Here is a 56,466-nt window from a genome sequence, read left to right as displayed (position 1 = left end):
ATAAAATGAAAGTAGTTCATATTTATCTTTCCTATCTGAGTTCATGGCTAAAAGAGCATATATATATTTCTTAAATACTAAATTTGTTTTTTCCAATAAAAAATATATTTACGACTTAGCTTAATATTACAATTTCTATCTGTAAACATCAAACAGCTTATTATTCTTGCCCCCAGATCGAGAAATGTCATATGGCAGGAGAATAAGTAGAGAGTTATTTTATAAATTTTACCAAAAATGCCTTTTGAGAAAGATTTAATTGATTCCTAAATAAAATTCATAAAATTATTTAGTGAATATCTAAAAGATCTTGTTAATTAAAAAAATGAACATGATTTAAATAAATGAAAGCAATGAAGAGGAGTATTTTCCAGTAAGTATCTAAACATTTTAAAAAATTATTTTAAAATTTTCTTATAAAAGGAATTTTTTAAAAGCACATTTACACATACAAATTAAAATCTCCATAGAGACAATAAAGGACGTATAATATTTTGCCTATGAAAATTCCTCTGAACTATTCCTTATTTATTTTGAACTGATAAGTCTCTTGATTCACGAAATTGATTAATGTTCAAATAATTTTGAGAATTATTACATATGACATGAATTTATGTGAAAAAAAAGGAGATTTTAGCCTCTAGTTCGAAACTTTGTTGTTTATGCTTTAAACACGATTCGTGTCATATTTTTCAAAGTTTATTTTAATTTAATCTTATTATATACATAAAAATGTATTTAATATCGTTAGAATGTAGAAGAGTATAAGAACATTAACTAAAACAATAAAAAGAGTAGTCTTAAAATATACTTTAAATAACTTTAAAAAATTTATTAAAATTAAAGAAATAAAACGAGTATTATCTAAAAGCTATTTTTTTTCAATCTAAAAGTTAAATTAAAAAGTGGTTTTTGTACAATAGAAACTCCGAAATGATCGAGGAAAAACAAGAAATTTGGCTAATTTCATATACAGATCTTATAAAAAAATTTGAGAAACACTTTTTTTTTTTTTAATAAGCATCCACTATGTGCTTAGCAGTTAAAATTTGGTAACAATGGGTTCAACGGCCTTTCTGTTGAGTATTTAAAATTATTTTTACATCATGCATGCCTCAGTATGTAGAGATAGTATTCAGTAAATATAAACATTATAATGTTAAAAAAATTTCTTGAAAGAGAAACGGGTCCTCATATGCAACACATGAATGATAATTAAATATCTAATATTATGTAAAATTTATTTTTATATTCAGTTATGCAATCTTTTAAAAAATTAAAGTGTATTTTTATATGGATATCAATCGCTTTATTTCTCATGAGAGCTACTTACTTATATATTTGTAGCATTTGTTGAAATTGAAAGAAAAGGAAGAAGAAAAAGAAAGAAATGCTTATTTGCATCAACTGCAAAAATTCAAAAAGCTGAACGAAGAATTTTCTAAGGTTGGTAATCAGTGCTTTTTGATTAAAAGCTATAGTTTTGCTGTAAGAAGTAACAGTACCACTTTTTTCTTATTTCCGTTTTGTATAATTAACCTTTTCCATACTGCTTTTTACAAAAGAGATACGCATTTTTTTTTTTTTTTTTTTTTCAATTTCGTAACAATAAACTTTCCCCAAAGTTAGAATTATATCTCTTTTATATTTTATCAGTTGGCACTTAATATAAAAAAAAATTGTTTTATTAAAAAAGAAAATCAATTGAAAATTCAAAATTGTTCCGACAAATTAGATGGATTTAAATATATTAAAAATAATAGCATTGTTTAACATTCTGTTTGTGTCAATTATGTCTGTATATATAAGACTATGTTTGTTTGTTTGTTTGTGTCCTTTATAGACTAAAAGCTATTCTAAATTTTGCTTACAGATGTATTGAGGCACAAGATCACTGGAAAATTCTGTAATAATTAACCGAACGGTTAATTATTTTATTAATTAAAAGCATGTTTCACCCCTCGAATCTTTATAAATTTTTTTTCTGATGCCGATGGGGAAAGATTGCTGATTCTTTTCTTATGCCAATGAGGCAAGGCTTCTGATGGCGTGGAAAATTATTCGAGCATGCGCATTGTGTAAAACTCTTTTCCCGCCTGTAGAATTTTAGACTCCTCAGGAGTGCGAATGTCCCTTTAGGCGAGTGCGGGTGACCCACTCCCAGGTACTCACAGAACTTCTTCTCATGGATGGTTTTTGGGCAGGAGCCATCCATCCGAAAGAATTTTAAAACCTCATATTGATGGGGATAGACAATTTGGAACTATGTATTATGTAAAATATTGTGGGTCCACGGAATGGAATAACAGCAGAAGTTGTGGAGGGGTGGTGTCTATCAGTGTGGAATTAAATTCTGCATAGGCAGAAAGAGATATTATTGGGGATAGTCCGTGGCATGAGATTCTAGATCAGCAGAACGCTTACCAGTTTAGTAAGTTAAAGAGAAATAGGTGGGCAAGTACTTTACCTGAAAAACACAAGTTTGTAAGTGCTGTGGTATTTGATATACAGATAATTTGAGAAGTTAGTTATTGATAAAGCAAAGAGTGAGATTTTAGACTGCAATTGCAGAGAAGGAATTTGGTTGAGGTGTGTTGCCTTGATCTTGATTGTCTGTTGCAGGAAGCTCCAAGGAGTACAAATAAGAGATAGAACGTTTTTTCTGAATGCACAGACAAGTAGGTGATCCGAACGACTATAAGTTAGTACAAAAAGATACTTGATGCACAGATAGAGGGAATAGATTGTATAAATGAATAGAATTGATAGAATTTGTTGGAATGATACTAGTGGCGAGGGTTTAATGGACAACGAATTGGAAAATTATTAATAAAGTGAAAATTACTTCTGAGAGGTTAAATTTAGAAAAAATGTGCCAAAAGCATCCAAATTTATTGTGCATACATTTTAATAATTTCCTTTTTAAAAATAAATTTGAAATTTGTTATGTATTCATTTATATTTCAAATTTAAATTAAAAGTAAATGATAAACTACTAATTGCTATAAAAACCGAAACTTTTGATTTGATAAGCATATATATATATATATATATATATATATTGTCTATATATATATATATATATTGTCTATATATCCCTCTTTTATTTATTTATTTATTATTATTATTATTATTTACTTTCTCGTACAGAATGTAGGTTTTCAAAAAAAAGTTTGAACTCGAAATGTTGACGAATTTCCTCTTTTCAGGCCTCCTTAAACTCGAAAAACACATTTTAGGCGTAGTATCTGTTTGTCTGGCTGCCATGATTTAGACTAATGAAATTTGGTATATGGACTTACTATCAAATTTTGTACGAAATCTATTTATAGGAAGTCGGTCTGTACAGTTGTTCGATTACAAGGGCACGCGATGACTTCAAAACGTAAAGAACTAGATAGATAAAATTTAGTACAGTAGTTTAACATTTAAAATGTAGATTTTTATTACATTATGAACAATATCTGTCAAAGTGTCGACTGTCTGTCCGTCTGTATTTTGACTAAATGACTAAAATTAATGAGATTCGTTATGCGATCTTGTGATTACAATTGTAGTTCCCTGGAAAATATTGATGTTAGTTGGTCCATACATACGCACTGACAGGAAAGATTTAGTAAAAATGTTAAAGATCAAATTCTGTAACTATTGTTTGCAAATGTCATACAAGACATTTGTGGCCTCACCGAAACTCCACAACTTTATGTGGAACTAGGAAGATAAACCTTTTATGGAAAAGTGTGTAAGAAAGTTCTAGGAAGACTACCCAGTTGGTTCTTTCTTTCTTTTTTCTTTCCTCGCTATTTATTTTCAACTGAATTGTTCCTCGGAACGTTGGCTTTTCTCGGTATCAGCCATTGATACGTGGTATTGATGACAACTATTTAAATTTTCGCTTTATTTCTTTTTTACACTAGTCGCCTTTGGCGCTTAACTGGTTCACCAGGAGTAATGCTCTTTAAAATTTTCGATTTAATATTTATGGACTTTGGTCTTTAATAGCTACTTCAGCAAAATATTTTTAAGCTTCATATTTCGATAGTTACGTAACTCATATTATAGAAACCTTATGGTATTTTGTTCATCGCACTATATATATATATATATATAATTTTTTTATCAGCTCCTTTAAGATTTAAATTTCAATTTGAAATAGAAAAGTAAAATTTCAATAAATGCAAAAACTTTTTTACTGAAACCAAACCTATTTTTTTAAAAGATATTACAACAAAAAATCGAATCCTTTAGCAATGTAATCTTATGCGGACCATAGAATACTTTTTTAAAGAATTTATGCAATATTTCCAAGAATAATTCACTAAAATATTTTCTAATTCCGCAGAAAATTCAGTTTTACATTTAAAATGACATAAATGAGGTAAATAATATTTTATTTTATTTCAATTAATAAATGTAGTTCTGAGAAAAATTATGAAATTATACATTGTATATAGATAGTCCTTTGATCTTATAAATTCTATTCAGCAAAAATTATATTGATGGTGTAATATTTCAGTCTTCTGAGATCAGGTTTGATCTAGTTATAAAGCTTTGACTATCATTATTTTAGGACAACCAGCAATTACATTATTTTAGACAATCAGTCTTGGGGAAAATACAAGTCCAGAATGGCATATTTTCTTCATGACAATCGATGGAGAGGTTTAAAATCGCGCGTTTTTATAGAATAGAGATATTCAAATTTTCATAACTCAATTAAGTTATAATTTCAAAAGGATGGATTTTTTTTCTTTAAAATATTAGTGTCTGAAGAATATTTTATTTAATATGATTCACAGAAGAAAGGATCTGAATAAATATTTAAAATTCTTAATTCATAAACACACTTATAGATTCAAACAGCGTAAAATATAATTATTTATTTCATTTAGACCATTTTTATTAGATATATATCCCAATTAATAAAATTTTAGAAATTATCTTTTGGGTCCTGGTGAGAATGGATATTCTGTATGTATTAGATTATGTGTGCTTTAAATAAAACTGAATTAATAATATAACTATTTAAAATTGTACCAAAAAAATATTCCTTGTATTCCTTTATGAAAAGAAAAATTTGCCATTAAAAAGCAAAATAAAAACCAAATACACAGAATAATACTATAAAAAAGTAGATTTAAAACTGATGCCGGAAAATATTTCATTATGCAAAATTTGTCCAATAAAATAAAAATCTTTTAAATGAATTTGAATAAATATATTTTCAAACATGTATAATATCCAGCTGCAGGTGAAGGGAAAATCTACCAATGCATACAAAATAACGAAGGAAAATGTTATTAGCAATAGCTTTAATATTGGAAAAAATAATATGTTAAAACAATTGGGTGTAACAATGAAGATGGTTAGAAATTCATTACGATGACATGCATTGTTACAAAACATATCAAAAATATTTTTTATAGTTAGATTAAAATTAAGAAATTAATTAATTGACTATGAATTCAATTTCACTGAAGATACATATTTTTTTAAAATTTTAATACAATGCAAAAATTATTTTTGTGTCCTAATACTGTCAGAAAATTTCTCAGAAAACTTTCAAAATGTCGATTATTTTTTTAATTAACCGAAATCCAGAGAAAATTTTTAAAAATTAGCCCGGAGCTGTAAATTTTCGTTCTCAAAAATATATTTGTACCAAATCAGATAAGTCTAGAAAACGGTTTGCATGGTAGAGCGACAACAAAAACACAAACATATAAACACACATTCGATTTTATTATTAGTATAGATAGAAATTTACTGAATTCAGCCTCTTAATTTGGTTTAATTTTGCTTAAATAATATTTTTTTAAAGGTCTTGAAAGCTCTTATGAAAGGACTATTTAATCCATACTGAACTTTGATGGAAGATCGTAATATTAAAATTCTGACCAATTTTAAATTACGCTTTTAATATCTGTAAAATTAACACTATGTAAATACTACTAGAACATATAATATTTTTGTAAGTTATTTTATATATTTTGGTATACATGTATATAAATTTCAACTTATAATGTTTCCCTTTTTGTAGGATATGCATAAAGTAGAACTCAACCATTCGAAGCAACGTTCTGAAGTCCTCGATCAATTGCAGAGAGACGTATCTCAGATACAAAAGAAGATACTTAAGGAAACCCAACAAAAAGAGATGGGGAACATTCGAAAACATCTCAAAAATACGCTATTTTAAAACTATTCATTGTTTAAACTCTAACCTTTGTTAATTATGATGTATTACAACATTATGAAAAGACTCTCTCGTTCTTATATAAATACACGTATGGGAAAAATAAAAGATTTTGAAAGATCTGAAGCAATGACCCGCTTGATGTCTATTTCAGCTTCATTTAATCAGACACTCTTCAAATGTCCTGCTCAAAGTTTTGTAATAAGTAATATGACTTTTGAGTAATTTTCTGTATGTTTAACACTAGGATTATCATGAGTTGGCACATATCTATTTCTACCAAAGGGGTCAAAATGATTCCTTTCGGTATTTAATTAGCAAGAATATAAATTGACCTATCTATTATGAAGTTAAAGTAGGAATTTTTTTTATATTTTCAATATATTTGTTGAGGTGGTGTGATGAAAAGGCAGTTCCATTGTGTTTATTTACTAAAAAAAAAGTGTTTATTTTCTAATCTAGGTCTTCAAGACCATCTATTCTTTTACCATCACCTTCTACCAAAACATTGATCCACACTTCTTCTTACTAACAACTTATAATGGCTTCTATTTGACTGACTGACTTCTTAGATATATACATTTTACTAACACATACTTATTTCTATATTTATACCTATATTTATGTGCGTCCCTATCAAACTGTTACATATTTGAATATAAATGTATGTATCCTCAACAAAATTTATTTGAATGGTCAAAATGAGCTCTTCGGGAAAAGTAGGTATATTATATATTTTCCTCCGAAATTAAAAAAAAAAAGATAATACTTGTGATTATATATCTTATAAATGTAAGTAAAAATTATTTAAAATATTATTATAAAATGCGGCAATAATTTTCTTGAAGAAAATTAACAAAATTTTTTCTCAGAGGTATCAAAATGACCCCTTTGTAAACCTAGTGTTAAAAACAAAACAAACCGTATTCAAAACGCCCTAAATTTTTATACATATGTATATGTAAAGTAAATGGAAATCCATCAAAAAGTATGGAAAGATATTTTAATCCAACTCATAATATAATGCTACATATTTATTGGCAAATATTACATTTTTTTTTATCAACAAATAATCTGTAAACAAATAACAACAATTATAAAAACAATATAATATTTGTAGTATGCTTACATATTTCATCGTTTTATCAATTCGAAATAACGCACAATAATTTATAACATTAAACGATTCTGGAGGCCATTCTTTATGGCTTTTATAAATATTTGCTTTTTGGAGTTTAAAGTTTCCTAGACTACGATAAACGTTCTTTCAAAATCTTTGCTAAGCAAAGATAAAGATTACTTAATCAATCTGATACTGAAACAGTCACATGCTTTGTTGATTATGAACCGGCAGTAATATACCCAGCAGTGTAAACAGCTGTAAAGAAGTGACATCAATCGCTCAGAATTGTAGTGAATTTTATAAAATGGCATTCCTGAAGACGTTAAAGGACGGTTTACCGATAGATCCTCTTCCGCCCAAGAAGCAGCGTGATAACAGCGTGCCACACGCGCCTGTCAGGAATACGCATTTGACACCAGAGGAAGAGCAGGTAGGAATTATAAAATTCAAAATATTTTGTGATAATTGAATAAGTTCAAAAAAAAAGAAAGAAAGAAAAAGAACATTTTTGTGATTTATTTTTCTTATGACGGATTTATATTAACATCTATTTTAAAGGAAATATAGAAAATTAGCTAAAATGAAAGTAAGTTATGAATACATTTTAACAAAAATGTTTCCTTAACGTTTTCATTTTAAAATAAATATTTAGATATTAGTACACAGTCGCAATTAGCAAAGTTTTCCAATTAAATTCAATATGTTTAAATGCAAACGTCCCTTTCACTCCTATAATGATTTAAATATCAAAAAAGTTTTCTTTCCTTCGTAAATTAATATTTACTATAAACTATTGAATATTCCGTATAATAATATAATAGAATTAATTCCCTTGACATCATACATAGCAAAAGTAAATGGATATATTATCCCACATCTAAAGTATTATCCTTTTGTAACAGCCAGATAAACAGTGGATTCGAAAATGAAATCAGCGGGCTCGTTTAAATTACATCACAGGGACATGAAGTGACTTTGGAGGAATCTTAATAATATACAAAATGGAAATAGAACAAAACAGAACTTTAAATATATTTAGAAATGAATTCTTTTATAACTTTTTGTCTTACCTTTCTCTTAATATGTAGATATTTAACTTTATATATCAAATGTTTATTAAGTTAAAGAATGGTTTTCATCTGAGGCTGGTTGGCAGGGCGTTGGATTCGCGTCCCTTGGAACCCCGAAGTTCGAACCCCGCCGGTCGAAGACTCTCCTTGTGTGTGGTGGCTGGTGCACGCATAAATCTGTCGTGGTCACAAAGTGCTCCATGTCGAGAGTAATACCACTGGGGGTACTGGGTCAGGGGTGATCGTTCTCTGATTCAGGTCTAAATTGCGATCTGTGGAGGAGTGAATGAAATGCACGAATGAAGTCCGCACCGTAAAAAGAGTTGTGACGTGTGGGTAGCTAAGTCGTACTCTTGACCCTAGATGGCGCTATTGAAAAAACAAGAGATGAACCCTTAGTTTAAAATCACTGACTTCTAAAGTCAGCGGTCTTGTCTATAACAAGTGCCATTAGAAACAACACTATGGTTTTCATCTGATAGTTAATAATACTAAGAATATATTGTTAAAAATACTTTATTTTATTAGTCAAATGATTATTATATATTAGAGAAATATATCTTTTACATATATATCTTTTATGTCGATGAAGGCCAGTTTATATCTTTAAAACAATTTTTTTTTTTTTAAAAAAAAAACCTTTCTAATAGCTTAATTGGCTGAAAAAAATTTGACGTAGGAATGCAAATTTTTAAATATGCATGAAGTTCTTCATATAAATCTATATTTTAAGTATGAAATTTTTTAGTTGTTTGTAAATTTTCACAGTATACTTTTAAACACTTAATTAGAAGTAAACAATATGTTCCTTCTACATTAAAATTTTCATTCAATAATTTAATTTTCCCCATCTTTCTGAAAGTACATTTTTTTAGACATTTCTTAAGTAAAATCTTTATCCTTCCGTTCACTACCCTTTTTGCTGAAAGTGCTTATTTTTGAAAGCAATTGATTATCTTTTGGATTTTTGTAAATATTTCAGAAGAAACAAAAACTAATAGAATATCCCCGACAAAGAGTGCACATCGCTTTGTAATTAAATAATACTTTGAATGTTTATAAAACAGCGTAATTCCAATGCCAATTACTTTAAAAACAATTTCTGAAAACATTTTTTTTAACCCAATTTTTTTTTTTTTTTTTTTTTTTTTCCCTTTCTTTCTTTCTTTCTTTTTTTTTTTTTTTTTTTTTTTTTTTTTTGAAAACAGAGTTACTGAGCGTTTAAACTTTATGGGCACTAAAGAATATTTTTCTTAATTTATATAATATCTCAAGAAGTTTTCAACAAAATTTTCTCAGATTCATCATGAATAGATCGATTCATTAACAATGTTTAGTTTTAAATGCATCAAACACTAAAAAAAAAATACAAGAATTGTTTGAAATAATCTGTCGAAAACATATTAAGCCTTCAAAACCAAGTCCGTATTTGTTTTCAACAATCAGAACACAATGTGCATGCGTGAATTTTCAACGCCAATTATGGTAACGCAAATGTGTGAATTTTCTAAGCCAGTTGGGGTAACGCTATGCAGATTAGAAATTTTTAATTTCCTTTATTCTGTTTTATTTTAATTCAAAGGTACTTCAGAATGAATCTGAAAGATCGATTCATTAGCAATGTTTAACTTTAAATGCATCAAACCTTAAGAAAATAAACAGAATCCTTTAGATAATCTGCCGAAAATTTCTTAAGCCTATCCTTTTTAGCGCGGGAAAAAAAACTGAAGCCTTATTCATTTGGCGGTGGGGAAATGAAAATATTTTTTTGGCGGGAAAGTTAGTTTTTAATTAATAATTAAAATTCTAATTAAAAATTCAAAAAAAGGGACCCCAGGTGCACATTCCCGACCTCCAAATATGCATGTGCCAAATTTGGTAGCTGTAGGTCGAACGGTCTAGCCTGTAGAGCACCAACACACGCACACACACACACACACACACATTGAGTTTTATATAAATATAGATTTAAGTACTTACTCTAAGCAAACTAGCTTATCTATTGTTACTTGGACAGATATATTTTTTTTATCTATATCAATAATTAACTTATATTTATTTATCTAACACGGAAGATCAAGATTTTTTTTTCAATATTTGGAACGATCTTTAGCATACTTTGTTACACTTTTTAAATTAATTGTCCATGCAGTTCTTTAGCACATCTTGTGATTTCTGTTGATGGCTTCGAAAATATATTCATACACACAAAAAAACCCTATCTCATCGTATTCCGCTAATAGTTGATTTTATACTGAATCAATATTCTCAAAGCCAGAAGCACATAAACTCACTGCAATCGAAAACTCTCATCAAGCTTTCTTGCGGATGGAGTGTTTTTCTACAGGACAAAAATAATCTACGATCGTCTTCGAGTTTACTGGTTTTTTTTAATTTTGTTTTAGTAAACAGCTTGAAGTTTGATATTTTATTATGTTTCGTCGGTAATTCATTATTTCCTTGTGTACAAAGTAATGTGGATCGCCCTGAGATTAAATTTTCACAGCTTGATTATCTATCATCTTTAGATCTCTCTACGTGTTAGACAACACGGAAACGGAGTAAACCAAATAAATGAAATTTGATATGCATTTTATTGTTTGAAAACTTGCCTACAACGGACATCATTTTATTTTGGCGAGCATTTATTGACCTAAAATGATGAAATTTAAAACTTCATAGCCCGGTCAGTTTTGATTGCAGAAACATGGACTTTCCTTTGTTTAAAATATTATTACCTCAAAAGTATTTTATTAAATAACATTAACAACGTATAGCAATCGTGAAGAAAATTTGATCTTGAGATTTTTGACAAATCTTCAGGTTTCAGATCCACCTGATTTTAGAAAATACATTTTTGGAATTATGTTTGTCTGTGGCTCTGTTTGAGCATTAATATAATACCTCAAAAATGCTTTGAGCTCTATAGGTAAAATCTGGTATATGGATTTAAGATTAAATTTGTATATTTCTGTTAAATTTTGAATGAAATTCACTTAGAACGACTGTACTCATACAAGTGAAGTTGATAATTATAAAACGCTAAGAGCTAGATAGAGAAAATCTCATACATAGCATCAAAAATGCAGATTATTGTCGAATTTTACAACCAAATCTGTCAAGGGGTCAACTGTCTGTTGTTCTGTACCTTCTGCATGCATGTTAATAATAACTGCATATTGTGATCAAATAACGCGATAATTCAAGAACAACTTAGAAGATAGGAACTAACAATTTAGGTAAAATAAAATTTGATTCACAATTTTAGCAATTAAAATATAACTTCTTATTGAATTTTCAACCAAATCTGTCTGTCTTTCGGTCTGTGCTTCCACGTGCGTGTAAACGTAGTAATGCAAAAATTTGAAAAAATAAAACTAAATTCTCATTAAATACAATTGCAGTTCTATATCAAATTTTGGTTGCAGTCAGTCAGAGAAAAGGCGTCCAAAATAAATACATTTTCGGTTTTATGGTACTTGAGTATTTATCACATACAGAGAACCCCCCCGGGGGGCATCTCGAAATGGGGATGAGATGCTTCCGGTATGGTGGTTGGATCTCGCCACCCTGGATGATACACTAATAGGTGGGGGGATTTGACTCCTCCCATCGATGATGGGACGTACTTCCTTCGGGGAGGGTTGTACCGTGGCCGGTGACGGCTCTTAGGACTCAACCACAGTTCCCGCCAATGTTGCTGTTGCGACGGTCCGGTCATTCAATTTTTATGGTTTAAATCTGTGTGCCTTCTTGGCGGGTCGGAGAGTTACATGGCTGACTTATCACATTCAGAGATTAATTGCCGAAAAAAATCAGCAAAGATCGCATACTAGATTCACGCCAAAGATCAATATTTCCTGGTACCAATATAACCAAGGTCCACAATCTTATGTGGGAGAACAATACCTTTATTATAGAGTATGCAAAACAATTTTGAGGAAACTACTCATGCTAGTTTATTTTCATTCCTGTCTCATATATTAAAATAATAGTATGATCATTTCACAAAATATAAATACGAATCTTTTATTTTTTCTAGCTGGCCCTCAAGAACAGTCTTCGATATATACCTTCACATCTTCATGATGAATTGGCACCAGAATTTGCAGAAGAGCTGCGAAACTTTGGTCACATATACATGTATCGATTCCTACCCGAATTTGAAATGCGGTAAGTATTAAAAAAATAATTTTATTAATATTTCAAAAAAAAGGATAAAACATAAAAGTATTATTTTTTATAATGATTAAACTCAAGGTTCTCAGAGTTTTAAATAAATAATATTACATTTTTGTGGCATGAATTCTAAATTAACTGCTCGACACGATTAAATCGTTGGATCTTTCCTCTTGAATAATACCCTAGATCTTAAATTGTAATATGAAAGAAAAGTTGCGATAAAATTATAGTATCTCTTAATAATTTATTTTTTAAAATTATTTTAGAATACGAATAACAAACAGAAAAAATATTATAATAATCGATAAATTCGATCCCGAAATTTTGACAGTTTTCCACATTTCGAAGTCCCCTGATACCCTTAAAACATATTTCCAGAGTTATGTTTGTCTCTCTTTGAACGCAGTAATTCAAAAATACACTGAGCTAAATGAAAGAAATTCGGTACTCAGTTTTACTTTAAATTTGCAGAGTTTTATCAAAACTTGAACGAAATCCATACATAGTAATATCATTTGTCCAAGTACAAGTAAATACAATAGCTACAAAAAGTAAATTGATAAATAAAGTTTGATATACATCTTTAGTATCCAAAGAGTAGATACGTATCAAATTTTTAATTTATTCTATCAAGGGACGACTGCCTATATCCGTACATTCTGTAGATATATAGGTAATCTGACCGCTGTATAAATTCGCTTGCATGTAAACGTGATCACTCAAAAATTCAATCACTTGAATGGGATTGCTATGTGATTTTATTGCTAAAATTATGGTTGAATGTCAAATTTTGGTTTAATCTATCGAAAAAAGATGCATCTAAAATGCCTACACGGTTTTCTTTATAATAGTTTGAAGCACAAAACGCTCATATGCTGGACTGAGCGTTTTGCATAAACCATCCACGGCCTTCCCTAATGTCCGAAATTTTTGTTTAGAGAAAAAGAAGATCTTGTTACGGTGCATTCTAGAAAGTTCGGGAAGACAACTCCCGCTGGTTTATAAAATGATTATATCAAAGAAGTTCTTTGGAATTCTTTATAGCAAAAAAAAAAAAAAAAAAAAAAAAAAGTTTATCCAAGCCTTAACATTTTTAACAGTATATAATATGATACAATAAAAGAACTTCATAATGCCGAAGAAATTTATAGTACAATCTCTGAAATGAGATGCAAGAGGAATATCATTCTTTTTTGTATGTTAACGCAAAATAGGTTGGAGCATTTATCAGACTGAAGTACCCATTTGTTCATCCCGATTTCTTAGAAATAATGTCTCTGCTCATTTAGCCATTTCTTAGCAGTTGTCAATCTTATCATCTGATGGGTTCCGTGCCTTGAGAAGTGCTTTGTTAGAAGTAGAAATAATTAATAAGAGCCAAATCAGGGAAATATATGGTGAATCTTTATCTTTCGTCCTCCATTTGTTCATAAATGCTCCTTCATTTGTTGAAAGTAGAAATAGTTAATGAGAGTCAAAGATAATATATGGAAAGACATTATGTCTCCTCCTTCTTTTATTCGTAAGTTCTCCTTCATTTGTTGGAAGTAGAAATAATTAATGAGAACCATATCAGGAGAATATATGAAAAGACATTATATCTCCTTCGTCATTTTTTCGTAAATACTCCTCAATTTGTTGGAAGTATAAATAATTATTAAGAGTCAAATCATAACAATATATTGAATGACGTTATGTCCCCCCTTTCACTTGTTGGAAATAGAAATAATTATTAAGAGCAGAATCGGGACAATACATGCAAATTTTATTGGAAGCTTTGTGTTAATTCGTGTTTTTCGTGTTCTATGAACTTCGACTTTTATTTTGTGAACCTTATTGGTTTTCTACATTCTCGCTGCCCGATTCAACAGAACTACTTTATTTTAGGACATGTATCCGTATTACTCTTTCATCACAAATTTCATTGTGAATTTCCCTTGCATTCCCTAAATTAATCTATAATGCGTTACTTTTCGAAACGTGAGACCAATTTTCACCGATTCTCGACATTCCAATTGCTACAACTCGTCTGAAGTGCAATGAACTTTATCAATTACTTTATTGGAACAACAAGCGCCATCTATTATTCTTTGTAGGGGGAAATTCTTTCCAGAAGTATTTGTTTTGGGATTAATGCTTTTTTTTTTTTCTTCAGTTGAGAGACATTCGAATATTTTTTTTCTGATGAAGAATTTAGCCTTATACATATAGGTATAAGAAGAATTATCGCGACTTCGACAGTTTTTGGCAGTTGTATCACTTTTTAGAGTATCGAAAAATATAATTTAGATAAAGAAAGGCCAATAAACAAACACTTCCAGTTGAATTACAATCAATCTATTGAGTCTCATACAACATTACGGAATGGTATTTCTCTTTTTATTTCCAGTATATTTTATCTGAGACTAAGAGATAGTTTTATATTAAACGTTATGTTCCTTAATCAATGGAATTAAGTCATGCTTTCTTTTCTTTTTCAGTTCCATGTGTTTTTCTATCATTTTAAGTCTAAAATTTCATATTGATATACAGCATTTGGAGTCGATCACATATTAAATTACGTTTGTTTTGTTTGTTGAATGTTTGAATTATCTTATAACATCAGGAATGAATGAATTATCCATGTTATGAATTTGAATTATCCATGACATCCGAAGCTTTCTGGGACTTTGTTCTTACTATCGCCGATTTATAAAGGACTTTTGCCATAAAGCTGAACCTCTACAGTTGTTACTGAAGGGGGGGGGGCACAAAATTCTGTTGGGGACCTGAACAAATGGAAGCTTTTAATAACTTAAAGAAAGATCTTACCTCCGATCCTGTCTTAAGCCTTTATGACGAAAGTCAAAAAATAGATAATTTAAAAATCTCATTCAACATTAGTTATAATTTTCAGTTTTTATATAAATATTTGAATGGACTTTTCTTGTTTGTTACGCTTTTAAGTTATTGTATTCATATATGCACTCATGGAAAGAGAGACAGAGAGTCTACTTAGTAAAGAATTTTCTCTAAAATATTTTTTTTTATAATTTTAATAAGAAAATCATATGCTAAATTTCGTCTTTGTAGCTGCACTTTTGAGTTATGTTATGTTTACAAACTTCTTAAGGGAGGAGTTTGTCGAAAATTTGGCGGAAATATGCAATTTTAGTATCAATGCTTCTGATTCAATTTCCTCTAGATTGTTATATTTTTTATTTATACATTCATAGTCCCACAGACATTCTTCAAAAATATTTTTTAATACTCTGGAACGACTCATTAAACTATCGAGATTAATTTTTTGATAATAAAAATACTTGTTCCATATATATTTAATACATGAGATAAGATTTCCTTCCATAAGATACCCAAATCCGCTTCTGTTTATAATTAAGCTTTAAATCTTTATTTACTGTTATAACCACTGAAATATAAGTGTTTCTCATAATTTTTTTTCTTTGAAAGAAATTTGAGAAAGCGAAATTCCTCGTGAATAATAAGTTGAGTATCTTTCAAAGTGATCCATCCACATGCTGATGTCTTACATCATTTGATGAAGGTTGTGATAATAATTTATTTATCACGCATTTTGCTGATAAAGCATTTGGTGTTGATATATTAAACTTGACTCTTTCTTTCTAGAAATTTCGATTCAATTATGTTACTGGTGCGCATTAGTCATTCAGTAACTTGTTTAAAGGTTAACTAATTTAGCAACAGGGAAAAGCAGACGAAACGTGTTTTAGATGAAGAGCATGATTAATTGATAAACGAAACTGCTCATCCTCCTTGATACGAAAGTGTCAAAAGCATTTTTCATATCGTAAATAGATAAAAGTGTCGATTGTTTATATCTCTCAAGCAATTTTCTGTGAGGACTTACGAACTTTCTTTCAATTATTTCCCTTCTTTTAAAAGTAGACTAGCTGGTACCCGGCCCGTTACTGCCGCAGAAGAAATAATTTTAGAAGCATCGTTTGAAATTGGAAATAGCCTTTCTCGTTTAATTAAGAATGCTAGAAAGAATTATATTTATTTTCTTGTTAACAATGAATACATTCAAGGAAATTGAATGATATATAACGGAGAAGTATAAATAATATTTATTCTGTTTTTTTTACTTTATTAGTGAAGTATACTTTAGGGTAGACAATATATATTTTTTGTTTTTCCATCTTCATCAAAAACAAATTTCGTGGCTGTCCGACTCGTGAGCATCCAACATGCAACTGGCCCTGTGAAAAACATGCATTTTCTAGGTTCAAAGCAATAAGGTGGCAACATTTTATCGCCACCGGATGAACAGTACGGCAGCGCATAAAATACTACACTCATGTCCAAAATTAAGGTCACAAATATAAAATCTGCGAAAAATGAAAATCTATTTACTGTGTTGCCACGAAATTTGGCACAGAGGTACACTACAATGGAAGAAAGAACATAGACACATAACAACATGGAAAAGATTTTAATTGGGAATTAAGAAACAGGATATATCAAAAAGTGTTATATTATGAATCAGAGATAAAGCATTTATCTCGGGAAAATTCCTGTCTAATATGGAATGTGACCACCGTGCACTGCTATACTGGCTTCACAACGAGCTTTCATACTGTTTATGAGGGTGTCAATAAATGCTTGGAGCAACAAAGCCCGTTCTTCCAAAAGCACGGCTTTTAACTCTTGGAGGGTATTAGGAGGGGGGTTACGCTGTGCAATGACTCTTCTGAGACCATCCCAAACATGTTCAATAGGATTGTGATCCGGAGTCCTCTAGGGCCAGTCCATACGTTGAATATCCTCTTCCTCAAGAAAATCATCAACGATCTAGGCTCTGTGTGGAAGCGCGCTTTCATCCATAAACAAAAACACTCCGGAACAACCTCACATAGGCTTCAAGGATCTCATCCCTATAGCGATGTGCATTGACAGTACCCGCATCGAAGACGTGCAGTAGTGTACGACTGCCCAACATTATGCCACCCCAGTTAAGGATTCCTCTGCCACCAAATCTGTCGATTTATTTTACGTAGGAGAGATGATAATGAACTCCTCGCTCTCTCCAGATGAAGTTTCGACGAGTGTCACTCTATGTGGTAAATCTCGGCTCATCATTGAAAAGAACACGCCCCCATTCTTGCTATGCCCAAGACTGATATGTTAGGCACCACAACAGCCGGGCTTTTCTGTTGGATACAGTCAAAGGAATGCACTCAACTGGTAAAGAGCCCTCTCTGCTAGACGCCTGTATACTTTTTGTCTGGAAATTCTTATTCCAGACGCAGCAGCAAGGTCACGAGCAAGATGAGGAGCCGTTGTCAGCCTATACCGTCGTGCGCTTAGTGCCAAATAGCGATCCTGTGCAGGCGTCGTTGCTTTGTGACGGCCTTGGCCTACCTTCCTGGTTACAGTACCACTTGTTTGGGATTGATTACACAACCTGGATACCACTTTCAGTGCCACTTGTAACCATCGAGCCACCTTCGCTTGAGACTGCCCAGCTTCAAGCCTACCAATGGTTCTCCATCTCAAGGCATCGTCTAAACGATTATGAGAACTCATTCTCACTGGAAACAACTTACATTTTTTGTTTTAATACAATATTCACAAAATTGCAAGCAAAAATCCCAGATGCCTAAACGGTCTAATTTCAATAGTTCCCCAAAACACTAATGCCAAAACAACATTTTTCCCACAACAAAGGTTAATATCGTGTTAGCGGTCCTTCACAATATATAAAATATAATTTTTTTTAAAATTTTACTGGTAACCATTTAGAATTACTTTGAAAAACAATTTTGTGACCTTAATTTTGGACATGAGTGTATATCTAATATATAAAAATCTGTTTTTATATATTAGATATAATAATTCTATTATGCCTATAACCTTTGCGCAAGTGCCAGCAATAAGTTGGCAAAGTTTTATCGCAATCGGATGAACGGTACGGCAGCGTATAAAATACGAACAAACAAAAATTATTTTTTATATATCAGATATAATGCATAAAATATAAAATACAATACAGGAAGGTTTCTTGTACAAGATATATATTAAATTATAAGTATTTAAAGCAAAATTACAAAGAGAGTATTGGGCCAAGTCGGCGATTGGCCTAATACCCTCGTATTCTGTATTTAGACCATGAGAATTTATTTTTCAAATTGAGGAGGGAGTTTAAATTCTCTCATCAAAAGGCAAAACGGTCGTGCGGGATGAATTTGAGCAGTAAAACAAGTATCAAGACTCAAAGAATAGTGATGTTTATTGGACATTACAACACATACGCGCACGCGCGCACAATTGTAACAATTGCATTTGTTTCTTCTTGAAATTTGGTAAATGTGAGATACGTAAATTTTTATTCGTTTGATTTTAATCGCTATGCATTTTGGTTGCGTGATTGTTTAAATTGTCTTGTAAATGTGGATAACTTAGACTAGCGAGAAGATATCAGGGTGATTTTAGTACCATTTTCAAAATAACAACTTTTTAAACATGTTTAAAAGAAACATATTTAACAAAATTTTTAGACTATGAAATATGATTAAAATATTAAATATTTATTATTTTGAAATAAGAAGTGTAAAATGTGAAAAGTAATTTCTGAATTATTATGTCAACAATTAAACTGAAAATATGTAAAAATTCCGTAAAAAAAAAAAAAAAAAAAAAAAAGGAATGTAATTGCTCAAAATTTATTTTTGTTTTAAAATTTTAAAAATTAAGTAAATTACTTTTAAAACATTCTTTAATGTAGTTTTTATATCGCTATTTTACTGTTCAAATTAAACCTACAGGACCACTTTTGCGCCGGCTAGCTTAAGAGAAATGTCCATTTGGTACAACAGAGTGTGTACCCACAGGATAATCAATTTAATCACGAGTGAAGTTTTTCCACCTCTATCTTATTTTCTCGTATATGAAGAACAAAAAGAAAAAAAATATAAAAATCGCGAAAAAAATTAGGATTTTTTTTATTCCAATTTTTTTTTTATTCCGAAAGACTAATTTTGGATTTATGTCTGTCTGTTTATAAACACACTCAAAAACGAAACGATTTAGACAAATGAAATTTGATTATGTGGTCTATCCGCAAATATTTTAGATTTTCATGAAATTTTAAGCGTAATGTTTTAATGGATGACTGTTTCGTCCCGTATGCTTGGGAAAAAATAACTGAAAAGACTATGAGATAATTCTGTATTCCTGTTATTTTTACTATTAAATGCACTAATAAAATAAAATTTTAATTTTGGAAATTTTTTTAAAAGGACTATATTATCTATAAAGTGTAAAAAAGATGCTTAGAATTTTTATATGAAATTCATCAACTTTCAAAACGTCGGTAGTATGATAAACAATAAATTTATCTTTATTATCAAAGAGCGTACATTTTTCTGCAAGTATAAGAGATTTTATTCAAACATTTTAATAGTATAGGGAACTAAGCAGAAAAAAATATACTTAAAAAATCTATTTTGCATTTGTATGATTTTTCGATTAATCAAAGAAAGCCTTTTATATAGTTTTAGTATTTTTTTTTTGTTATATTTCCTAAAATAATTTTACAAATTAAAATATTTGAAGTTCAAAGAAATTTCTCCGGCTAATTTCTTTAAAAATTTTTATCCCATGAAAAGCGCAAATAAACAGAATATCTTAACTCTAAATTATAAATTTAATTAGGTAATGAAAATATTATAGTTAAAGGGGAAAAAACAGAAGGTATAGTATAAAACAGGTAACTTCAAGTACTGTAATTCTTGCTAAATTTGTCTGTAACTCATTTTAGAAGACAAAAATTTCCGATGAAGTTGAACACTCTTTTTCTTTATATCTCTTTTTTAAAATAGGATTGCGTGATTTTTACAGACTTCAAAAAACAAAGCATTATTTTCATTTTGTAGGGCCTATCCAATCACGGAATATCCTGCGCAATGCCAGGAGGCAGCCGCCATTATGCTGATGATAATGAACAACCTGGATCCAAAAGTTGCGCAGTTTCCTCATGAGTTAGTTACTTACGGCGGAAATGGACAAGTCTTTTCCAATTGGGCTCAGGTTTGATTTAATCTATAAAAATAATAATTACTTTTAACGATACTAAAGAAACTTGTAGTATTGGAGTAGAACATTTTCAAATGATACTCAATTCGAGCAATATTTATTTGAGAATAGTAATATTATATATGAAAAATCAATTTTTCTTATCAAAATCATACACTCTTTGTACATTCGCCGCCAATGCAACCAGTTTTGTGATATATAGACAGAAATCTTGAATTCTGTTGAGCTATGAGTTTTTTTATTATAACATACAGGGTGATCAAGAGGTGTTTGAAGCCCTGTAGCGTGTTATGTACTGGACGAAATATAACAAAATTTGGCCACCATACACATTAAAGTATACGGTTTCGATTTATCAAAAAAAAAAAAAAATTAGTAGCAAAAAACGCCGATAGGGGAAATTTTGGCGCTGCGATGGAAAACTTTATTATATAATTTGCTTATACGGGTACTTAGTGACATGACATAGAATATAAAAAGAAGGGTTGCGGGATTTAAGTCATTCTGCGTTGTCACTATGTGGACGTGCCTTATTAGTCAAGCTGTTTTATCAGCGGGATGAAAATGCCAGTGCTGCTCTTCGTGAATACCGGCAGTTAAAACAGTTACGTAGAGGACTTATGACCATAACTAACTTACGAAGAATAGTTGAAAGATTTGAAACAACAGGAATTCTTGGTGTGCGAGAATTCAAGGCCGAGGACGTAAAGGTATCAAGCAGGAGCAAGTTGAAGAAGTTGCAACCGCAGTTATGGATCAGGCAATAAGCAGGGCACGTTCAATATCACTACAAACATATATCCCGTTCTCGATGTGCAGAAGATATTGCGTAAGATCCTGAAATTTTATCCATGTAAGACAACACCCATTAACTGATCTGAATCTTGGCAGTTTCTGGTTGTGGGGCGTTTTTGTTCACTTGAAAGGCGATGTGCATCAAGGACCTGTTCCAGACATTCCTACTTTAAAAGATCAAATAACGTTATATGCCAGACGAATAAATGCCGGTATGATGCGGGCCACCGTCGAAAACCTCGTGTACAGCATACATTATTGGAACATCAAATTGGTGGTCACCTTGAATGAAATTTGTAAATTGCTATAATAAACGTTTTTCCTTGGTATTTGGTATTTTGCTATTTACTGTTTCCATAAGTATTTATGTATTCTTTTCCACACATTATGCACTTGCAGCGCCAGGATTTCCCCTATCAATGCTTTTTGCTACTAATTATTTTTTCTTGATAAATCGAAACCGCATATTTTAATGAGTATGGTGGCAAGATTTTGTTATATTTCGTCTGGTACATAACACACTACAAGTTTCCGAACACCTCCTGTTATTTTTTGATCACCCTGTATATAAAAAAAGAATTTCTTATTTTGTATTCAAGAATAGGGGAAGACAGATATTGTCTCCCCTAACAGTCAATTAATATGTATATACAATGGAACCAATTCACTATTATTTGAAACATGTCTAATGAGCTATATAAGTGTTCATTAGGCATCTTACTAGATTAAAAAGATCTTAATATCACAATGTAGCTAATTATGTCATGTTTCATTTATCATGTGAAACAGTGGAGTAACTAGACAGCATAGGGTAATCAAAAAATGTTTAGACCCCTTTTTTTCGATAATGTGTGGTAGGGAAAAAAAAGTGTCGACGGATAAATGTAATAGGGTCGAAGATCCTCAATACCGATATATCCTCTAGGACATTTTACAATCCTGCCACCCTATACTTACAACAGTGACACCACTATAAGACATGGCCTGCTGTTTGCAAGAAATATGTAATAGAAATACACATTTTTGATTTAAAATATAGGGTGAGACTGATAATTTTTACTTCAGATAAATTTTTTCAATGCTTTATTTATGTTAAGGTAATTAACCGTCAAAATTCTAAGTGCCAACAAAATCACAAAATACAAGGAGCTACATGTGTTCAAGAACATTTTGATACACTTGTAGTTATTGCAGTGCTTTTTCTTTTTTTTTAGAAATAAAATGCTATTTTTGTATTTATTTATTTTTAGTTGTTAAAACATTTCCAATATGCTTTTTTTATTTTTTAAAAAATTAAAGTATTTCGTTCCATTGATAAATTTACATATGTGTCTAAAATGTGATACTCATCCGTATTTTCCTTTAATGGCAAAACTTTCTTTTTTATTACTTTCAGTTCTGGCTTGCGATGAAGTACCTTAGTAAGATGACAAGATCACAAACACTTGTGATGATGTCCGGCCATCCCCTGGGGTTATTCCCTTCGAATTCATCAGGTCCACGTATGGTCATCACAAACGGTATGATGGTGCCCAATTATTCCACTAGAATCAATTACGATCGTTTATTTGCTCTAGGAGTAACCATGTAAGTACTCGATTTATAAAGATATAATTTCGGTTAAACTTCAGTTAAAATGTTCCCGAAAGAAAAGAATATATATATTACATCGAAAATTCGATATCGAGAATAACCACGTCATCTGATAAGAAAGCTGTTTCTTTACATTATATATTTCTTTGCATAAACGAAAGATTTCGTCAATGAAATATAAATGTACAAAATAGAAAAATATATAAGTTATTGTGAAAACCTTATTATTATTATGCAAAGGGTATAGAGAAATAGATAAGTAGCAGGATTTTAAAAATATCTGAATACTTTTTTTTCTTCGTTTTAAAATGTATTTAAATCTTTTTTGGTTAATCTCTACATTTTAGACTTCATCGAATCCTGAAGAACAATTTTTTTATCCTGTCTCTCACGATAGCTGTCTTAGCTATAAAAAATGAAACGAATTAAATGGATGATATTTAATACGTAACCTTAACACTGTCATTATAGATATGTACCTTATTTTCGAGAATATCTGTTCAACGGAAATAAGTCTATTTGTCTTTTATTATGCGAGCTTAACAATACAGAGGGGTGAAATTTGGAATAACGTGTTATCGCTAAGATTGAAAATATGTATGAAATTTTGTAAAAAACTGATTTTTTTTAGTCAGTCGGCTTATTCTTGCATATGTAAATGCAATAAGTCAAGAACACAAAAATTTAGGTAGATAAAAATTGGCAGGCTGCTTAAACTTTCAAGCTATAAATTGTATTAAATTTGTAAACTAATGTCTTAATGAGTACGTTGAAAATAAATATTCGATTTTATTTTTCATATTGATGAAAAATAAACAAGAAAAGGTCCAGGGATGAATTTTCCAATCTGTTAATTCAAGTATAGCCTTAAAAGTATATTCAATAAGCTTTCTGTATCATGAGTTATTTCATATTATGAAATGTTACTGACTCGCACATGTATGTAAAACTAATTCGTTACTGATTCGTACATATTCGAGATTATGCAATATAGCTTTTATGGATAACTTTTTTATAGATTCTAAATATTTTTATTGAAATTAGAATTTATAATTTTTTTTCTCTGATTTCTGACTAAAATGAAGTAAGAAAATTCAAATGCTAAAAATGGCTCTTCGTACTTTAGTGCTTTTCTAAAATAATTAAATTTCCAATATTTCATATTCATTAATTAGATTCCCAATATTTCATAAAGGGTATATTACTGAAAATCACAAATGCTGTAAATCATGTCAAATGTTCGTAAGTCTAATGATAGAGCATTATGATATTATGATAATATTAAAATATTATGATGATAGTGATGATTGCTCTCAAAATATTCACATAAAACGTTTATATTAAGACATTATTGATCGCAGACGTCCATTATATGAACATCATTTAATGGCTTTCATTATATGACTTTGAACGTCATTTAATTTTACTTGATAATCTAATGCAACTGAAATCACAAATTAGGTATTAGAATTTTTTTATTCACTGCAGTTAACAATACGTTTAAATAGAGGAAAAGAAGTGTGTTTTCGCCCACCTCCCGAAAAAAAATTTCAGAAAATAATAATAGTAAAATTTAAAAAAATTATATAAAAAAAGGAAATCTACGATCGTAAATTTCAAGTTATCATGAGAGAACATCATTATTTTTAAGTCATTATTTGTTTTAATTGATTTAAGTCATTAACCAGAAGCGGATATATTTTTTTAAACTTTCATTTTCATTTTTTCTAGCTGGCAAACAAAGTTTGGAGCTCCACCGATTTTGAGAGGAAAAAAAACCCGTCGTTTTTCTAAATATCGACGCATGCGTAATCTGATAGTCTCATGATTGTTTCAAACCGGTTTAAACTGGTTAATGACTTAAATTAATTAAGACAATTCGTAAGAATTCAGAAAATGGATAATTTGGAATCAAGTTTTACCTTTAGTTGGCGATAAATCGCCAAATGTGACAACCTTCTGCATTATTTCCTAGTTGTGTTCTGGAAACAATATTTTTAAATTATCTTTTAAATTATAGAATGATTTATTTTTAAATATCTGTTTAAGGTATGGACAAATGACAGCTGGCAGTTACTGTTACATTGGTCCTCAAGGAATAGTGCATGGGACGACAGTAGGTTGCAGCTTCTTTAATTCTTTTCAAATATTAAATTGAATTGCACTGATTGCATCTGAGCAAAGAACTACTATAACGTTAAAATTTTTTTCTTATAGTTGACTCTTATGAATGCCGGAAGGAAATATCTGAATGTCAATGACATGTCAGGAAAAGTAAATAAATTTATCATTTTTTTTTTCTCTTAAATAACTGTAACTGAAAATTTGAAACGTTTTTAACTTAAAATTTTCTTGAGCACTTATATACTCTTTGTGCTCCGAAGTACTCAAATAATTCAGTTAAACTATTTAAAATTGATTGTTTAATGCAGAAGTTACCAAGCGTTTAAACATTCAATTCACCTTTTAGAAACCGAATTTCTTGGAGGCGAAACAAAATTCGTTCTCAAAAAAAAAAAAATTGTTTTAAAAACATTTATTATTAAATATAATAAATATTAATACAAATGGTAATTGATTGTCTCGAAATTAATGCATAAACATACTGAATTGAATGTTCATAGCTAAAAGAAAATTTCTGAAAAAGATGAAGTTTAGTTTTAGTTTAGTTACATTAACGTCCCATTTTAAAGCAACACTAGGGCTATTTTGGGACGGACCTCGTAATTTCGAACCGCGGTCAGATGAAGAGGACGACACCTGAGCTGGCACCCCCTTCTCCACACCACACTACAACAGAGGGAGGACGTTTGACCTGGACGGATTTAACATGCACCAGACCCTCTTAGACGACTGTTCTTCGGTTTAATCGGGTCTCGAACCTGAAATCCTTCGGTTCCAAAGCCGAGACTTTCCCACAAGGGCTACGCGGCCCCTACTGAAAAAGGTGAAAGAAGTCTGCGCTGACACAAGTTTCTTATTTGCTTCTTGTGCTTTTTCTCTTTGTCGTGTTCTTTCCATGTGGCTTGTTGGAGACTTTAAATGCACAGCACATTTCTGCTAATTGTCAAAAGATGCATTTACATTCATGATCGTGTCGTGACCCACCAAAAATTAATTCGCGATTCCCAAGCGGTCGCAATCTATAGTTTTAAAAACTTTTGATTTAAAGCGTGCCCAAATGAAAGTGTTCTGTGTTGCTTGCGACATTATTCCAAGTGATAGAATTTTCAGTTTCTCTCTTCAGTGGCTGAATAAACTAAAAAGAATGTGATATAAAAACAATTAGTGGGTGTGTTTTATTAAGTGAAAAAGTAGAGACAAACAAATAAGTTCGAGCCGTAAATTTCTCGAAGCAGACTCAGGACACAGTAAACCAGATCAATCTTTTTTTTTTCCAAGATTTGATATAAAACGTTAACTTAAAAGTGAAGAAAAGTAAAAAAAATCAGTATATTTTATTCAAAATCTTGAAAAATCCGGACATTTTTTAAAACCTAAGATAAAATTAGGATATACCCTGCCCAGGTGACAGGTGACTTCAATTTAATCTTTGCCAACTTCATCTACTTGAAAGCACTATGTAAAGCGAATATCGTGTAACATTTACAATAACATTAACAGCACATGACACATTTTAAAATAACATTAATAAAGTTTAAAATATAGCATGAATAGTATTCATTCAGAACTAATTAATATTAATTATGAAATTAATATTTACTGATATGCTAATTAGATAAGAGCAGAAATATTACGATTCATTATTTGTCTCAATAGCCGAAAAATTTCATTATGGTTCATTAATGCTTGGCAAAGACTTTATCTGATATCTTTCTAGTAAACTTTTACATAACATGATATGTTTCATGTTTCTAATAACGCAAATTTTGTATCCGATTTTTCTCTCCTTATCTGAAGCTTTGAGTTTCCAAATCTTGTATATGTGTGTTTTTTATGTATTATTTTAATATTTTAGCTAATTATTTATTTATTAAAATTTTATTTACATTCGTGGCAATCATCGATTTTGGATTCCAAAAGAAACTGATAACAAGATTCCATGATACTTATAATAATAAATTATGAAAAATACTATATTAAAGACAAAACAGCAGAAAATAATCAAAATAAAAAAAAATTACTTCTTAATACACTAATAAAAAAATGCTTGTTTTTATTTTTAATAAATTAATTTTAATTACAGGTTTATATTAGTTCAGGTCTTGGAGGAATGAGTGGCGCTCAGGCAAAAGCAGCTGTTATTTGCGGTTGCATCGGAGTTATTTCTGAAGTGAGATTTTTAACGAACAACAAATTTACAATAAATTTTTTACTAATTTTTCATTAATTTTTCTCTTTATGTATCATTTCAGGTGGATCCATGTGTTTTGCAAAAGCGTTATGATCAAGGCTGGGTACAAGAAATAACTGCGGATCTGGATGCCTTAATTGCTCGTATCAGGTAATTTAAAAAAGTATTTTTCTTCCACAAAGTGGATGAGAGTGAATTCTAATGACGTAATCATAGTTGCACAACAAACCTTTCTCTGTGTGTCATTGACACATTTAATCTTCTCGTTTGTCTTCTTCAAGAAGAACGGTGGATTCCAAAATTAAATTAGCGAGTCGCGTTTGAAGATTACAGTTCGAACATGAATTTTTATGTTCTACATAACATTCTTTTTTTTTTTTGTATTTTTGGTATTTTGTAATACTACAAACAAATTGTAAAATAAATTAAAGAAACAATGCTCTGAGAAATGAATTTGTATTCAGAATTTTCTAATATCAGATCAAATATTGATATCATTATATTCAGTGTTTGTAATATCAACAAATATTTTTTGAAATCTTGATTGAATAATCCAAAGTATTTATAAAAATTTTAATCTAAATTATCTCAAGAGACAACTGATTCTACTTATCAAGTGTCATCATTTAATTGGATCAACCTAGATATCAGTTTTAATTCTTAGAGCGATTTCTGGAAATGAAAACCAGACTGATATACTAATGAATGATTTAAATGTTTAATGGGTGTGAAATTCTGCTAAAACTGGATAATACAGATGCATTTTCAAATCTTCCTGATTCTGAAGTCGTTTAAATTGATGCTCGATTTATGGATAGAGTGTTTGTTTTTGGAAGTTCAAATCTAACATTGGATGTCGCTAATTTGTCATTTGTTTTTTTTTCTACAGAAGAGACAACAGTAAATTTGAACTATAATTACCACTACAAACTATCCCGTATAAAAACGTATACATGAACTTTTTTTGTTATTGTTGGATTAGGGTTTCTTGCTAAGATGGCGAGGATGAATTTAATTTTTTCAAATATTACTTTGTCGAATAATATTAAACGCCAGCTATTTAATATGAACCATTGCTGGTTCGCTGAAATAATTGATATCCCAAAATCTACTATATCAACTGTAGAAAGGATGGCCATTGCAGAAAAGATGAAAAGGTACAATGAAGGATAACGTGTTGAAAAGGATCAAAGAAGCAAAAAAAAAAAAAAAAAAAAGGAGACAAATTAAAATGAAATCTACAATCGGAAATTTCAAATTAATTTGTCATTAACCAGTTTAAACCGGTTTGAAAAAATCACGAGACTTCTCTGTCGGTCTCTATCTCCCTCTCTCTGTATATATATATATAATGGTAATTTTTTTAAACTTTTATTTTCAATTTTCCTAGCTGTCAAACAAAGTTTTGGAACTCGACCGATTTTGAGACGAAATAACAGCTATGATGTCATAGTTCTATATCAACCTTTTAACGCATCTGCTGTCAAACAAGCATACGTAATAATAAAGCAATACTGGTAAAAGCAGGTCAATCTTTTAAAAATGCATTTGCTTTCAAAGAAGCAAATAATAATGCAATACTGGTAAAAGCAGGTAAAAAAAATATATGCGATTGAAAGACGATGATGAAAATTGCCATTTATGCTTTATTCCTACGTGATTTTGAGCTCCAATATTCATTGCCTACGAAATTTCGAGCTTCAAAACCCCCTAACTGAAAAAACATCATGTTCTCACACGATAAAAAAAAATCAGTGATTTTTGAAGTCGGTAAATAAAACTTGAATACCAACATGATTTTCCTATAATTTATATTTATATGCAATAATTAATTAAAATTTTTCAAAGAAATTTGTTTAATTTTGTATGTAATTTCCTTAGTTGGGTAGCAATTTAATTCGGTTCATATATTCTAACTCATTTGGTTCTAGCTAAGTGGAATTGGCTGAATTCGTTTTATTGTCATATTAGTAAATACAGCTTAAGAACAAAAAAAAATTAGGTTATTTATAAAAGCTTAGATCTGGAGAGTATAATAGTAAGTTTAAAAGCAATTTGTCTAATCATGTTTTTCCCATATTTTTCTTTTCAGAGAGTGCAGAAAGAAAAGAATTACCACCAGCATTGGCTTTAAAGGAAACATAGTGGATATTTGGTATGTTAAAATTCAAATGTAGTGCAGTTTTATGTCTGGAATAAACGTTTTAACTTAAATCTTTTTGTATAGTTGATAAAATTTATGAACTTAGATAATTAGAAAAAAAGTTCTATACATTTGCATTTCAGATTCATCAGATACAGAACACTGCTTCTACAAGATTTAATTGTTATACTTTGGTAAAATAAATCAATTAAACATGATAGTTAATATGTAAAACAGATGAATGAAATGAAGTTAAATGTGATAGTTAATGCGAAAGTTGAGTGAAGTTAACTCTCGCTGTTTATCTCAAATAATTTATTTTTTAATACAAGGGAAGTAATATCAGATTAGTAATACATTAGCACAGGGTTTAAAAAAATTAAAAATGCTGAAATGTGATTGGTGGTGGCTGCATTTTGATGAAATTCAGTATAAGATATTAAGTAATAAAAATCGCTCAGTTGTGAAAGTGTTGGATTTTACAGATGAAATTTTTTTTCTGAAATTAACTTTCTGTCATCTATATTATGTAATGATGCGTTTGCTTGCAATAGAAGTCATGGATTTTATAACCCAGCTATAAGTTAGTTACAGCATATTGTAATTAAATGTTTGTTAAAGTCAAAATAAAATAATCTAGAGTATTTACTAATTTTCAGTGATTTAATGAGTGCAATGAAATTACAAAATTATTTTTTTTAGATCAGTAAGTTGGTGTTTCGAGAAAAGACTATTTAACTGCAATTTCATTTTCTTTTCTATAATCATGAAGTCATAAATTTTTGATGGGTTTTCTAGGGAAAGAATAAAAAACGAGCATGAAAAGACTGGAGAATTACTGGCTGATTTAGGATCTGATCAAACATCCTGCCACAATCCTTTTGATGGAGGCTATTATCCTGTTCAGGTAAGTACAATAATAATGTAAAAAAAGCAAACGTCTTTTTTTCTATTTGCTATCACAATTATTTTTAAGAAGATATTGTAAATAACTTAACTGACATTGCTCATAATTGTATGTTCGCAGCTTGTACAAATACGTTTTTGGGCAATAACAAAATGGTGTAAGGAATAATATCTTTGCTACCTGTCACTGGAGTTATTGTTTTTATATTTATCCAAGACTGTCCTAAAAAACACTTGCGTATGATTTCTGAATTCTTGAATGGAGTGTCCGAAAAATTGAGATAAATAAATATATATCAAATTACAAAGTTTCTATGAAACAAATGAAGAATTTTATAAAATTCTTTAAAAAGGGCGAAGATTTTGTTTAAAAAAATACTAAAATGATTTTTAAGCATGATTTCCGGACCAGAAAATATCTAAATGGTAATTTGGTCTATATGCATTACGTGCCTGATGAGCAAAATATTAGTTTTGTATAAAAAAAATCTTAACTAAGTTGAAGCAAAGATATTAAAAACTTCAGATATATTTTGAAATTATAAATACAATCAAATTTCAGTTTTCAGTGTCATTATATTTTGAGGACATGGATAAAAGTAATAGAAACCAAAAGAAGAAAAAATACAGCAATTAGTATTAAAAAATTAGTAAATTTTTAAATTTTGCAAAGTGTTTTATTTCAATTAAAGAAGAAATAGCAGAAGAAAAACACTAATATTTTCAATTAGAAAAGTTTTATATTTTTCTATAAAAGGTATTGTATCTGTAACAAATGCTTATTCCTCACATTAAAAAAAACATTTTTAAATTATTTTTTTTTTAATTTTTTTAGTTGACATTTGAAGAAGCAAAATCTCTTATTGCAACAGACCCAGAAAAATTCAGAGAACTTGTTAAAGAAAGGTAAGATCTAAAATCGGTTTATAAATTATTTAAGAGGACTGACTCTATTCAATACAATATAATATCTTTGGTGCGTGGTTTAACACGCATTGCCAAATTTACTTTAAATTAAAGTATTAAAACATTTCTAATTAATGAAAACTGCCAGCCATGTAAATAAAAAAATAAATTTTAATTACAAATTAAATTAACAAATATATATAGATCATGATACATTGGCCGTAATTCCATCGACCAGCACGAGGCAGAAGTTCTAAGCCAGCTGGCGAAGACAGGAAGTGAGTCACTCGTGATAGTAGGAGAGCAAAGTTCATCTCCATAGGTATGATTGATGCTTATCACCAGTTGGCGAAACAAACAGTCATTTATCGCCTGTTTGGCCGCTGCATATCTAAAATGTAGAACGGGGAAGTCCATCACAGTACATTTTTTAAAAATTTTCTACATTCCGGTGCTTAAATACAAATTTCATAAATGCATATTTTAATTAATTTTAATTATTTGGATTCATGTTGATATGTTGTAGCACCAAATATTATTAGACGGAAGAGAAACTTCCAATCCAATATCCAAAATGTTTTCAAATTTAAAACTCAAATTATAAGATTTTTTATGCAAATTGCAAAAGGTAGGAGGTCAGGTAATAAATAAGACTACGGTTGAATCAAACATGATGATATCGAGGAAGATGTTATCGTAAGAGGCTTACTCTTAAACAGAAGATATAGGATGTAAAGGAAGCTGAGCTAAATTGAAAATTAATCAATAAAAACGAAGCAGAATTTTTTATTTTTATTTAAGGATTTTTTTATACTTATAAATGGTATCTCAACATTTCTTTTATAAACTTTATGTGATAGTCTGGAAAACCACAATGAGAAAATTTTACGCGAGTATTTTCGTCCAGAAAAGCGAAGATCAAGTCATCACAGACAGTGGCAGATTTCAGACTAAACATCTGCCTACGCCGCTGGTTAAGCAGTTACCGCAGATGTAAATTTAAAAGATGTTATTAGCTTAGATATCATATGAATTTGCAAAAAATACAAATTTCTGAATCGTAAAAATTTTACCAAAAGAAGTAACACTAACGTTTATACTAAAATTTATTCTATATCATAAAAAAATACAGATTATTACGATATAATTATCAAACTTCTTTATCTTTTAGATAAAGTTTACACTAAATGAAATTTTTCCTGTTCCTATCTATTCTGTTACGTTTATTTAATTAGTACCGTATTTATAAATATCAATACTTTTTTAAATATAATTTTATACAAATGCTAATTTTTCTCTGCCATAAGTCATCGTAAATGAATAAATAAAAACACATGATTTTTGCAAAAATATTAAAATAAAAAATAACCTAGGATAAAATAATCTAGAATATAAGCTAGAATGATTATTGTTTCAGTTAAAATGTGTTGAAATGTGAAACTAAATTAACTAATTTATTAAAAGAAGGACCTCATATTATGCACAGTTAAGATCGCAAAATGTCGAAGTCCGCCTGAGATCAGAAGGCGATGATCTCTAACAAATTAGAGAGCAGAAAAAGAAATCGTTTCTGAAAAGGCTGAGTTGAAAAAGGCAAGAATTGGGTCAGTAATTTTGAATCGACGGAAATATATCTAATCTCAGATATGAAGATTGTGCATGCGCCAGGATGCACTGATTTTGTCAAAATAAGAGTGAGTTGCAAGATGGTAGATATGTTAAAATTTCATTTAGCAATGCAGTGAACTCCTATTAGCAACGGAATAAAGTAGAACTACTTAAGATATAAATACTTTTATAGCCGAATTGTCTGAAGCGGACCAGTTGTAAAGCCATTTTGATTCCCCGACTAAATATCATGGATTTCTTCATAAGTGTACACATGAAGTTCAGCATATATGATATTCTCGGGACATTTGACCTTGATCTCATCGCCAGTATCATAGAGCAGTGGCACGTGTTCGTAATCCACCTGCTCAATTAGAAAGAGTTGCGAAATTCACGCATCTACAGTGCAAAATTTTTATTGCAGCGGACGAAAAGAATTTTAGACTTCCATGAAGTATGTATGAATATATCCTTCATATGCATACATGAGTTTTTTTTTTAATAAACTCATGTTAACATTGCTATCTATCTTTTGCTTGTTGTTGTGATATTACGCTATTTTAGTTTTGTATATAACACTTGTTTGCCATATTCTAGTAGACTAGTATGTAAAGTTTGTAAACAGATGATAAGCATTTTTAGTGCTAAATACAATTAATTGGCATTTTTGAAAACATGTCTAATCTATGCAGAATTTGAAAAAAAAAAAAAAAAAGGGTTTTAGTTTTAAGTTTTGGAATAAAATTTAATAAATAATTATTCGTCCATTCATTCGGTCTTTTGTATTATTGTTCGGGTTTTTACATCAAAAGACGAATAAACCAATTTTACTTATTTTTAATTTATTTGCTTTCAGTCTGAGGAGACAAGTATCTGCCATTAACTACTTAGCTGACAAGGGGTTATTCTTTTGGGATTACGGCAATGCTTTTCTTCTGGAAGCACACAGAGCAGGTATAAAGTTTCATAAAAAAAATTATCTGCTAAGTTTTTTTTATCTTTATTTTTCTACCTTTTTTTGCATTCGAAAGAAGATATGAAACTTATAATGTCCTGTTGTTGTCCTTAAAACTATATTTTTTGGACTTATGGAAGTCCAAACAATATAGTGTAAAATATAACGAAAATAATTGATACCAGTATTTTCTAAAAAGAATGACTCAAATTCAGAGAATCAAATTTTTTATATAGCATTCGGTTATCGAATAACATATTTTAAAGGTCAGAATGAATGCTTTAAATGCCGTAGTAATGTTAAACAATGTGTAATTTGTTGGTACCTGCACAGATTACAGGTAATAAATCTAAGAATACAAGTATGATACAGCAAATGAAATAATAATCATAAAAGAACTCATTATGTAGAGAAAGAAAAAGGGCTTCAAACCCACGAGAATCATAACAAGAAAATAAAGGCTTAAAATTCTCTCTCTCTAATGAGTGATTTTGTTTCTATTATTGCCTCAAAAACAGGAGTCAAAAATCCAGCCATTCATTTCTAGGAAGTATGCAATATTTTGGCACGCTTTTTATAATTCTGTGATCTGTATCACAGCAGTACCATATGTACGCAATTAGAAATTACTGAACTATAATGTTTTAATCTTTAAGGTAAAATAACTGATTAACTACTCAATCTAACATCCATTTTAAAAGTTATGTTAAAGTTACTTAGGCGTGGAATTCATAATTTTAAAACATAACTTTCTGGCTATGTATTAAAATTCTACATATATTGCAAACGAAACGTATATTGTATACGAAATCTACATATATTGCAAACTTCTAAACTTCAACAAAGGCAAGCATTTATATCCTCCTTTAAAGAACACCAGTTCTAACTAATGGCCTATTTTTGGTGCTATAATAAGGTCTTAAACAAATAATCTTTCTGTGTTGAATCCAGAGCTTTGCTATTATGCCACCATCAATTCGTTTCAAGATGAAAACTCGGAGTCAGTCGCTGTGCGATTTAAAATGATATACAGAATAATGTTCTAGTATGACCTTGAAGTCATCTTTCTGTCGAGATGGCTAAAGGAAGAACTATTTAGCTGCATTGTACTTCCTCATTGTTTAAAATGAGCATCGCATCGCTCTTTCATTTATATTATTAATGAGTCTCGGGAGAATACGAAAATATGAAACCAAAAGTAATTTAAAACTTGAAAGAGGCCAAGATATTAGATCTTGAATTTTTCAAAAAATTGTATAAAATGTTTCATTTAAATTTGCTGATATTTTTAATTTTTCCTTATGTACTTTCATTTATATTTTTACAAATACAATTGAACCTTATTTTGGTTTTCTAATGATTGAAATAACTGTGGAATTTAAAGAAATGTAGCATCTCAATTTTATTTATCGTTATTCTTGAAAATCGTCTTCAGGTGCTGATGTTGGGGCCAGGCAGGAAGGTGGCAGAGTGGTATTTCGTTATCCGTCCTATGTTCAGCACATTATGGGGTAAGAAAGTTCAGATATTGTATCGCTGTAAATATTAGAAATTAAATAAACTATGAGAAACTGTATTGAAATTCTGTTGAAAAAATACATATTCAAAATTTTATTTTGATACCAAAGTTTTTGAATTTTAAGTACAACATGCAGAGCAGATTTATGCATCAATTGAATAATTCTTTACAAACTCTTTTACTCTTTTTCTTATAGTAAACGAGAGAAAATATATTGAATTTTTTTCAGTACAATTTTATATCTTGAATATTCTTAAATTTTATTGTAGAATCCAAATAAGATTCAAGTTTCATTGTTTCCGACTGATATATACGAACAAAGGCCTAACCGTTTAAATTTGCATCCTTATTTATGGGCAGGAGAATTCTAAAGGAATATGACAAAATTATAAGCTGAGAAATTTTTAGTATTATCTATATCTTATACATACCCATTTTCAAATTAAAGCTTTTGCATCGTAGAAAGTAATTACCAAGCTGCTTAAGTACTCTTAATCAAACCTCGAGAATTTTTAAATGTCAGTAAATTTTGTCAGTATCCTACAGATGCCTACAGTATCTGTCGCTATAATCGCAGTTTCATAATTCAGTCGACATCGCATCCTATGTAAACAGTCAATTCTTTAATCAGGAAGAAATATATTGCTGTGGAACAATATATTTCGATATATATCTACATCTGTAGAAATATATCGAATGCGAGTTAGCGTCGTCGATCCATATTTTACAGACTTGTACCAAATCAACAATGATGCTAAAAACAGGAGTAATATGACGCGGAAAGTGTAAATTTAACAATAGCTACTGTGTAACAATAAATATCAATTATTTTCAATGTCGATTTAAAAGTCTTTTTATATCAATAGTATTCTTAAGCAATTAAACGAAATCTATCCAACTGCCCAATGCCTATCTTGATTTAAAATAGTTCTAACCTATTTTTACCTTTATAACAGTAATTATTGTTTATACCCTCTTGTTACCCTGGAAATACAAAATAAACATTTTAATTTGTATTGTTGCACAAATACAAGTTTTTACTCATTCTAAAAATTGATATTTGGAGACAAATGTTATTTACATAGTGACTACTATTTTACAGCTTTCTTTTCTTTTAAGGTTATAATTTTTACATATTAATGATATTTTTTAAATTTGCATGTAATAATATTTTTTTGTATATTAATGTGTCATCCATTACGTACCAACAGGTGCGAGGCAGACTGCTAAGTTAACTTCTCTAAATAATTTTTACGACAAAACTTTACGCTTTAGTTTTAACAACCTATATGATAAAACATTTATTATTCATATCCTATAAACAGCAGAGTAACTCTAGGGAGTGAGAAGGGGTAGGGCTTGTAAAATGTCAATCATCTTAGGACTCTCTATCCACTAAATAAATGTATTTCATAAAATCAATGTTAAATATTGTTCCTGTGTAATTTTTAGCCATTCCTATTACCATAGTTGTGCCAGGAATTAATATCAAATCAAATATTATTTCTTAAACGTCATGGTTCTGCGTTATTATGGGCATCGAATTATCATTTCTCAAATTTATAAGCTGAAATTATATCCTCCAAAAGTACTATAATGCGGTACAAAAATGACATACAATCCGTAAAATCCTCAAGTGTTCTGTGAATTCTTAATTGAGTCAGTAAATTGACACATTCCAAAAAAGGGATGCATAATCTGTTTTGAAAATAAAAATAAAAAAGTAAAGCAGTTAAATGGTTGATAAAATCCCTCTTGAGAAATTTTGAAAAATGATAATTTCGTTAAAATGAAAATTAAAAAAGAAAACATATTTAAAATTAATAGAAAAATATCATTAATTTACAATAAAAAAATCAACTGGAAGTTGCGTCACATAAAAATCCAAATAAAAAATATATTATTATTTCTTTATTCTAAAATTATATTGATCTTTTTAAATCAATTCGCGATATTTTAAAGAGTGACATAATGACATAACATCTGAAGCAATGAAATACATTTACAATGAACGACAATTATGGGGTTAATTTTCTAAGGAACCTATCTAAATTTTTGTTAGAAAATCCGTTGCTTTCCTTTTTATTTTCTTCTAGTTATGCCTTTACATACAATGTTTAACTTCTATGTGAAATGATGCACCCCCGTGTCATGCTATTTTCAGTACAATGCATCTGTAATTTGCTTTATATTGTAACTGAATCATTAAACGAAAATTTGTTTCGGTACATATTATTTTTCTCATCTCATAATAAGGCATTCTTTGAGAAAATTGCAATAATCTGAAATAACTGGGATTTTAAAAAATTATTGTCATTTTTTTCTATCATTGCAATTTATTTTCAAGATCATGCAGTTGATGAGTTAAGCTTTATTTCTTCTTTTCTTTTCCAGTGATATATTTTCCTTGGGATTTGGACCTTTCAGGTAACTAAAAATATTTTTTTTTAACGATTCGTTCTTTCCTTCTTTCTTAAACTGCATATTCTCAGCATAATAAATTTAAGTTAGTTTAAGCTTATCTTAATATAAACTACGAAAGTCAGAAACCTTATTCATATGCTGATTCATTATGAACTGCATAAGAAATAAATGGTGTCCCAAAATTAGCATCAGATTTGAATTTTCTACCATTCGTGCAATTGTTGGAAACCCTATTAAAAAATCATTTGATAGCTGATAGTTTAGGGTTACTAAAAATGCAGCGTTACACGATACAGCAACGTGTTTTATTGTTGAAAAATATTTCAAAAATAATGAAAGTCTGGCGGTCACAGTTCGAAAATTTGATAATTGCCTCCCCCTTCCCAGATCATGTGATTTAACACCACTGGATTTCTTTTTTATGGGGCTATTTGAATTCAAAATTCTATGCAACAATCCCACAAGCACGCGGGCATTGAAGGAGGAAATTCAACGTTGCATCAATGAAATTCATCCACATTTATGCAAAATGGTCATGGAAAATTTCGACAAAAGAGTGCGTATGAGGCAGCAAAGCTGTGGAGGTCATCTTCCCTATGTGTTATTCCATAAATAATCCTATGAAGTGTACTTTACAATTCAATAAAAATATAACAATGCAAAGAAAAAAAAATGTGTGTGTGTGTGTGTTTTGTTTAATTCAAATCTTGTGTTAACACGTTGTTCTATAGTGTAACGCTCCCTTTTTACTAACACTAAACTATCAGCTGTCAAATGATGTTTTTAATAGGGTTGCCAACATTTTACTGCACGAATGGCGGCAAATTCAAATCTTGTGTTAATTTTGGGACACCCTTTTATAAGAGAAGGGATATCTTTCTCTGTCACTCATAAGATGTGCAACGCATCTCAAAATCCAATCAATGAGGAGCGTTTCATTTATGTCATGAAATAATGAATGGTAACATTCCAACTGCAAACTGATGACCGAATTTATGTGGAGCGATCACCTTAAGTTTGAAATAAATTCTCAGCAAATGAATCTCTCTGCAGAAGTGAAGCTCTAATTAAATTCTTCCACCACCGCTTTTTTTTTTTTTTTTTTTTTGCTTTCTTCTACAAAAATGAAAAAAATATCTTTTAATATAAAATTGTATCCTAATCATAAAAATATCTGTTTCAAGATCTTAGTCAATTACCACTTTCTAGATTAATTGAAGTTCTAAAAATTTATTTTGTCTATGCACTCATTACCTCAAAAATATATTAAGCTAAACAAAATAATAATTATTATTATGCGTTATTTGTATACTCAAATTATAGACTTAGCTGAAATTTAAAACGAAAGCCATCAAAAAATTCTTCTATCTCGCATCAGTGTGCATGTAAATACGATAGCTCAAAACTGCAGTGAGCTGGATGGGTGAAATTCAGCATAGTTTCATCCATTTATTAAATTTATTTGCTAATGCTTCATTTCTGTCTCTGCCAATTTTTAATAAATTTGTTAGATGCAAATCGGTACAATTGTTAGGTGCAATCATCAAATGTTGTATGTGATGCAATATTTGAAAAGACAGCAAAATGCTCCTTTAAATGAAAATATCTTGTAGTTTGGAGAGATATCAGAATTGTACATCCTTAAATTCTGGACCTAATCCTTTAACGAGAATAGGTTCGAAGTGCATACTTACTTGATTTTCACCACGTTATTATGAAACTTAACACAAAAGGCCGTATTAATAAATTTACAAAAAAAAAAAAAAAGAATATTCCGGCTAGTTTTTTTCATATTTATAAACATTAAATTGAAGAATATATAACTAGCTTATTCTGCATATAAATTCATACTTTGCCAGTGGTAAAGCATGCATCACTTACTTATAAGATAAAAAGAAGGAACAATAAATGGTAAGAATGTGATTTCTTAATGGATTATCTTTTCTGACCTTGTCTTCGATACGATTTTTTTTTGAAAAATATTTTATCATATACTGCATTATAGGAAGGAATAATATACTAATTTAGCTATAAGCCGAACTGATTTGTCTCTATGATGAAAAATAATTACTTTTCGTATTCATTTCTTGTTTCTTTACGATTCCGAGCTATTTTAAATTAACAAATATAGCAAAGAGAAGTAAACAAGCAAAGATTAAAGCCAAACGATTTTTTTTAATGCCACCGAACTGCAAAAATGAAAAAAGTGACAGATGATAATTATAGTGATAAATTTATCCAAAAATATTTCTAATACGAAAACTTTTATGACACTTTTTATTTCTGCATTCTTGTATTTTCATTTTTATTAAAAAAATAATATAGAACCAATTTTTTTTCCTAAGATATGAAAAATTCACCTGAAGATTATATGAAAAAATATTGTACTTCATATTCGAATTCGATTCCAGCTTCGGCGCTTTTCACATTTTAAAAGTATAGAACATTTTAGGAGCCCTTGTATATGCAATGTTCGGAAACAGCTGAAACTCTTTTCTAACATAGCGAATTATTATTTATGCGCTAATAATAATTCGCTATGTTGCACTCTATAATAATAATGTATAATAATCGTTTAATTCGCTCTCTATAATAATATAATATGACTAGCTTCAATTTATCTGTGATATAAAGCCAGCGAAATTCACCAACATGAATGAAATGCGATTTCTGAGATGTCCAATATAAAATGGTTATATGATAGAAAAATTTTAACAATTGATTCTTTTTCAATTCCTACTATTAGCTCACACACTCTCTCTATATATCTTGTTCAAATTTTAAATCGTTAATAAAATACTTTTTATTCATCCACTCAAGTTCAAAAACATTTTTTTAAACTTGTAGTGGAGGACACTTGATGTTAATACAGTTTTTTTTTCAAATATTAATTAATTGATTAAATTTGTCCAGTGATTTCTATTTGGTCGCCAAAGTCGCTAAATCCGTCTCCATGTCGCCAAATGGTCACCAAGTTTGTCGCAAAGCTCTATTTTGCCACTTAATATTGTAATTCTGTTCTATGTATATACATATTTGTATTAATTATAATTAATTAATAAAAAGTAACTAAAATAATAAAAAAACTGTTGACCTAAGTAGGAATAGACTTAATTTTTTTTATATATTACTTGTTTTATCTTATATTTATCATTCTTTTTTCGGTTAATTTATCTCTGTTGTACTATTATTAATCAATTGTATTTCATTTTATTTAGGTGGGTTTGCACTTCAAATTCGCCAGAAGACCTTCAAAGAACAGATCACATAGCGGCTTCCGTGCTCGAAGATATTCTTGAAGAAGGAGGTGAGTTAAAAAGATTTAAGAAGAACCCAATAAAATGATTAAATACATAATCAAGCATTAGATTCCCGTTTTTAGTTCAAATTCCACACATATTTTATGATGATTATCTTTCAGTTATTGTTCTAGAAGATCAAGCCGTCTAAATTTCTCATTTATGGAGCTTTAAAAATATTTTGATACTCACTAATAAAAACGAGGAAAAACTATTTTGAAAATATTAGATCGTTTAATTTTATGATCTGATTTTTTTTTCTGTTTATATACTAAATATTTCCTATTTTTTTTATTAAGAAATGCTATCTTCTATAAGCTTCTAAAGAATGGATGAAGTCACATGACAAACGTGACTACGCATATAATCTAACTTTAAATATTAAGTCAATTTTCTGTTTTAAAGATCCCAGTTGTATATACAAATTTAAATTAACGCAATAAATTTGACAAGTGCAATGGGAACATGAATTTTCATTATGATCATACATTAAAGCTGAATGTTAAGTGTTTTGAACTCCTTACTCATACAGAAAAATTTGAAATTTAAAAGTCAATTAATAAGTCGACTTTCTTAAAATTTCAACTGACGGAATTGCTTAAAGTGATTAATCTTTTTTTTTCAGTTCTTGAAAATTAATTAGATTCTATAAGTTTTGTAAAAAAAAACACTTGTTTTTTAAAAATTTATAATTGAAATTATAAAATAGTTTCCTAAAGTCAGTTCCTGTTTTGTATAATTAATTTATGTTTTAAGTGCAATAAATTATTTGTTTAATCATACTGATATGAATTTGTAATTTTGCTTTCCTACTCAGTTAGTTCCATCGTAAGGAAGACAGTCTTATAAATAGCTCTAACGGATGCCTGATCAATAAAATCCTGCTTGAGGGGTTGTAGAGTAACTGGTTATTGCACTTATGTTCAAACAGTTTCCGCTTATACTGTCAAGGGTGTTCCAGACATTTAGATTTTTCCTCGTGCCTTTTAAGAAAGGCACAAAGAAAAAAGTTAGAATTCCTTGGTAATAACTTACTTCGTGTTTCCAACCTACATGAAGTTTCTTATTTTAAGAACATTTTCAAGTTCAATAGTCTTTATGAAATTTTAAAAAAATAAGTCGGTTTTGAAATTTCAAATTCTTTTGTAAGTGAATCTGCGCTATTGCATCTATGAAACGAATTCTGAATTTAATCCTTATTATTATCATTATTATTTCAGTGCCACCTTTGGTAGAAGATCAGTATAAAGATAATATCAAATGGATTAAAGAAGCTGCAAGCCATAAACTTGTAAGTAATACTACTCACCTCTACTATTGCGATTTTTTATAAATAACGCCAGTTGTTGAGTTAATCTTATGTGAAAGGTAAAAATCATTAAGTTATATGTATTTTTTATGAATATACATATTTAGTAAATAGTAATTGCGTAAAGAGGTGTTATGTCTTAATGACTATTACTGAAAATATTAGTCATATATATTTGTATTCATTTTCAATATCAGAATTAAAAAGAAGCATAAATTTGGAGCAACGGTTTCCAAAAATAGAAAATAATAAAATTATATCAGTTAAATGCATATTTAAATAGTCAACTAGAGGCTTATTAAATATTACAGAATCGAACGAGGTTGTCAATTTTTCTCTTTTTTTATATGCAATTATCATTTAGTAATAAAAATAGTTCATCTATGAGTATTCAGATATGAAGAAGTCCATATTTTTACCGTATGTAAATCTAATCATTGATTTACTTAATTTTGCATATAATATAACCTATCTCTAATGAATTGGCAGGTGTGTCGTTTGATTTACGTAATTAGACGAGTTTATTTTGGTAAGTTAGGGGATGGAGGTGAATTTATTCTGCCCTTAAAATAATTACATTTGCCCCGGGATTTTATATTTCCACTAATAATATGCGATACCACTAATCTTTCCAAGTAGAATTCACTCTGCCCTCCTCTAAAAGCGGAAGCTTTCAGTACGTCTTCTGGTGCTTCATTCAGAAGAGGCATTCTTTTCCCCGCAAACCGGTCGGAAGTCATTTTTCTTGGATGGACGTTATCATGTGATACTATCTCTGCATCTTTACATCTCTCTTTTTATTGTCCTTCAAACAAGTCAAGTTTGGATTTCATCGAGGAGCGTTTTACTTCCGGTAAACAAGGCTCTTCGATTATTTTTTAAACTTATAAATCGGATTTAAATTTATCAACTGTCTGATCTTATCATCCTCTGTCTCTTTAGATCTTGCTTGTATGACATCGAAACAGTTTTCGCAGTTTCGTTCTTCATGCTAAATGCCAGACTAGATTTCAAATTCTTTGTTTCCAACAGTATCGTTGAATATTGCGTGTCTTTGTATCTCACAATATCGATGAAATATTAAGTGCTAAGTTTCCTCGAATATACAAATGACAAACGACATAGACAGACTGATCAGAAATTCCATGTCAGCGGCTAATGCTTGAAGACTTTTCAGGATTCTCTTTCATATCTTCGAATCATTTCTGTGAAAGTAGATAAAATGTCTGTCTCCAAATCAAGCTAGAGAGAGCTTTCCCACTTAATCAGCTAGTATTCATTGAAGAATCTCTGCCACTAATTTTTGGAAAGAAGCTGCAAGTTGACTGGAATTCACAAAATCCATTTATATGTTTGGGTTATTCACTGCATTGAAATGTCTTGAAAACTGTACAGGATATTTATCCCTCGAATGACTAGAATTTGATAATTGGTCTGGAATGAGTAAATTTTGAACTTGTAGGAATATCGTTTGGTTTGACCTCAAGGTCAGTAAGTCTTTTCTCGATTTCGCTACTCCTTTCTTTTGCTTCTTAAATCTCCCTTTTCTTTATATTCTTTTTCTTATAGTTCTGTGAATGCGATTTTTAATTCCTCTTTTTTTCTAGCTTCTTCTCCTTTCTTCATTTTGTTCTGCCTTTTTTCTTGTCTGGACAGCATTTTTTTGTATTTTCTTTTGTCCATATATAATCCCTATACAGAACCAGTAGAAATTAATCATACACAAGCGTAAAGTAAATCATTGTTTAAATAATGGTAATAACATAATAACATTTGGTTATGCTATTACCATTATTTAACACTCCATTATGATAATACTCCAAAGAGAGAATTAATCCTCATACGAGGATTTTACCTTTCATAAACTTCCAATGGAGCATGGAATTTTCTAAAAGAATCATCTGTCTCGGTTCCGTATAGAGTTAGAGTCGAAATTCTCTAATTTTCCGGAACCTTCATTTTTGTCATCAATGTCACTAAATTTGTCGGCATGGTCAATTGATTTGGCATTCGTTATTCACCTCACTCGGTCCCATGACCAAACCTAAATCACTGTTTTACACTTTTTTCCCAAGTCTTTCAATTCAGATTCTATAGTCTCTCTCATTCTGAGTAAAAGTGCACCTGCACTGGCAAACAACAAAATTTTCTAAATTCAATCAAACATTAGTTTAAGAATCACTGTAAATCTCTTTTTCAAATAATGGTTCTAATGTGGCAAGGAAACAATATTAGAGTTTAATAACAAGACATTGATAATTTAATTGGTACATGATTTATTCTAATACAAATGTAAAATTTGATTTTGATTTGATGATATTTTTTAGTTCTTATTAGCAGTTTTTCTTTATTTTTACAATCTTTAAAATGTTTAAATTCGTATTGTATTTTACTTTACCATATTTCGAACCACATTTAGGCTTTTTCATCTATTTCTGCAGGTTGTAGGATCTCAAGCCAGAATTTTATATGCGGATCATAAAGGACGAGTGAGAATAGCATTGGCTTTCAATCAAACAATCAAAAATGGACTGCTACAAGTAAATGCAGCTATAAATATTTCCATTATTAGCGAATATTTTTCCCATTAGTGCAAGACAACAAAATGATTAAAGAAAGATTTTAAAGCAGGAATTTGTTTAACCATATGACTAATAAAACCAATTTATTAATGAAAAATCCAAAATTTTTTCGTTACATCTTTTAGTTTTTTTGAGGTTTGTTTGTCCAGATAACACAATAACATGAACGAAATTATAGAATTATGTTACTTGATATTACATAATAACTTTATATTTTTCAGCACAATAATATCCAATCTTGTAAATATTATTCAATTCTAAGTAATATTGTACGATTTTCTGTTCGGATGAATCGAGGCAGTTTCCAGCTAAATATTTAGAAAATTTTTTATCATTTTTCAATTGCTGATCTAACAATTTCTATGAGGTGCTTATTTTTCGGTCTACAAAAATATACTTTGTTGAATGTCACTATGATGGTAGAAAATTTTCTTTAGATGTTAGCATGATAAATCAAGACAAAGCATTAAATCTCTCAGATATTATCCAAAAATTATTTCTGAGCAATTTTTCAACTTACCAGAATGAAGGTTACGAAAACAGATGGAGAAGAAAGTCATTATAAAAAAAAATCTAAGATTCACGAAAGAATCTTTCTTTCAGCGAATTGCTTCATTAAAATGCTTCAAAAAATTATAAATAGTTTATTATGAAATAAAGCCTTGAAAATTACACTGAATAACTTCACCTTAATTATTTTCCAGAATAATAATTTATACTAGCACTCTAGGGGAGGGTGCTAGCACTCTAGGGGGAGACTGGATGCAGGGGTTAAGTTGTTGCTTTTGCTTATGAAAATTTTGTTGTTGTTGTTGTTGTGTTGTAACTTGCGGGAAGTAGGAAAATTTTTAACGAGAAGTATCATCTGACGTGCTTGATTATCTCCGTTTGAAAAGCCTATTCTTTTCCTGTCTTGTTGTTGTGACTTATGGCACTTAACAAGCACGCTGACAGTTATCTGTCAGAGATTTAACCCGAGTGAGCGTCTCTGTTTTTTCAGTAGCGCCAATTAGGGCCAAGAGTACGACTTAGCTACTTCATGCGTCACATTCGCTTGCACAACCCTTTTTAGAGGGAGGCACATTCACACACCTCACAGTTAGAAAGAACACTGAACAACAACCATGTCAGAATCGGGACGCCCAGATCACGGGGAAGACGCGCGACCCCTATGCCAGGACGCCGGCATGAAAATTTTGAATCTTCTAGATAGAATCAGTAAAGACTAATTGAAAAAGAGATTACTTTTATGGAAGATATTTTCTCGTATTAAGAGTTAAAATAATAATTTTAAAAAAATCCAGAAAATCAGAGAAAATCGTTATGAAATTGTTCTTTCGGCTCGATTAAAAGAGGATTTGGAGGAAGAAGCATGCTAATTTTTTCAAAGATAATCTTCTCATGCACATTGAACTTGTACTGTAAGCTGCGACAACTTTGCCACATTTCTTCTTCTTTTTTTTTTATCAGTTTTTAAAAAAATTTAACAATGTACAAAAATACATAAAAAAACAATGTTAATTTCATTCTCCAGTTTTGTTTTCTTTGGAAACATGGATATTTTTATAATTTTTTATAAATATTTAAATTGGCATTGGCAAACTTATCCTGAAAAGGGAGCAACTTTGCTAACTATGTTAAAGTCAGTCGAAACCTCCAAAAAGATTTTTTTTAACTGTGAAAGACCTTTATAGATTTGTATTAACTCTTCTTTGTAAAGAAAAAAAAATGTTCAAAAATATTTGACACTTAATAATTAAATATTTAAAATTTGGAAATCTAAATTCCATTTTTTTTTTTCAATTTCGTAAGTAAAGATAAATTTCTCATGATTTTCATGGTAAGGAAGGTCAATTATATGTATGATGCCTTGTATACTTTCTAAAGCTTCATCGTTTCACGCTTCAGAAATAAAAATTTTCCTTTTGCCATTGATACGATGATATGATGCCTCAAACTTCTAGTCTTATGCAACCAAATGTGTTTGCCAACAAAATGCTTAACACGCCTATTCCCAAAATAATTTAACACTTCAAACATTCCAATCTTTAGTCTTAAAAAATCATACCATCAATCCCCCGGGTCATGTCATCTTCTTCGTCTTTAGTCTTCAACATTTCATCATGTTCGTCAGATATATCCCATAAAGAAAATGTGTAATCAGATTCATCTCTGTGGAAGAGCAATAAATGAAAAAGCTATCAGAGGAATGATGTGATGGCCAATCCTTTCATTTCTCTTTCATTCAATTGACAAAACTGTCATATTATCACCCAGATTTATGGTGCAGATTTACCAAATTATAATTTAAAATGAAATTTACATCTGAAGATGATTCTGATGTGGAGTTATATGCTGATTTAAGGAAAACAAGTCTTTGAATGAATGGACTGTCCGAATCAAAATGATTACCAAAAAACACTTGTTCTATAAGTTAAACACAGAAACATTTATTCAAGCCTGCACTTACTTAAGAAATATACTTTTAAGAACTTAGTAAAGGGCCAAATATTATTTTTTTTTCAAAAATTCTCAAAATTATCCCAGTATCAGATATCTGAAAATACTGCCATATCGAATAACACAAAGTAAGATTTATTAACATAAAATAGCCTGCTTTATTTTATAATATTTTCTAAAGCATTATGGTTAAAATTCATTCCATTTTTTTTTTTTTTGTCTTTACAATATCATTTCCATTAACACTATGAATATTGAAATATGCATTGGAACAAAAAATTTATTAGGGTCCTATTGTCTTGAGTCGAGATCATCACGATGTTAGCGGTACAGACAGCCCATTTAGGGAAACATCTAATATCAGCGACGGATCTGCCTTTTGCGCAGGTAAGTGATACGAATTTTGTTTGTATATCTATACGAAGCACACAAAAGTGTCAGAAATTTTACTTTAATTCTGAATCTTAAAAATTTATGATCAGCGTTTTTTTAACAAAGGAAAGTTTGGGCGGCAGAATCTGCTGTTGATATTTTTTTTCCTTTTTAATATGCTGATAAATAGATAAAAATAATTTATATAAAGATTAATTGTATAAAAATAATCCATGAGGCCTTATTAAATGAAAAATGTTCATTTTATAATAGTATGTATTTTGAAAGAATTTTATTCAAATGTTCAAAGTACTGCTGGTATATAAGGTGATTAAAATTCAGATTACAATGCTGTACAAAAACATTTCAGATTTGATAGGCTACAAAACGAAAATAGTTTCACCCTTAATATATATGCAACGAATAAAGACTTTTAATACACTTTGTTCTCAGTTTAAATATTCCTCTGCATTGTGCACCCGCAACTTTGAAATAGAAATGTGAATTTATTATATTCATTATTAACGTAATCCAAGCTTAAATTCAAAAATGTTCAACTAATTATTTAATACGATAAAATGCTACTCATTTACTTTTTTTAAACTGGAGAATATCATTAGTCATCATAGAATATCAAAATATTCAATTTATTTATTGCCTCACTATTACAGGCAATAAATAAATAAAAGGCGTCCTTTAGTTCTTTTATTTTCACATATTCCATAATTCTTGAAAGTAATATTTTTATAAGAGAAATTTCTGTAGGATTTCTAAAAAAATTGGTTTAACTCATAATTTTCGTCATTTCTAAAGCTTTTCCATAGAATTTATTTTCCTTTGCATTGTAAAATTATTCCTTAAATGGCTTTGCTGCTGCATAAAACTATTTTGCTTATTACTTTAAAGATTAGGTTACTATTAAAACTATTTTAAGGATTAGTTAACCCTTCTGAACCTTGAAAAATGTGAACCTACGGACTCCCAAACAAAGAAATATACAAAACTTTTTGTATTGTAATGTTAAAGAATCAAAGTGTTTCTTCAGCAAAATTGAAAGAAAATGAAACTGCCAATTTTAAAATCGTTTTACAGATTTCTTTTTCTTGTTGAGAAACGAATAGGCCATAGGGGTTTTATAGGCAAATAAGGTACTTAGAAATAAAACTAATTATGTATGCTTTAAATCTCGAATTCAAATTAAATGACTAATTTTTAATTATTTAATGGAAAACTCGATCTTTATACACGATTTAAATATTTAAATTTCAAACACATTGATTTTCACACTGATAATGTTACATTTATTTCGATACATATTATATAAATAAGGAGTCAGTGTTTTCCTATTATAAGAAATAGAATGGCTGTAAATTCCAATTTTCTTGTTAAAATTCAGCATTTTCTAAGATTAAAAAAAAAAAAAACCACTTCGAAACTAAGTGCGAGATAACTGAGCTTTCTAATATAGCTCCCAAAAATATCTTGTCTAGATATGTAATTACTAACAATTTTAAAAACTACTTGAATAAACGTTATGTTTCAATCATTACTTATCATTGTTGTTTTCCTTTTCTAAGATATGGCAGTTCAGAATTGTATTGGAGACTCTTTCAGAGGAGCTACGTGGGTGGCACTCCACAATGGAGGAGGTGTTGGATGGTAAAATGCAAAATTTTTTGGTCACTTTAAAATTTTGTTAACAATTTGGTAGTGATCACTTATGATCAATGTCTGTCTCCTCTATCTTTCAAATATAAAATAACGATACAAACATGTTGTTCATTTTACGAAATCTTTAAGAAATTAATGAACATGCAACATTTGTTTTTATACTTTTTCTCTAGGGGAGAAGTAATTAATGGTGGTTTCGGATTGCTCTTGGATGGCAGTGAAGTATGCTTGCTACTTACTAATCTATTATATTTAATATTTTAAATCGTGCCTTAAAGCGTATTATTAATACCTTTACACATTTTATTAATACCATCGACTTGCCTTCCTCTTTCAGGAAGCAGAATGCAGAGCCCGGCAAATGTTGCATTGGGATGTTCTGAATGGCGTAAGTACTTTTACCTCAGTATTCTAAAATTATTTCATAATAGACACTTACAAAAATCTATGATTTGTGAAATGATCAGTAGAGACTTATCCAATAGTACTACGCTAATTTGCAGAAATTATTATCCTTTATTTAAATTCCTCTCTTTCTTTTACACAGTTGATCAACTTCTCTGTAATTAGATAACATTATGCTAAGATAGAACCAGTCATTTGTTCAACACAGCTTGCAGTTGATGACACGAACATAGCTGTTCGTGTCATCAACTGCGCATTGTCTTTCTCGGTACTGTCACTTTACCTTCTTACTCCACATGTAAAATGGGAATTAATTCCAAATTTTAAAAGGTGACCAGCATATTACTTATATGAATACAGTCCATGCTAATAAAAAAAAATTAAAGAACAGCATCTTTCAACCTATAATTTTTCTATAATCCCTGTTAGCACAAGATATTATGCAATATTTCTGTGGAATTGAAATTCTCCTTGAAATATCGCATAATATCTATAGATATATTGCAGTATTGCTAGGCATTCTATTCAGAATGCCCAGCAATATTGCGATATATCGTGACAATGCTGTTAGGCACTTTGTGCTAAAATGGTTCCTTCACACATATTACTTTCTAATATATTATTAAATATTGTTTATACAAAAGAAAATTATATAATAAGTTTCACGAATGTATAGGCAACACAAAAATCTATACTTATAATAAAGCTCAATGCGTATGTGTGTGTGTTGGCGCTCTACAGGCCAGGCCATTTGATCTACAGCTAAAAATTTGGCACATTTATCCTTGGAGTTCGGAATTGTGCACCTCAGAGCGATTTTTTTAAATTTTTAATTAGAATTTTAATTAATTAAAAATTAAGCAAAATTTTAATATTTTTTGGCGATAACTTCCGAAAATATTATCTCACAAAAAGGATTTTTACATCAAATTAAAGTTCAAAAAAGTTCTTTAAATTAAATATAAAAGTTAAAATTAAAGTTCTTTTTAATGATATCAAGTATTTTATCTTATATACACTGGTGGACAAAATTAAGAGATGGAAAACATTTTCCCAAATATCTCAAAAAATACTGAATATAAATAAATGAAATTTGGTATGGATATAGCTTATACCATGATAATAAAGTGTGCAAAACAAAAATGAAAGTGCCATTCACTGGCAAGACCTATTACCAATAAATCCAATGTAGTCTGAACTTGAGGATAAAAGATGACAATAAAAGTGAGGCTTGTACAGTGTGTGTTGCCTCTAGTATGGTGTATGGTCACCCCTGACAGACAGACAGCATGCACAACGAGATGCATGCTTTTAATAAGGGAGTTAAGGAGGGGTTGTGGAAGACCCTCCCATTCTTCCACCACAGCAATTTTTAACTCTAGAATGATTCTGGGGGGGGGGAGGTTGGCACATCGCAATAGCTCTCCCAAGAGCCTCCCAAGCATGTTCAATAGGATTCAGGTCAGGGGATTTGGCTGGTCAGGGGATCCCTTCGTTGAATGTCCTCGCTTTCCAGATACTCATCAACCATGAGAGCCCTATGTGGTAGCGCATTATCGTCCATAAAAATGAACCCAGGACCAACAGCGCCCCTGAAAAGACGCACATAGGGCTCTAGGACCTCCTGCCTGTACCTCTGGGCATTCACGGAACCATTGTCAAACACATGGAGCGGTGTGTGGGTATCTTGCTTGATCCCTGCCCAAACCATGAGTCCTCCACCAGCATGATGGTCCCTTTCGATAATGTTGCTGGGATGGTACCGGGTTCCAGGTTCCCTCCATATCAATAACAGTCCAGAATCAGATTGTAGACTGAATCTGGACTCATCGGTGAAGAGAACATTAGCCCATTGAAGCTGTGTCCAATTCTGATGTTGTCTGCACCATTCTGCACGCGCTCTTTTGTGGGAAGGAGTGAGTGGGATGCAAATAGCGGGCTTCCTGGCATACAGCCCTCTTTCATGGAGTCTTCTGGAAACTGCCTTACTCGAAATTGATGTTCCTGTAGCAGCCGCGAGGTCCCTAGACAATTGAGTGGCTGTAGCCGTCCTCTGGCTCTTAGCTGAAACGAACAAATACCGGTCTTCATTGGTCATTGTAGCCATCGGGCGACCTTGTCCTGGTCATCTGCATACTGTCCCACTAGTTTTAAATTGACTCCACAAATTGGAAATGATGCTTGGTGTTATATCCAATTCCCTAGTAACCTGAGCTTTGGACTGGCCTGCCTCAAGTATACCCACAATTCTCCACCTCATACCGTCGTCAAAACGATGATGTTCATTCATTTCACCTAAAAACCAGCAAGAAACAACACGATTATTCAAAAAATGCACTAAAATCTGCAACTGTGTTGAAGAGTGGAATGAGGTGAACAGCTCGATGCGGACTTTTATACATTCTGCTGGCTTAGCAACGCCCACAAGAATACGTAAACTTATCTCAGGGCCAATATCGCTACAGTGACTATATATGGCAATCAACTGTCCAGGTTTTGTGCGGTATTTTTAGAGAAATGTGCGAAAATGCTTTCCATCTCTTATTTTGTCCACCAGTGTATTATGTTTCTATTTTTAATGAATTTTTTAAAAAAATATTTTAACTATATTTTTCAATAATTTATTTCGCTAAAAATAATAATAAAGTTTTATCTGAATAAGCACGTTACGCTTGCATGGAAAAAAAATTAGCTTTTGTCAACATGTTTCATCACTTTTACAAAAGCTCAAATAAAATAAGTTAACAATTACTGCAAATTAAATCTAGAAAATATAATTTTCAGCCCGTGACTGTATGAAAGGAAATAAATATAAAATATAATATTTTCATAATATGAAATAAAAATAAATGCAAAAAAGGTTTTCCATGATCCTTTAAAATATCTACAATATTAATTCAATAATCAGCTTTAATTAAGGCAAACATGGTTTAAAATATATCCTTTCAATTCAGGGCTCAACGGCTCATTTGTAAACTTTCAATAATAGAAAGGATGTGTTAAAATGATCTAAATGAAGTAAATAATTTTTTATGTCTTCTGAGTTTATAAATACTATAATAATGAATTTTTAGCTTTTATCTCTGCTCTGTAAATCACATTTAACAAAATATTCTTGTGACAGTAATATTTTAAATAAAAATATTTGCACTCCAATCAATTAAATCAGTCATTAAAACTGATTGATTTAAAAAAAATCGAATGGCACTATTCAATAAAAACGGGCGATTTTCGATCCTTCAGTGACTATCTCAAAGATGATAACCCAATCAGCGCACAGGGTTTCTGAAGATTGATTGGTCTAAGATTATGACAATGTAGATCATTCTAAACTATTCTATTCAAAGCTTCATGAAACAATCAGAATTCTTAGCAGAAGATAGAAACTTTCATTTTTTTTATTTAAAAGTTGAAGTGTCAAGAATATCTCGCTGAACTTGATTCCATAATGACCAAAGGACTATATAAAATTTAGACTTAATTTTTTGAAGTATATTTATAGACCGAAACAAAATAAAATATTGTTATTCACGTCATTTAAACCCTTTTGAAAGTAAAATTAAAAATCGAATTTTAAGATGAATTTGAGAAATGTTTGTTGAATAATTCTTGAGATATTATCTAAATTATGAAAATGATTCTGTATTGAACATAAGACTTAAATGCTTAACGATGCTGTTTTCAGTACTCTTATTTGTACAAAAAAACTCTTATTTGGTTTCAGTAAAAAATGTTTTTTATGTTAATTGCAGTTTAATTATTTCCATTTTAATTTAAAGTTGCAATTTTATGGGAGCTGACTGAAAATGAGAGAGATACATAGTACATAAGGGCTTAAGGCCTTTATAATAATATGAGTGTGTAATATGTCTATAAAAATTTGAAGCTTAGTAATACTTTGATGTAGAAGCTATTGAAAAGAAAGTTACACAAAATATTTAATTGAAAATTTTCAATAGCATTAAAAGTGGTCGCTAAAGACGGTTAGTTGATAAATAAAATATGAAGGAATAAAATTTCATTATGACTTTACAAATATATATATATATATGTGTGTGTGTGTGTGTGTGTGTGTGTGTGTGTGTGTGTGTGTGTGTGTGTGTGTGTGTGTGTGTGTGTGTGTGTGTGTGTGTGTGTGTGGAAGGAAATGTATTCTTGGCTCCTTAAAGTACAAAAATGGCCCTTATTGTATCTGTAAAAAAATGAAATCATTTAAATTTCACTAAAAGTATTTAATTAAAAAAATTTTAATACTGAAAAGTTAGTTCATAAATTGGATATAACAAGTAATATATAAAAAAAAATTTAGTCAATTCCAACTTAGGTCAACAACTTTTTTTTTATTTTAGTTACTTTTTATTAAATAATTACAATTAATATAAATATGTATATATATATGACAGAATTACAATATTAAGTGGCAAAATAGAGCTTGGCGACGGATTTGGCAACTTGGCGACAAAACAGAAATTACTGGAAAAATATAATTAGTTAATTAATATTTGAAAAAAAAACCCTGTATTAACATCAAGTGTCATCCACTCCAAGTTTTAAAAAAATGTATTTGAACTTGAGAGGATGTATAAAAAGTATTTTATTAATGATTGAAAATTTGAACAAGATATATATAGAGAGTGTGAGCTAATAGTAGGAATTGAAAAAAAAGGAAATTAATTGTACATTTTCAAAAATTTACAAAATTTAGGACTACAGAAAGATTTACAAATTGCTGCACAATAATATATAATATTTACATAAAATGCCAATAATGTTATTACATTATCTTCACAACACTGCACGGGACCCAAAATATCGGGAAATATCACAGATATATCGTATAATACCTTATGTTAATAAGGTAACTGATATAATTAAAAGGATTTTTTTTTTTTATTTTAAAACTTTCTAAAAATATTTTTTGTGTGATTACTCTCCTGTAAGTTATAAATGAAAAATATTAAAATTTAATTTAGTTTTAATAGTTAGAATTCCAGAAAAATTAAGTCAAATTTGGTGGTTCTTATTCCCACCACCTTTTTGTAGAGCATCAAGAAACAGGCAGTATTCGTTTTCCTTATAAGTAAATATTTCATTTACTATTAGTAAAAATTATCTCATTTTAATATTTGCTAAAAAAACACTTTTGTTGGATTATATATCATTAATTTTTATTATTTTTTTATATAAATTAACTATTAAGAGAAAAATAAATCAAAATTCTTATAGAAAAATCAATATATCTTTGATAGTACTTCTTACACTTGAAATGGTGCGATTAAGAGCAAAAAAAAACCACATATCTGCATTAGGAGATATTAAGACACTGATAAGAATCTAAAGATAATTTTCTTTTGTTATAACTGAATATCAAATACTCCTTATAAAATGCTGATAAAAGCATGGAACTTAATATCTGGAACTGAATGTTCGAGCAAAAAAATTAAGAGGTCTTCTGGAGGTTAGATATGGTATTTAAATATCTAAGAAAAACCTTTTTAGTGTTCGCTTCTGAGATGTTAAGCATTAACTCGAGTCTGCTATAAAATGAATGGATATAATTCTAAATACAATTATCTTTTGATGGGCTCCATATTCTTTTAAGGTTGCTCGACGCTCCTGGTCAGGAAACAGCAATGCTGCTGAGGTCATTACCCAAGCAATGCAAGATGAGCCGAGATTAGAGGTGACTGTTCCTCATGAAGTTCTGAATGACTGTCTCATTCAAACGAGTTTCTGTAAACAATAAGTCTTCGAATTTTGAAATTATAAAACCAGTTTTATTTTTTTACATCGAAGAAATCAAAAGTTCTTGCTGTGAAAATGTGTGAATTGTCTGTGTGCTAATTTTCTTCATTTCTATTGAATAAACTTTTTGTATGCAGATGTTTTTAGATCATTTATTTAAATATCTAGTGATGTATGGTTACAGAACAGCAAAGTTATCTCTCTTTTTATATTCCTGAAGAAACGTTTGCTGAAGAAGCCATTGATGTCTTAAACAAACAAAAAAAAACAAAAAAGAGATTTGAGAAAGAATTTTAAAAAATGAATTAATTTAGTGTATCGTAAATTTATATATTTAAAATAATTTCTAAAACCAAAGAACTAATCACACATTGGTCCACTGGTCCATTTTTGCCAACTTCTATTTCGTATAAAATCTTATGAACCATGATGTATTCTCAATTTACTTGCCTTTAATACTCCCGATTTCCCAAAAAAATCGCAGAAACATTAATTCAAGGTTAATTTTATTTGTGTAGGGAAAACACGAAATAGTTCCAAAACTCCAACTATTCATTGAATTAGCCAATTTTTATTTCATATGGAAGTTTATGACGTCTATATGCGTCATGAAATTACTCCATTGTAAGTTGTTCTCTTTGTTTGATTCCTTAACCGATCAATACGAAAGAATTATAAATAAATAACATCCCATTTTTAATCGAGAAATTGGCAAATTTGGCAAACTGGCAAAAAACTGTCAATTTTCATCATCATGTCTTTCAGTATTTTAAGATTTTCTGGCACCATTAGTACTGTGCTCAAGTCATTATTTTCAGTTTTTAGACTCTTTC

The 56,466-nt window shown here is 29.9% G+C and overlaps 1 protein-coding gene across 1 annotated transcript; it reads left to right on the top strand.

Annotated features, from left to right (window-relative positions):
• Positions 1–7,511: 7,511 nt before the first annotated feature.
• Positions 7,512–55,771, top strand: LOC129965560 (urocanate hydratase-like). The gene is made up of 22 exons (XM_056079555.1): positions 7,512–7,749; positions 12,432–12,562; positions 20,467–20,620; positions 22,818–23,008; positions 25,064–25,130; positions 25,232–25,288; positions 27,222–27,308; positions 27,391–27,479; positions 29,422–29,484; positions 30,271–30,379; positions 31,214–31,284; positions 33,749–33,846; positions 35,283–35,358; positions 37,761–37,793; positions 41,009–41,097; positions 42,310–42,380; positions 44,840–44,938; positions 47,728–47,827; positions 49,390–49,471; positions 49,657–49,705; positions 49,821–49,871; positions 55,491–55,771. Exons 1-22 carry the CDS (start codon positions 7,624–7,626, stop codon positions 55,632–55,634), a joined length of 2,037 nt encoding a protein of 678 aa, XP_055935530.1. The 5' UTR covers positions 7,512–7,623; the 3' UTR covers positions 55,635–55,771.
• The last annotated feature ends 695 nt before the right edge of the window (positions 55,772–56,466 follow it).

Source organism: Argiope bruennichi, chromosome 4 (assembly GCF_947563725.1).
Source record: "Argiope bruennichi chromosome 4, qqArgBrue1.1, whole genome shotgun sequence".
Taxonomy (NCBI): Eukaryota; Metazoa; Arthropoda; class Arachnida; order Araneae; family Araneidae; genus Argiope; species Argiope bruennichi.
This window is presented reverse-complemented; position numbering and strand designations above follow the sequence as displayed.

Coding starts and splice junctions, on each gene's coding strand:
- LOC129965560 (XM_056079555.1), top strand. CDS start 7,624: ATGGCATTCCTGAAGACGTTAAAGGACGGTTTACCGATAGATCCTCTT. Junction 25,289..27,221: donor TCAATGACATGTCAGGAAAA/GTAAATAAATTT, acceptor TTTTAATTACAG/GTTTATATTAGTTCAGGTCT. Junction 30,380..31,213: donor GAGGCTATTATCCTGTTCAG/GTAAGTACAATA, acceptor TAATTTTTTTAG/TTGACATTTGAAGAAGCAAA.